This window comes from Zootoca vivipara, chromosome Z (genome assembly GCF_963506605.1).
Source record: "Zootoca vivipara chromosome Z, rZooViv1.1, whole genome shotgun sequence".
Classification (NCBI taxonomy): domain Eukaryota; kingdom Metazoa; phylum Chordata; class Lepidosauria; order Squamata; family Lacertidae; genus Zootoca; species Zootoca vivipara.
In genome coordinates, this window is record NC_083294.1 from 42,596,643 (window position 1) to 42,668,731 (window position 72,089).

Consider the following 72,089-nt stretch of genomic DNA (forward strand, 5'->3'; position numbering starts at 1 on the left):
AGCTTGGCTGCATGAATTGCCAGAAGAAGGCGCACAACACAGCATCCAACCATCTTAGGGATTTGTGTATCTATAAGAAGACAGAGTCATAAAAAAAACCAATGAAAATAGGCAGGACTGTCTTAAGCGTCCCTCGCGCCATGGTGCGCCGGATCTCTCCGGCGCCCTCCCGCCCCGTTTCCCAGCGCGGTGGGTGGGCGGGCAGGCACAGCGCGATCTCTCCGGTGCCCTCCTGCCCCGTTTCCCAGCGCGGTGGGCGGGTGGGCGCAGCGCACAGCTGCATGCTGGACTGGCGGACCTGCCGGCCAGCAGGCGGGCGCAGCTCGCGGCGCCCTCCTGGCAGGCTGGCGCCATGGTGCCCTGCGCCACCCAGCCTATACGTAGGGCCGTCCCTGAAAATAGGGGAATGAACAATTCATTATGGATCAACAGGGTATAGATCCAACACCAGATCTGAAACAAGATATGTCCCAATTAGTCTTAAGTCCTTGGTAAAGGTTTTCTCAACAGTCTCCTTGTGGGAATGTATCCGAATAATTCCTCTTTATACATCAACAGCTGATAAGAAATCTCTTAATCGAAGAGTTTTATTGTTCTTGTTTGAAGGGATGCTCACTGAGATGCAGACTAGGTGTTGGGGCTTTTGTTTTTATAAAAAAATGGCCGTTCACCTTTTCTTCTCTAGGACAAGACAGGCTGTGACGCAGCTGCTGAAAGTGCCAGGTCAATGCCTTTCAAGCTTCCAATACCATTTCCCCCCAGCTGAATGACTGGGGCATCTGAAGCAGCATCTGCTGAGATGTGTGAGCTCAGTCAAGGCATCAGACCGTCCCATATCACACCCCTCCAGCCAAACTATGCTACATGAGTCTGGGCATGTAGACCAAGGTGTCGTCCCCATGGCATTGTTGTAGCATATAGCTGTGCCCAGTACACAATGCTGTGCCCGCAGATCTACACTTTCTTGCAAGCTGCACCTGAAACAGACCAGCACGGGGGAGGAGGGATAAGCTTTTAGGCCATACCAAGGTGGACATAACTCTTGTAGGCAGAGGAGTGCCAATGACCCATGATCTTTATCTCAGCTGGGGAAAGATCTTACTTGAAGGTTGAGGTGGCTGCTTCGATATGAAACAGTGGGCAGCATAATCAATGGGATAATGGCCACAGGCAAGGAGGGCCTTCCTGAAAACTGCCATGAACTGACCCTTCAATAGGCAGGCTCCGTTGGTGTGCATGAAGAGGGGGTCAGGGTCAGTAGGCCTACAGGCAAGAATATTCCTTGTGTCAATCACCAAAGAAGGTCCAGCACCACCCCCTTGCCAAACAGGTTGGTTTTAGAAAACCATGCACACATCTGAAGCGAAGTCTTGGAAAGCTGCAGGTCACTTAACCTCAGCCCTCAGGTGAAGAATGGCCCTGGGAATCTGTCCATACATGCCCTGACTTGCCGGGCCCTCCAAAAAGGCCAGGGAGTAAGCAGCCTGAAAAAGTTTGGTCCTATATTTGGACCAGCAGGTGGAGCCTATGGATTCCCAGATTTCCCAGAGGAGCTCAAATGTAACTAACCTCCTACTATCTGGACTGGAGGGCGGCACCTACAGCAGTCCACCAGCAGCATTCATACTTGGGGGAAAAATCACAGGGGTTAGGGAACCAGAATAATTTACATGCAAGGACATGGTTTCAGCAGTTAACCCCAATTCCTTAAGGGGCCCTAGGTACTGCAGAACTCCTTCCTCTCCTTCCTAAAGGCTTCAATGGATGTCCATGCCCTGGAATATGCTTGAAATATGGACAGAGCAATGGATTGTAATACTCCCTGCATCACAAGATGCTTCCAGGTGCCCACAGGTCCTCATGAAAGCAAACCTCCTGAAATCAAGATAGAACATCTGCTTTGCTGGCATTGAGGCATGGAACAAAAGTGGCTGAAAAGGAGATATTAGCCAGCAAGCCCCTGGAGCACAAATGCCCACATCTTCCTGTCATCAGCCTACATGCTGTGCAGCCACCACTGGACACTTTTGACCTCTTCCTAAACCCTTCTCATTGCTGCCACTCAACTTTGGCTGCTCCAGAGGCCCTACACACCTCTGCCACTGTCACTCAGAGCTCCTCTTCTTCTTTGGCTACTTTGGAGGCCTCTTCAGAGGCATCATCACTCTCAGAACCCAGCAATGATTGAAGCTAGGGCTTTGCACTGCTGGACCAGAGAGACAAAGTATTCCCTCTGATCTGCTCCCCAAGCAATGCCCCCTGGCTCACCCGCAATTGGCTACAACTATGTGTGAGCCACAGCAGCCAGCACAACAGGTGAAGTGACGTCCTCCCCCTTGTTGCACCAGAGCTAGTTGGTGGCTCCAATACACCAGAGTTGTGCTATCCTGCAACCCTGCTCCCCCTGCCCTCAAAACTGGTGGAAAGCAAACCATTCTGCAGTATAGACATTCTAAAAGTAAATATATGTTTGGGTGGGGAGGTAACATTGGCCTCTGAGTCAGATGTAATCGTGTCTCAATTTCCTCACCAGGCTAAAGTAAATCAGAAGGAGAACTGAATGAGGCACACAATCATATTTCGCTGGCCTTCTATATCTTCAAGCAAGGCCTGCAAGTTCTGAACAAACATCTCCTTTCACTCTCTGCTCTTTGCATTGGAATCCAAAAGGAGAACTGAATGAAGCACACAATCATATTTCGCTGGCCTTCTATATCTTCAAGCAAGGCCTGCAAGTTCTGAACAAACATCTCCTTTCACTCTCTGCTCTTTGCATTGGAATCCAAAAGGGCTCCTGCATTGTGAAGAAAAAGAAAAAGAAAATCTTTCTCAGGACTAGGCTAAAATTAAAGAGATACGAGGGAGAAGAAGAAAAAGAAGAATTAAATGGACAATCCTGCCCCCACCATTTTTTTTAGTTGGTTCTGAAACACAGCTTGCCCATCACTTCCCCCAGAATGGTAACATGGGTGATCAGCAGAGAAGCTGCCGGGAGCTGTCAGAATAATCTCCTATGGCTTTTAGCCACTGACAGATATGACAGGTACAATTTCTCATAGCTTTCCCCCCCCCATTACCACCAAATAGAAATGGGTTAGAATGAAATTCCCCAACCATCCTTATGCTGCCTGTGCCACCTGGCTAGGAAAGATCTTTGTGCAAGCAGGATGGGTAAGCAAGGTCAACGAGTGGAGAGGAAATTTCCTGTTCTGCCACACTCCAGTGCAGGCATTTGAGAGCACACACCCCACAATGAGCTATTGATGTTTGCTTTTAATTTCTTTTTTTGCTTTTAAATTTTAATGATTTTAATGTTCAGTTTTGTTTTTGTTTTTACAGTGTTGTAATCTGCTGTGATGTATCTTTATGATACAGTGGAATGTAAATAATTTTTAAATTAAAAAAAAAATACTTTGTTGGGAGCTGCCCAGAGTGGCTGGGGCAACCCAGTCATATGTTGTTGTTGTTGTTGAAATATATTCCAGACATTCCAGCTCAAGAGGGATCTGTATCTCAGTGCAAAGCTTCGGAAACTGAGCAAGGGTGTACTCACACATTCCACTTTGCAGGTACATGCCAGAGATGTCTATAATATGCTTTGGAAAGTGGTTTGTCTGTCCATTTTCTGTACACTTGGAAACCTCTTATGATATTGTAACCAAATTTTGCACAATGGTTCCTGAGATCAAGAGGCAGATTTTCCTCTTTGTTTAGATACAACCGGAAGCCATTTTGAATGAAGGTGGTAGACTAAAGCTTCCAAAACTGATTTAAACCAAATTTTGCACAATAGCTGTTGAGTTCGAGTGGCTGACTTTCATTCAACTGTTTGTATACAACTTGATGCCTTCTTGCATCAAAATTGCAGACTAAACCTTTCAAAACTGTACTGATTACCTTCCGAGTTGGTTGCGAGCGCCGGCGGCTGCGGGAGAGATTTCTCCCGGTCCTTTGAGGGGTTCGGGGGGGGCTTGCAGAGCGCGCAGCCCCCCAAAACTTCGGGTAGAGAGTCCTGAAGACGTGGGGAACCCGGCAGCTGTCTTTTTTGCCTCCTTCCCCCCCCGAAGAGCTCTAATAAGAGCGCGAGAGTGGGGAAGGTGGAAGGCACGACACGACGAGCACAGCGCTTTCCCTCAAAGGAGAAGCTCTGTTTTCTGGCGGCGGAACAGCAACCAGCTTCCTTCAAATAAACGATCCAAAATTTGGAACCATTTGGTCACAGTGAGTAACAGCTTTAAAACAGCCTTAAAAACCTATAATTTGGACTGAATTGACCAAAGGGGAGCCTAAAATTATGGAGGTCGGGCTCCCCCCCCCCCCGAGGAAGATCGAAAGCAAAGGCAATCTCCGCAGCGATTATAACAAAGAAGCTCTGTAACTTTATTTCTTGGACTTTGCAACACCTAAAAGAGAGCAGGGCTCTGAAATAACCCTGCAACAAGGAAATCGCCTGTTTAAACTGGAAGCGGGACTTCGCTCCGTTCACTCTAGCCGATCTCCATTGTGATGTCATAGAGGAAATTACCATATGAACTTCTGTTTAACCCTTGACAGGCTTTGATCTGCCTGCAACCTTCCATTGAGGTTTTAAAGACTTTCTTTTACTAGAATCTGCAACCTCTATACCTTCAAATTACAAAGTGACTTTATGCAACATTGTTTTCCTGCTTTAAGTTGTTTAAACTGTCTCAGTTTCAATACTCAGGCAAGCACATTGTGGCAGTGTTTCAAGCTGGCTGACTCTGAAAAATCCTAAACAAGCTCTGACCTTGAAGCTTTGGCTCAGCAATAGAAAGGCTGCCTGTTTATCCTTTTTCTTTGATAAAAAGACATCTGGACTGCAGGCTGAGACAAAGTTTTCATTGACTGAACTGAGTCTACTATAGAGTGGAATTTTCCACTGAATTGCTTATTCTGCCATTGGACTGAGTTGAATTATGGCAGGGACAGAGACTGGTAAGGAGACTGGCAGAGTAAAGAAAAAAGCTTCCATTTCCGCTACTTTGGAGGAACAAATCCTAAGTGCTTTGGATCGCAATACGAAGGAACAGCAACGCACCACGCAGGAACTGCGGCAACTCAGGGATGAAGTAGGAGCCATATCTAAGGATATTGTGCAGGTGAGAGCTCAGGTGATGGTCGTGGAGAAGAGAGTGGAACATCTCGAGGAGGAAAGAGTATCTGACTTGGAGAAGCAAGCCTACCAGACGCAGGTGGCTCTAGCTTTTGTACAACTACGGCAAAGAGAAAGAAATCTCAGGATCAGAGCATTTCCTAACATTGAGAAGGGCGATTTGAAAGAGACGATAATTGAGGAATTTGTGAAAGCCTGGGACCTATCAAAGGAAGAATTGGAAGGGCAGATGATAAAAGCATTCAGGTTTGGTGCAAAATCGAAGAGAGATAAGAATTTTGTAAGTGACTGCCTGGTATCATTTCACACAAAAGAGCAAAGAGATAGAATCCTGGGCCTACACTACGAGAAGACCCTAAAGGTTCAAGGAACACAGATTATAATTTTCAAAGACCTACCAAAATTCTTTTTGGACCTGAGATCTCAATACTCTGATCTGGTAGCCGTCCTGAAGAGACACGGAATCAATTATAAGTGGGAATTCCCGGAGGGCCTGAATTTCCAATTTCAGCAGAAGAAGATTAAGATCAAGTCAGTGCAACAGAAGAAGGAATTTCTTCAGAACCATGAGAGAGACTTTTTAAGACTCGGTCTTTCAACCTCCACTCCAGGCCAACCAGGACAAACAATTGAGCTAGATTCAGACTCTTTTTTGGGAGCAGGTGCGGCGGCTGCAATCTAAGATGTCACTGAGGATTTTGTCATGGAATTCCAACGGATTGAATTCGAAACGGAAAAGGAATCAAGTATACCACACCCTAGCAAAACAAAGATTAGACATAATATGCCTCCAGGAAACACATGTCACAAGAGCCCATCAAAGACTTTTGCAAAATAAGAAACTGGGTGAGGAATTCATTTCTTCAGATGATGTTAAGAAGCGGGGAGTGGTGCTTTATGTTAAAGAGAAATTAAAGCCGAAATTATTATTCAAGGATGAAGAAGGAAGATATGTTGCAGTGGAAATATCATCGCAAGGCGAAAAAAAATTAATTCTGGGAATTTATGCACCAAATGAAGGAAAATCGGAATTTTTTAAGAAGCTACATGATAAACTCTTGGACTATTTGGATTACAAACTATGCTTGATGGGAGACTTGAATGGAGTGGTCTCTACGCTAATGGACAGATCACAAAGACAGACTTGCACCAACAAAGGAAGACTGCTGAAGTCTTTCTTCGAATTGATCGAAAATTTTGATCTGATTGACACTTGGAGATTGAAAAATCCACTGGAAAAAGACCAAACTTTTTTCTCAAATTCCAAACAATCGTGGAGTCGTCTCGATTACATATGGATTACAAGAGAGCTAGGACCAAGAATAAATGATGTCGAAATTTGCCCAAGAACTTGCTCCGATCATAATGCGGTGCTACTGGACTTAAAGATATCTCTTCAGGGAACTTTCAGATGGAGAATGAATGATGCCTTAGTAAGAAACGAGAAAATAGTGGAGAAAGCCCAAAAAACATTGAAAGACTATTTTGATATAAACCTGAGGACTACAATTGAGAAAAAAAAACTGTTTGGGACGCCAGTAAAGCAGTGATGAGAGGATTTCTGATTCAACAGAATGCAATAAAGAAAAAAGAAAGCAATGCGAACAAAGAAAGGATTCTAAACCAGATGAAAGAAAAAGAAAGGAAATTGAGAGGAAATCCTAAGAATCAACAGGTTCAGAAAGAAATCAAGGCATTGCAAACCCAATTTTCGCAATTGATGAACCAAGAGATTGAATCAAAAATTAAATGGATGAAACAGAAATCATTCGATTCAGCAAATAAATGTGGAAAATTACTGGCATGGCAATTGAAAAAGAGGCAGAAACTGAATACCATCACAAATCTCGTGCAAGATGGGAAACATATGGAGCACCCAACAGAGATACCAAAATGTTTTCAAAAGTATTTTAAACAATTGTACAAGCAAGAAAATCAAAGTAAATACGAGGTGGAGCAGTTCTTGGATGAATACGGACTGCATAAAATCCCAGAGGAAAAAAAATCCCTACTTTCCCAACAGATATCAACGCAAGAAGTGGAACACGCGATACAACAAATGCAGCCGGGCAAGACCCCAGGACCGGACGGCCTTACAGCTGCGTATTATAAGACAATGAAGGACTGGTTAGTCCAATCTTTGAAAGACTTATGTAATGAAATTCTGAATGGAGGAGAGGCCCCCGAATCTTGGAAAAAGGCATACATCACGCTGATACCGAACCGGACACGGATAGAACCCAAGTTAAGAATTACCGCCCAATCTCCCTACTTAATGTGGATTACAAAATATTTGCCAACATTTTAGCCTCCAGATTGAAGAAGGTCTTGAAAGATTTTATTCACCATGATCAAGCTGGCTTCCTCCCGGGGAGGCATATGAAGGATAACATTAGGAATGTAGTCGATATTTTGGAAATGTTGGAGCAGAAAATAAACAAAAAAGCCATTTTGATGTTTATAGCTGCAGAGAAGGCTTTCGATAATATTTCTTGGTTGTTTTTAAAAAGGAATTTAGAAAAAATGGGGATGGGCAAGAATTTTTTGAATGGAGTAAAGGCAATCTATTCTGAGCAAAAAGCTAAGATAATTGTGAATAATATGGTGTCAGAAGAAATTAGAATTGAAAAAGGCACAAGACAAGGGTGTCCCCTCTCCCCTTTACTTTTTATATCGGTCCTGGAAGTCTTGCTCGATAGGATTAGAAAAGACGATGAAATAAGAGGTGTGACTGTAGGGAAGAAACAATATAAACTTAAAGCCTTTGCTGATGATTTAGTGCTAACTTTGCAGGACCCAGAGTCTAGCGCACAGAGGGCACTGGAAGTAATTCAAGAGTTTGGAAGGGTAGCAGGTTTCAAATTGAATAAATCAAAAACTAAAGTATTAGATAAAAATTTGAATATTGAGGAGAGAGAAAAATTGCAAGAAGCAACTGGTCTATCTTTTGTCAAGAAAGTGAAATACCTTGGAGTTAATATGACTTCTAAAAATTTGAATCTGTTTAAAGACAATTATGTGAAATTATGGAATGAGGTTAAGAAAGATTTAGAAATTTGGACCAAATTGAAATTGTCTCTGTTGGGCCGTATAGCAACTGTTAAGATGAATGTATTGCCAAAGATGTTGTTTATGTTTCAATCATTGCCAATAATAGAAAAGCTGAATTGTTTTAAGGAATGGCAAAAGGCGCTATCGAAATTCATATGGCAAGGGAAGAAGCCAAGAATTAAATATAAGATACTGACAGATGATAAGAAAAGAGGAGGCTTCTCCCTGCCTGACTTTAAAATATACTATGAAGCAGCTGCCTTTTGTTGGTTGAAAGAGTGGTTTACACTAGAAAATTCAGATATTTTGGATTTAGAAGGTTATGACAATGTATATGGTTGGCATGCATATGTATGGTATGATAAAGTAAAAGCCCACAGAGTCTTCAAAAGGCATATAATTAGAAATTCATTGTATAAGGTTTGGTCCAGATACAAAGATTTATTAGTAAGGAAAACACCTAAATGGATTTCACCCTTGGAGGCCAAGGCTCGTAAAAGGCTAAATACGGAGACCGGTTGGCCGAAATATAGAGACTTATTGATCGAAGATGGAGACCAATTTAAGTTAAAAACATATGAGGAGTTGAAAGGTAAATTAGACGATTGGCTCCAATATCATCAGATAAATGAAGTGTTTAAAATGGATAGAGAAATTGGTTTTCAATCAGAGAAGTCAAAGGTGGAAACAGAACTATTAGAACCTAAGACGAAAATACTTTCCAGAATGTACAAACTGTTGCTAGAGTGGCATACGAAAGATGAACAAACAAAAAATGCGATGATCTTGTGGGCAAAGGATGTGGGACACAACATCATGATTGAGGAATGGGAAAAGTTGTGGAAGGAGAATATTAAGTTTACTGCGTGTAGTTTATTAAAGGAGAATATAATGAAGATGATGTACAGATGGTATCTTACACCAGTAAAATTAGCAAAGATATACCATAACCATGATAACAAATGTTGGAAATGTAAGAAAGAATTAGGTTCATTTTACCACATGTGGTGGACATGTCCACTAGTGGATGACTTCTGGAATAAGATTTACAATGAACTTAAGAAAGTGCTGAAAAGCACATTTGTTAAGAAACCAGAGGCATTCCTAGTGGGCATTGTAGGAAAGGAGATTCCTAAGAAGAAGGTATCTTTTTTATGTATGCCACTACAGCAGCGAGACTTTTGATTGCTAAATACTGGAAGCAGCAAACATTACCAACGATTGATGAATGGCAGATGAAGACGATGGAATTCATGGAAATGGCTGAGATGACCGGACGAATCCGCAACCAGGGAGAACAAGTGATGGAAGAAGAGTGGAAAGATTTTAAATTGTACTTTAAAAAGTATGCTAAAGTAATATTTTAGATTAGAAATTAAGTGGTAAATAAAACTGTGGAATATTGGAATAGGTTATTTAGAAGGAAAAAAAGAGATGTATTTTAAAAGGTGATTATTTGGATGTAGAATTTGCTATTTAGGAAAGTAAATAAGAACCACAGGGACGGGAACCCGAGGAGGTCCCAACTTACACTGTGAGGAAGATAAGTTGTAATGAATTATATCTTTTTTTGTTTTTTGTTTTTCTTTTCTATTTTTGTATTCTGTATTTTTGTACTTTGTATTTTTGTTTTTGTTTTTCTTCTTCTATATTGTTTTAAAAATTCTTTGTTAATTTTTTGGTCAAAAATCAATAAAATATTTATATTAAAAAAACTGTACTGATTACAACCATTTATTTTTTTAACTGCACTGAGTCTTCTGCTTTCTTAGAATTCCCAAGCAGCACCAGGTAGAAGGCTGCTAGTAAGAAATAAAGAAGAGCCTGGCTGTTGGGAAAGGCCAAAGTTCTACCTAGTCCAGCATCTTGTTCTCGCAATGGCCAACCAGATGCCTGTGAGATTGTGCTCTCTGCTCTTGTGATATTGCCTTGTATCATGGGCTGAGAACATAAATGGCCCATTATCCTTCATTCAATCTCAGAAAAGAAATCTCACTAACGGTTTTGGGAGTTTATATCATACTTCAATGGGATTTCCAATGCATTGAGGGTGTGTGTGTTAGAATGCAGACCCCAGATACTATTTGTGTCTGTGATGTTGGGTGAAGTGTGCTTAACAATATTAAAATGCCTAGAGCCAGAGGAAATATAATTTTCCTGTGCAATTTGCCCCTACATATTGAGCAGAGAATACACTTTTCATTCCTTTAATAAGGTATGGTTTTTATTTTCAATCACAAACCTTTACAAACAACAAAAACTACATTTTAAAGTAAGAATGTTATGAAAATACTGTTTAAAAAATTGAGAACTGTCTAGAAAAACAAGAACTGTATTTAAGCTGTATTTTCTTTTGGGGGTGTGTGTGTGATTCTAACTCCATTTCTGAAAACTGTACTTCATTAGATAGCAGTCCCCAAATCATGCTATATGGTTTGTGCCAACTGACTGAAACCTTTCTATGGAAAAATATGGTGTGTTTTGCTATACAGTACCAATCCAATAACATTGACTGAGATAACAAGCACACCCTAATGACAAAACCCAATGCATTTTAGGGGTATTTCATTTCATGTGTTTTTCTTTTTTATTTCCAGTGGTAACTGGCTGCAATTTGAGGATATTGTACAGCTAACAATTTGTGAGAATGTCATGCAAGGACAACCCAGTGGGTCTACTTATGGGTTTGAGTGGCTTACCCCAGAAAATTGGACAAAAATTCAACATAGGTCTATACTGATTCCTGAAAGGAATCTAACCACAACACTGAAGCAGGGTTCTCCCTGTTTGCTCAGGGACATAGCATCAGTTTTGCATGCTGATGAACACTTGTCAAGGAAGCAGGATTGACTGCAGCTCCCAGTTTGAATATATTCAGTAAGAATGTTTGGTTCAGGACTCTATCCAGGGCTGAAGTAAAGCACCACCTGCTGGGACTCCTCCTTCCTCAGTGACTCTCTGGTTGTAGATTTACTTGGCATCACTGGTGAAAGTTGGGAATAACTTCCATTGTAAATACCCCAGAAGAGAGAATTTTCCAGCAAGGTATACCTGTATACCTTCTTCTAAGAGCCATGATTAAAGCTCCTGGATCCCTATTCTCTTTTCCATCTGGTTGCCCTAATTTGACCTGGGGGAAGAGCCATCACTGGACTCTGTTTTGCTGCCATGGAGCTGAAAATGTGTCAAAATAAAATGGGTGCATGTTGAGGTGCACCCTCTCCAGAATTTTGGTGAGGTTCCTGGGTGTATTAGCGCTAGTTTTCTTGATGTTAAGTACCAGCTGTAGGTGAGTTTCAGAGTGAGTTCTTTCCTTTTTGTTGATATTGATTTAAAGGGGGGTAGACCCCACCCCACCCATCTACCTCTTTTCCCCTTTTCTTCCCAATGTCTCAACAAATGAAACTGATTTGTAAAAATGTTACGAGAGACATTGCACATATTTTTGTAAATCAAGAAAATCTTTAATAATAAAATAATAAAATAAAATGGGTGCATTCCCAAGTCTTTTTTCTTTCTTTCAAGCAGACATCCTCCTTATAAGCAACTGAATGTGAATTCTGTACCCCATTCCTTTTTAGGTAGCAGATGCACCAGACAGGCTGAAGGGAGCATGGAACATACTTTTAACATTGAGGGGATAATAAATTAGTCAGGTTTGGGTCTGTTACAAGGAGTACCGGTACCTAACTTTACCGCTGCCTAAAAGTCCAGGGAAAGAAGTTGGCAATCCTCACAGCAGATGTTGAGAGATCACCTACTAACTATCAAGTGAATCGATGCACACTCCCATACATATGTTTTCAGTGGCTCGTGGGTATCTGATGGTGACCTATATATCAGAGCTGTTTAAAAATGATGGCATTGCCATCTGCATTGTTTAAAGTTTCTGAACTTATTCTGTGAAGTCAAGTTCATTGACAGAAAGCTTTTGCTGGGCTACTAGGGAGTTGCTGACATGTTGCAAAATGATGCCTTGGTGTTTTCCAGGAAAGTAGCTTTAGATGAATTTATCCTACAAGTCACAGCAGCATAAACAAAGTAAAGCACTACCAGGCATGAAAAGAGAGTGGTTGCCCAGGATCCTGCCCAAAATCAGTAACAGGTGTGTTTACTTGCAAGTAAAGAAACAAACCCTTATCATTTATTTATTTATTAAATTCATCAGTCGCTTTATCTTGCCCAGGGCAACCCAAAAGTAACCTAAAACAAAACAAATAGACAATAAACCTCACATAGATACAGCAAAATTAATAGGAAAAAAGAAATGCCTTAAAAACATCTCACTCACTTCTAAAAGGCCATGGATAGAAGGCCAAAGGTCTGGTTATAGAGGAAGGCTTTTGACTGGTGCCTAAAGATATATAACAAAGGCTCCAGGTGAGTCTCTCTGGGGAGAGCATGCCGCAATTGGGAAGCCACTGCAGAAGTTTCTGAACTGTCGTCAGAGGCGGCCCCACATTTAATATGTTGCAGCATTCTAACCTATAGCATTCTTACCAGAGCATAGACAACATGAGTTAGATTGTCCCTATCCAGATAGGGGTGCACCTGAGCCACCAGCCACAACTGTTGGAAGGCAGCAATGGATCGAAAAGTATCCCCAAGGTGCATACCCACTTCTTCAGAGGAAGTGTTATCCTCTGGAGGATTGTTTTGTTTGAAGGGTCAGCATGCAGGCATTGCATAGTGCACATTTGGGGGGGGGGCTTTTCATGCTACCATCATTAGGAGGGTGCAGGGTAGCAGCTTGAGGGAGATCTAGGGTGGGGTTCAGGGCAAATCTCATTTGTTCATCTATGCTGTATTTGCAGATTGTGCAAACAAACAGGCAACCTTCCACCTATCTGGTCTAGGGAACCACCCAGTATTATAAACAGTCTAATGGCATAAACTCTGTGGCTGGGAAAAAGCAGAATCTACTCAAGGTCTTGTTACAAAGCAAAGGATTAACAACAATAAGTTTGATCCAGGAGTTCAGAAGACTGGCATTAGGAGAAAGAGTTCTAAGGCTGCATGGGAGCTGTCAAATTGTTCCAACAAGTTTCCCTACCTGGCAAGTTTTTAAACAGAGGCAGAGAATGTTCAGTTACTTATGAAAATCACTGTGGAAATCCCTGGTCTGCAGGCAGGCACTCTGTCTATTGAGGTGAGTCTCCTCTTTTCTCTTGATGTGCTGCCTCTCCCTGGAGGACAGAGCTGGACTCAGCTTCCCCCATGAATATGCCAGAAGAATGGGTTTCATCAAGGGAGCTTTCCTGCATAGTTTTACCACCACCCCTTCCTCCCACACAGATTCCTTGTTCTTAAGTGTCTCCCACTCCTGGTCTGAGACAGAGTGCTCCGCAGGAACCATGACAGGGGCTGTGGTGGATGTAGTTAGCTCCTCTGCCCAGCTGATTATTGGAAAGGGAGTCTTATGAAGCAAAAATCCAGGCTTTTTTCAAAGCAGGACTCAGCATTTGCTGGAATGCCAGGGTAATTGGCAGACCTTCATTGCACTGATAAATGAATGAGGTGATAAGGAGGCTTTCAAGTTTGTTTGTAACACATTTGCAAACAGCAAGTCATGGGTTCAGCTTTCCATTCCTTTGATACAGTTCCTACTTCACACTAGCAACTTAAATGGCAACACTTCTTCACAAGACTGATTTCATTTCTAATTAAGAGGTTGCATTTCAGCGGACTAAAATAGGTTTTGTTAAAGCTCAATAATGTATCTTTTAAATGTTGAATTAATGCTGTCAGAAATATGTTATCTGAACTTATTCCCAGAAAACTGTGTATAGGCTTGCTATTTTGCTGTTGCTAATAAATTGACTATTAAGCTTCCCTTTGATGTGTGCGCATGTGAAACAATAGTAGATAACACAGCTGCTTGATTTTTGGACTTTCCTTTTGGATGTGGTGATAGGGAATATGAACTCCTACATGCTCAGATTTACCAGCACGGCACTGCTTATAGGTGTTCCGGAAGCTGTGGTTACAATATCCCTGTCTTCCTTATTATCTTCATTGCACCATCTATAGAGCAATACACTGTGTGCTTTCAAAGTGCTGATGAAGCTTTCAGCAGTGATTGGCTGAACTGCTCGATGCACTCCCTGCATTTTTCACAATCTGCAAATACAGCATAGATGAACAAATGGCATTTGCCCTGAACCCCACCTTAGATCTCCCTTAAGCTGCTACCCTGCACCCTCCTAATGATGGTAGCATGAAAAGCCGCCCCCCAATGTGCACTATGCAATGCTTGCATGCTGCCCCTCCAAACAAAAATGCAATTGGTAATGTCAGAAATAAAAGCCCCAGAATTCCTCAGCTTAGACACCCACTCCCTCCTATGCTGTTACTCTCCCCCCAACACACACCCTTGTGTGTCACTGGGATTTCATGCTTCTATCTTACAGCAATTTCATAACATAGCAGAAGGCATATTCCGACTGATATTTTGATGTCTCTTTATGAAAGAAATAAAACTCCTTTTAAAAAAAAGCAAGCCGCAAAACCCCAAAGCAAGCCTCCTAATCTTGCCCACACATCCTTCCTTCTGTTCCCCAGAGAGTGTCCCTGGGAGAATCCATACACAAAAATAGACAGCAAAGCTTCAAATCCCACCTCTAAGGCCGGCTTGGCTACCAGTATTTAATGATCACTACCTCTGCCACCATGGAAATTGAATGACTCATCAGTTTAGCTTTGCAGGTAGCACCAGATTCAAAAGTGTTCCTGAGATCAGTAAAGTTTCCTACTGGTTTCAGCAATAACAAAATCTGGGGATGCATAAGAAGCAAGAGGCTTGTGAAACTCCTTCAGTGTTACAAAGTACTTGTTCTCAGTGAGCAATATAATCAATAGACCGAGTTTAGAGTCTATTCCGCTTCATTTTGAAGGTTGCTCTATTTCAAATTCATCTTAGATTTTCCAAAGCCTGCTTTAATTTCAGCACCTTAGCATAACTCGGCTATTTGTGACTGTGTCAGTTAAGCCCTTGTGGCTGAGTTTTGCAGAGAGAAAGGAGATGAAGAACTCAAGTCTCAGCTGTCCCATAGGAGTGGGGTTTAACTAAGGATTTAACTATTGGGGAGGGCCATAGCTCATGGTAGAGCACATTATTTGCATGCAAAAGGTCCCAGGTTCGCTTTGCTTCAGGCAGAGTCTCACTTTGGTTTGCTGAAATATCCGGTGTCTGTCCATTACGCAAGTCAGTAGAGACTGTCCTGTCTTCATGGGTGTATATGGGAAGAAATGAAATATGCACCCCATATAAAGCCACTAAAGTGGGCAGCAAGGTCTCTGATATCTCAGTGGTGTTTGGTGCCTCATTGGTCCTTGGTAGAAGATAGACTTACCCTTCCACCAGCCACTTTTCGGGGGTACAGCCCCTCTCCCATCTTGTGCAAGGTGATCAAATGATTTCTAGTTCCCTATGGACATTAAACTGTGTAGATCTTCAAAGCCTGAGTAGCCAGTGAGCGACCATTTATTTTTAATGATTGCTCAGCGTTGCTTTTACATGTTTCTATGTTGCTGTACACTGCCTCAATGTTTTGCACTAAATAAAATATAATTTATAAAAACCTTATGAAGTTATCGGTTTTCCATTTCATAGAATTATAGATTTGGACGAGACCCCAAGGGTCATCTAGTGCAACCCCCTGTAATGCAGGAATTTCAGCTAAAGCATCCAATCTCTGCTTAGAAACCTCCAATGAAGCAGAGCCCCCAGCCTCCCAAGGAAGTCTGTTCCACTTTGTCATGAGACAAAGGTTCTTGAAAGCAGAAGAAGCAGTAAGGCCTACAATGCCTACACAATCATTCAATCCTAAGCCTCCTAACTGCTAAGAAGCCTCAGTCAGTGTCTTGAGTGTGTGTGTCTCAGCCAGTGTTGTGTTGTTGAAGACAGAGTGGCTCCAGGACTCTAGTAAATCAGTAACTAAGACTGTGCCTCTGTGAAGAGTCAGATAGCTGCTATGAGCACTCTGTGTATGCTCTTTAACGATAATGTTTCTGAACAAGTTTATTTTCTCAAGTAAAAGTTTTATTCTGTTTATTCCTGCGTTGATTAATTTACCGCTGTGTGACAAGCAGCTCATACTGTCAGAAAGTTCTTCCTGATGTTTAGTCAGAATCTCCTTTCTTGTAACTTGAATTCATTGGTTTGAGTCCTTCCCTCCAGAGCGGGAGAAAACAAGCTTGCTCCCTCTTCCATGTTACAACCCTTTAGATATTTGAAGAAGGCTATCCTATTTCCTCACACTCTCTTTTCCAGGCCAAACATACCCTGCTCCTTCAACCATTCCTCATAAGGTTTTGTTTTCAGACCCATGATCCTGGTCTCCATCCTCTGCACATGTTCCAGCTTGTCAACATCCTTCTTACTATTATTATTGGAAAGGTTTTCACAAAGCTGTTGGGATCACAAAGAGATAAGGTCTAGGTGTGGCACCAATTAAGTCACAGTCAGTGTGGCCTCACTGAATTTAATGAACTTAGGTTCCTTGAATCCGCTAAGCTAGATGGAACAATATGCTCTTATTCAATATAAGGTAGCTCCCTATTTTCCTAATAAGTGGGTGACGTCCATGTGTTTGTGTGGTTTCATAAAGATTATCTATGTGCAGTGTGTTACTAATACACCACAGATATGAACCTCAATATCCCATCTCTGGTATGCTATGTCCATGTTCTCTGTAGGCATCTAGGGGGACTAGAACCCATAATTATACTTAAATATATTATCAATAGTGCAAAAAAGTCTGACCTTCAACAAGATGTTGCAACACTGACTACTCCTGTAGAGTTCCAGCCAGTATTCCCTTTTCTGGAATATTCCTGTTAAGTTGTGGAAAATTCCCTCCTAAAGTTCCCTCCTAAAACAAATGATAAGGACCTGACTGAAAACTATATACACCAATACATAACAATTCCATTCCATTTCCCCCTCCACTGCTCCACCCCATTTTTAATTCAGCCATCGTCAGCATTCCTTGCCCACATGTCAGTTCCCTGTTTGTTATATAAGGTTTTCAATAGGTCAAAATAAACCTTAGCCTCCCTTACTGCTCTTGGCAGGAGAAAATGGCTAGCATGCAAACTAGTTACTCACATTGTGAAGTTTAATAAACAATACAAATCTAACCACATCCTGCATGCTTTCACCATAGCCATGTTGTTGTTGTTTAGTCGCTTAGTCGTGTCCGACTCTTCGTGACCCCATGGACCATAGCACGCCAGGCACTCCTGTCTTCCACTGCCTCCCGCAATTTGGTCAAACTCATGTTCGTAGCTTCGAGAACACTGTCCAACCATCTCGTCCTCTGTCCCCTTCTCCTTGTGCCCTCCATCTTTCCCAACATCAAGGTCTTTTCCAAGGATTCTTCTCTTCTCGTGAGGTGGCCAAAGTATTGGAGCCTCAGCTTCACGATCTGTCCAGTGAGCACTCGGGGCTGATTTCCTTAAGAATGGATAGGTTTGATCTTCTTGCAGTCCATGGGACTCTCAAGAGTCTCCTCCAGCACCATAATTCAAAAGCATCAATTCTTCGGCGATCAGCCTTCTTTATGGTCCAGCTCTCACTTCCATACATCACTACTGGGAAAACCATAGCTTTAACTATACGGACCTTTGTAGGCAAGGTGATGTCTCTGCTTTTTAAGGTGCTGTCTAGGTTTGTCATTGCTTTTCTCCACCTGGAGAAGGAATTGGCAAGCCACTCCAGTATCCCTGCCAAGAAAACTCTATGGACAAAGACAACAGGCCATAGCCATAGTAGCTTTCAATTGCAGATGCTAAGAAGGCATCATTTTCCATTCATTGTTTCCATTCTGCTGCAGTTTGTCTTCCACCAAGACCTATGCCATTTGTCCCACTGTCTGCTGTGATGAATGTATGTAATTTCATAGTTAATACATAAATTATGTTACCACATGATTCCTTCTCATTCATTTTGAAACACAATGTGAATGCTGGGAAAACATAATAAATTATGTCGCGTTTGTGGATGGAAAGCAATAGCAACAGGAAATACTGATTGAATTCTCTGGCTATCCATTACAGATGTGGGATAAAGAAGGAAACATTGGACATTTCCACTCTGACATCCCTTTTAAAAATAATAATAATAATAATAATAATAATAATATATGTATTATTATTATTATTATTATTATTATTATTATTAATACCCCGCCCATCTGGCTGGGTTTCCCCAGCCACTCTGGGCGGCTTCCAACAGAAATATTAAAATACACTAATTTCTTAAAGATTAAAAGCTTCCCTAAACAGGGCTGCCTTCAGATGTCCTCTAAAAGTCTGGCAGTTATTTTTCTTTTTGACATCTGGTGGGAGGGCGTTCCACAGGGCGGGTGCCACTACCAAGAAGGCCCTCTGCCTGGTTCTCTGTAACTTGGCTTCTCACAGCGAGGGAACCGCCAGAAGGCCCTCGGCACTGGACCTCAGTGTCCGGGCAGAGCGATGGAGGTGGAGACGCTCCTTCAGGTATACTGGCCCGCGCCCGTTTAGGGCTTTAAAGGTCAGCACCAACACCGGAAATGTAGTGGGAAATGCCCGGAAATGTAGTGGGAGCCAATGCAGGTCTTTCAGGACCGGTGTTATGTGGTCTCGGTGGCTGCTCCCAGTCACCAGTCTAGCTGTCACATTCTGGATTAATTGTAGTTTCCAGGTCACCTTCAAAGGTAGCCCCACGTAGAACGCATTGCAGTAGTCCAAGCGAGAGGTAACTAGGGCATGCACCTCTCTGGCGAGACAGTCCGCAGGCAGGTAGGGTTATTCTCTATTGTGTATTCCATAGCTGCCAAGTCTCCCGTATATCCCGGGAAACCCCCGTTTTTGCAGCCGTTCCCAGCTGGAAAAACTGGGGTTTTATGTTTTTTCCCGGTTTACTTACCAGCCAGGATAGACTCCTTCTGCGCATGTCTGGAGTCTCTGGACATGCGCAGACGTGATTTCTGGCGCAGTGGCCATTTTGGAACCGGGCGGAGCATGCTCAGAAGCGACTTTCAATGCTGCTCTGCCCAGTTCCAAAATGGCCGCAGCGCGACTTCTGGCGCTGTGGCCATTTTGGAACTGGGCAGAGCATGCTGAGAAGCAACTTCCGGTGCTGCTCTACCTAGTTCCAAAATGGCGGCAGCGCTACTTCCGGTCTCCCGATCTCTTATTTTTCCGGCAGGAACTTGGCAGGTATAATGTATTCTGTCATTTTTGAGCCAAGCATTTTGCCTTAGCAGGAGGAGTGTGTGAGACAGCAGGATGTGTTCTGCCTGGTGCCTTAGTGTCTACAAGCATTGACTTCTGTGCATATGTGCTAGGGACAAAATATTTATTTACTCCCCTACAACAGATTTCTGTACCAGTGACACAGAGGAAGGGGTTTAACAAGGCATCTCAAAATAGGTATAAAATGAAGATAGTGATGTACTGAGAACAGGAAACAAATAAAACTAAAAATAGACATTGTGCCTGGTAAACAGAGATGGTTGGAGTACCTGGCCTCCATACAAGGCCCCATAAAAATATTCTGGCTGCTATCGCATCATTCAAAAAGGCAGCAAGGGTGGGGATATCCACTTCACAATAAACATGTTGCCATAGACTGTTTCCAGCTACAACATTCGGTGGGTAATCATAAATACACATATACCCACTTTGGGACTGTGTGTCCAACAGCAAAGGTCAATGCAGTCAGAAAATAACTTGTGCCATGTTTTTCTAGAGATTGATCTCTTGGCATATGGGAAAATAAAACCGCACAGACTGAGAGAAGCAAAGAAGGAGGAAGGAGGAGGAAGGAGGGAATCCAAAGTAAATGGATTTAAGTCCAAAATTAAAACATAAAATAAAATTTAAAAAGAATAAAATAAAAACAGCAGTTTCACATTACATTAGCCGCAAGTCGACTCACCTTTTCCGGTGGGCTGCGTTGCAGCCAGGCATCCAGGACTCTGCAGTGATCCAGTAGGGGGCGGAGAGTTGAAACACCCTTCCATGTTGTCCTGGTTGTATCTCTGGTGCTGGGCGGTAGCCCACCTCTCTTGCCCTTTCACCAGATCTGGTCGGATCTCCTGTGTTATTCTGTCGGCTGCGTTCACTCAGATCCTTGCCATTGTTCTTTTCCTTTTGGCTTTTCTTTTCGTCAAAGATAGGGCCATGAGCTTTTGCAGGGTCACCGCTGGCCATGGGTCTCCTGGCTTTTTTCCAGCCACAGCTTTTACCCAACCTGCACAGCATTGCTCAGCCCTGTGATATCTATACCAGAAGATGTATATACCTCAGGCCTCCTGGTCCAGGTACCCTCCTTATTCACCAAGATCATTCCCACCTGGCTAGACATCAGTTTACCCATGTCATGCATAAGGCTATGCTGGCCTGTGGTCTCCCAGCTGCGGACTTCACAGCTCATTCCTTTAGAACTGGGGCTGCCACAATCAGTGGCGTCACAAGGGGAGGCATGGGGGCAGTATGTCCCAGGTTCCATGTCTGTGGGGGTGACAAGAAGTCACCCCATGCGCAGCCGCATGTGGAGGATCCTCTGTACGCAGCTGCAGCTGCAAGCAGAGGATCCCGGCTAATGTGAACATACCCTAAGTCAATCTCAATTTAAGCCTGTGTTAATTGGTGAACTTTCAAAAGGAAAGTTGGGTTGTTTTTTAGTTAATGTTGCCTGTGTTATTCCTCAGAACATTTAATGGAGGCGAAGGGTCAGTTTTGTTAACATAAAAGGCCAGGGATTTGCTCCCATTTTCCAATTTCATAGTTACAATGCCGATTGATGTAAGGTAATAAATCCCCTAGAATCTTTTGACATTTGCTACATTATACAGTACTTAATCCTCCTTCAGGCTCCCTTACTATTTTCCCCAGAAGCTATTTTCCTACTAATGCAGTCCAAGACTTGAAAAGTCAGCTCAACCACCCAGGTGTTACAACTCGATAATGGATGGATGATGTGTTATAATAAATAAACAAACACTTCAGAATTCTATTTCCTTTACAGTTAAGGCCAAGGCATCTATATAAAGACCTTTGGATCCAGCAGATTGGTTCACAAATGTAAGTATCACAGTTACCCAATAACTTGTACGATAGGCAGAAGGTTGTAATGTGGTGCAAATATTTCAAGACACATCCTAGCTACTGGAGGGGTGTGTGTCTGAAAGGAATACCTTTTTCCATGATCTTTCAGCAATCAAGGCATGAAATCTGCCCCATAACAAAAACAGCAAATAGCCCAGCTCACAGAGTATACCAGGACCCATGTGAGACAGAAAGTTGAAATGGAATCCAATACAACCTCAGATTGGGTGATGGAAGATTTGCAGTGGCAGCCAGGAAGGCGAGTCTTCAAATGAGTCAAGTTACACATGCATGTGACACCTTTCATGCATTGAACAATCTTGAAATTAGCAGATTATTTTTTTACATCCCTAAGAATATAAGAAGAGCCTGCTGGATCAGGTCCTTGGTCCATCTAGTCCAGCAACCTATTCTCACAGTCAACAAACAAATGCCAATGGGAAGTCTGAAAGCAGGACCTGAGCCCAACAGCGCTCTCTTCATTTGTGATACCCAACAACCGGCACCAGTTGCTACCCAGAAAGTGTGTAAGAGGGCAGGGCACTAATAGACATAACCAGAGAGGCTGAAGGTGATGGAAATGAGCTCACACAGAAAATTCCCAAACGTGATGGGGCACAGCCCAGACCCTCATTGGTACACTGCCCTGAACCTGAGTAACCAAATGTTTTAATAGGACCTCAATGATCCAGCACCACAGGTGGGAGCACACCAGGTGGGAGACTCTGGAAAAGAGGCCAAGTGTCCATCTTCAAGGTAAAGTGATGTCTGTTTAAGAATCTTAATTTAGCCACAAAGTTAATCCTGGTAGAGCTTGTCTGGGGTTCTGTCTGCTCTCAACATTTGTTGGAGGAAGTTGATCACCCAGAGCTATATGTGATGCTGTATTTAGCACATTAGCACATTCCTATGTGGCGCTGTGGGTTAAACCACTGAGCCTAGGGATTGCTGATCAGAAGGTTGGCGGTTCGAATCCCTGTGACGGGGTGAGCTCCCGTTGCTTGGTCCCAGCTCCTGCCAACCTAGCAGTTTAAAAGCACGTCAAAGTGCAAGTAGATAAATAGGAACCGCTACAGAGGGAAGGTAAACGGCGTTTCCATGTGCTGCTCTGGTTTGCCAGAAGCGGCTTTGTCATGCTGGCCACATGACCTGGAAGCTATACGCCGGCTCCCTCGGCCAATAATGCGAGATGAGGGTGCAACTCCAGAGTCGGTCACGACTGGACCTAATGGTCAGGGGTCCCTTTACCTTTACCTTTATGTTCTGTGAACTGAGTGTTGATGAAAACCCTAAACTGAGAGCAACAACAAAAGGTACTTCTAGGAATTGAGAATCCTGGTGATCCCATTTCCCCTGTACCTTAACAGATCAGAAATTCTCAAACAGAGCTGTTGTGAGAGTGAGTGAGATAATGAAAGGTTGATACAGGTTCGGAACACCCTACCAAATTGCTTGATTTCCTGGTTTAAAAGAACTGAAGTATAAATCCTGAGCCCACTGATGGCCACACTTCTGATAGTTGCTGAACACTGGAGCTTGTTGGCCAAGCTTTGTGGTACTTTGTGTCTAGTGTGAGAAACATTTGATTGACAAGCGAACACTGGTCTGAAATGGTGTGGCACAATAGCTAAGAAGCTGAGGAGGTCCTTATTTTTAATTAAATCTCTTGCCAGGATTGAATTTACCAAATTGGCTTAAGCAAATTACCCTCAATTCCACCACTCCTTCTGCAGCATAGCTAAAATGATTGTGACCTACCCTACGGGATAGTTGTAAAGATTGCGACATAAATAAATATACATGGGTTGCTGTGAACACTAATCACAAAATATAAATGTTTGATGGAATTAACATTTGTTTTATTTTTTCTTTACTATATTTTTGCCCACCTTCAATTTGAACTTTAATCTCTGCAGTTCCTGTGGTTGATCAAGCAACACAGTCCTGTTTGTTTGTTTGTTTGCTTGCTTGCTTGCTTGTTTAAAAATAGCTTGCTGTTTTGGTTGTCCTTGCAGATTTTGTGCAGATTATTGCCTGTCACTTAAGTACTAAATCAGCACTTTCCCATCTTTTATTGTTTTAACACAGCAGTTTATGCTGATTTTATTATTTTTCCCTTCCTGGATCAATATGAATTCATTCTTGGTGGAGAAAATGAGTCATGTCATGAGGTTTCTGCCAGCTAATGACGTTGTCAAGCTCTGAACAATGCCTTTCTTCATACATGGAGTGAGCCATTGAATATCCTTAAATAGACTATTTGAAGTACAGTGGTACCTCGGTTTATGAACTTAATCCGTTCTGGAAGTCTGTTCTTAAACCAAAACCATTCTTAAACCGAGGCGTGCTTTCCCTAATGAGGCCTCCTGCCGCCGGTGCCCTTCCACCGTTCGGCTTCCGTTCTTAGACCAAGGTAAAGTTTGCAAATCAGGACGCTACTTCCGGTTTTGTGGAGTTCGCAGGGCTGTCTTGAGCAGATCGCGCGCCCTGGTGCTGAGGGGCAGAGATCGCTCCGCCGCCCGCCCCACCCTCGCAGGGCGCAATTGGTTTGTGCGGCACCCTCCTTGCCAGGCCGGCGCCCAGCTTACCAGCCCCCCGCCATGGTGCACTGCGCCACCGGGGGTCTATGTAGAGCCGGCCCTGGGAGTTCGTAAACCGAATCGTTCATAAACAGGGCTGTTCTTAAACCAAGGTACCACTGTATACCCAAGTGTGAACTGTACAGGCCGTAGTCTTAATCGGAGGGGAGGTTGCAAGCATTTGCTGTCCTTCTAAGGAAACGAGGTATCCCATTAAACGAATCCTTTAAGAGATGGTCCTGTCTGGACATCCAGTTGTGGTCTGGGGCCATAGCTCTCATTTTAGGCAATCTCTCTGTGTAGTTCTTCTTTCATGTATGTCATAGGTCTCCCTAACCATTCAATTTAACCCCTGGGAGAATCAACCAGCAGATGGGCTAGTTGATACAAGTTATGCCCAATGCCTAATCCAAAAACACTCATGCGTGGTCATGTAATCCCTATTGCGGGGAGGCAAGTCACGGCACCTGGGCATGCAAGGGGTATTCCTATTCTGTGAGCAGAACACTTCCCATGCTGTGTTGGCTACAACCCTATGCATTTAAATACATAGTCTGAGAGAATTTTTCTAATGCAGATTAATCCAGAAACAGAATGTAATCGAATTATGTGCAAAATGTGCCAAAATAATGTGAAATCAGAATAGCATCATCCAGCCCTGTTTTGCTTTTGTAGCTCCAAATTTGCTCCTCTGATCTTTGGTATCTCGGGATATCAGACTCTCTTTTTTGGGGGGGTGGAATACTTACATTTAAAATATTTCTTCTAGCAATCACTGTACAAATTAGACCCATTTTATTGGCTTATTTTAATGTTTTGCCTTTATAATTTTTCTAGAGTACCCTTTACAGAAAGAGGCTGTCCATGCAAAGACTCAAAGGTCAAATGAGTCTCTGCTGTGTTTTTATTATTATTGTACTTTCTGCCTTTAATCAGGAGGTTAGAGAATGCATAATTTAGCACATTATGAGCCAGTTTCCCAGCTAATCTTCAGAATTTTCTTTGAGAGGAACCACTGCATTATTTCTGAGCAGGTGGTCAAATCTCTGAAATCTGCCATGCTTTGCCTTAGGTCTGTGATGATTGTTAGTTCTTAGCTAGAAAGAAAGAAAGAAAGAAAGAAAGAAAGAAAGAAAGAAAGAAAGAAAGGTTTTCTTGAGTCTGTTATTTTACACTTTGTTGTATTTTGCCTTATTGAACAGCTGATCAAAAACACCTGACTGAATGACTGACTAGTTAGTTAGTTAATTAATTAATTGCATTAGTCAATTAACTGATAAAATATTTATAAAATGGAAAAAGAGCTCTCCCTTGCTAGATCCAGGCAACTTATTATTACTGCTTTGGGGTTAATCAAAATTATGGAAAAGCCTTTTTATAAAACACTTCTGCAGCAGATTCTAATTTGCTTTTTCCTGTTTGGGCAACAATGTACCGATAACAGAACTGCTAAATTCCTCCCTGGTGTTAATGTCTCAATGGCATTTTTACCTGCAGAACTATCATGTTATTCTTTATAAAATAATGTATTACACTGTCCTCTTTCCGACATGCTAAATTGTTTTATGTCATTCACAGGCATATTTCATGATATCAAACTGTTGATGCCTTTGGAAGAATCCCAAAGCCATGAAAAAGCACACAGAGATGTTCCTTTCCTCTCTTTTTTTAAACTGGTTATGCCAAGTGCTCAATACTGCTGTTACTCAGATAGCATAAAAGCACATATTGCATGAAGCACATATTCCATACATCTTGGTTTGCAAACTATCAGGAGAGAATATTAATAAATGGGCAGTCACATATTGGTCTTTTATAAAACAACAAGGATGAAAAATGCTGAGTCTCTCTCTCTCTCTCTCTCTCTCTCTCTCTCTCTCTCTCTCTCTCTCTCTCTCTCTCTCTCACCCTCTGCTTGAAGCTAAGCAAAAAGAATGGGTCCAGCATTTCACTAGAGCCTACTTGGAGCCATGCCAGATTAATACTGGAAAACTGAGTTTGCTATGCAGTAAATATTTTAGGGAAAATTTATAAGGTCTTACTTCATTCTTCTGGGATTTCAATTGGCACATATCAGCTTGTCAGCAGAAAAGGAGTTTGGGTTACCTGTGTGATTACCCTACCTTACCCCACAAATCACAACTGTAAGGTAGAAAACCAAACAAAAAGCAAATGCCTAACTTTTCTATACCAAGGTTTGTTTGGCGTGAAGAAAAGAAAAGAAAAACCTTAGGCAGGGCACAAAAGCAAGTTGTGGCAATTTCAGACAGGAAGATGACCCCAAACCAAGAAAGCTTTACTGACAGGGAGAGAGAAAAGAGAATGGAATTCCAGGTGCTGGGAGAACAGTTCTTTCAGACCCAACAAACCTCATAAACATTCTTTCTTGAGAGCACTATAAATTTGAGAAATATGGTGTGTCGTCCCCCCACCCCCCCCAAAAAAACCCAACAGTGTTAACAATGAACAATACCTTAATGGTCCAAAGCAGAATCCTACTAGAACAACAAAATCCCGTAACACCCTAATTTAAACGGAGCCTTCTGAGGAATGGTTGAGGGAATTGGGTATGAGTCTGGGAAAGAGGAGACTGAGAGGAGACAAGCTTGTTTTCTCCTGCTCTGAGGAGTAGGACCCAAACCAATGGCTTCAAGTTACAAGAAAGGAGATTCCAATGAAACATTAAGAAGAACTATCTTACAGGAAGAGCTGTTTGGCAGTGGAATAGACTCCCATGAGAGGTGGTGAACTCTCCTTCCTTGGAGGTTCTTCAGCAGAGGTTGAATGGTCATCTGTCATGGACGTCTTCATTGAGATTCCTGCACTGCAGGGCGTTGGGCCCTTGGGGTCCTTTCCAACTCTATGATTCTATGAAATCGTGTTATTCTCAAAGGCCTGATAATAAGTTGGAGGGGAGAAAGCCAATAAGACAGGAAAAAAATATCAATTCCTCCCCTGCTCTGAGCCTTGAATTATTCCCTAGAACCAATAGTTTGGCATATTACAGGCTGCAGCACTTAGGCCAATTCTTATTTGTGATGAACAACTTGATCATGCAGGAGAAAAGCTCTGCCAGAAGCATGGAGGGCATCTAAAAGATAAATCTCTGCATCAGGCCATCTCTTTAAACTTGGAAAAGGGCACTTTAGTGACATGTCATTGGTGCTTGCATGAATGTTGCATGCAGAACATAGAGTTAATAAAATATACAACACCTGCTTTGGGTGAGGCTTGGTATTATTAGTTCTGAACTGTTCCAAAAAGTCTGCCAAGTGACCAGGTGTTCTGCAAGTGCTGCAAAATTGGTAAAATTATAGCCTCTATTTTAGCAAAATAAAATATCCTAGGTACATTTGGAGCGGAGGTCTTATGAATCCCATCTAGGTGAATGAGTAGACCCATTAAAAGCAGTAGACTTTGTTTGCTCATGTGCATTGATTTCAATAAGTCTTCCATGAGTATGAGTTAGTTTGAAACAGCCTACTGTTGAAGATTACATTGTCGAGGTGATCCACTTAGGGTCATCTTCTCTCCAGGGTCAACTTCCCTCCAATTAGTTTCATGACCAATTCTTCTAGGTTCCAGGCGTTAGACAGATAGATAGTTTTTTTTCCTTTTAGTATTTAGCATGTGCACTTACCCAAAACATGTGAATGCAACTGATGTCATTTATGAGTGCATCATTGTATCCTTTGAATGATTCCCTGGTTTCATTTTCCATCTAAAGAAAACCCTGAGCATTTGGAGAGCAATAATATATATTCCTGTTGTCTTTGTCCATAGAGTTTTCTTGGCAGGGATACTGGAGTGGCTTGCCAATTCCTTCTCCAGGTGGATCACGTTTGGTCAAAACATAACTTCTCTAAGTTATTTAAGCCACTTCGCCACGACAAGGCAGTGATCCATGAAGGGGATCACAAACCTAGACAGCATCTTAAAAAGCAGAGACATCACCTTGCCTACAAAGGTCCGTATAGTTAAAGCTATGGTTTTCCCAGTAGTGATGTATGGAAGTGAGAGCTGGACCATAAAGAAGGCTGATCGCCGAAGAATTGATGCTTTTGAATTATGGTGCTGGAGGAGACTCTTGAGAGTCCCATGGACTGCAAGAAGATCAAACCTATCCATTCTTAAGGAAATCAGCCCCGAGTGCTCACTGGAAGGACAGATCGTGAAGCTGAGGCTCCAATACTTTGGCCACCTCATGAGAAGAGAAGAATCCTTGGAAAAGACCTTGATGTTGGGAAAGATGGAGGGCACTAGGAGAAGGGGACGACAGAGGACGAGATGGTTGGACAGTGTTCTTGAAGCTACGAACATGAGTTTGACCAAACTGCGGGAGGCAGTGGAAGACAGGAGTGCCTGGCGTGCTATGGTCCATGGGGTCACGAAGAGTCGGACACGACTAAAGGACTAAACAACAACAACAATATATATTCAGTATTAAAATGCCTACAGGGGCATTTGGTGATGCAATTTGTTGCCACAAGATAGAGTGATGGCCCCTAAATTAAAAGAGAATTAAAATTAATTGCTACTAAACCTGATGGCTATATGTAACCTCCAGGACGTGTGGCAACAAGAGATGGCCACTGCCAGTGTGGTGTAGTGGTTAAAGCATTAGACTGGGACCTGAGAGATCAGGGTTCAAATCTCCACTGAGTGACCTTGGGCAAGTCACAGTCTCTCAACCCAATCTACATTATAGGTTGTTGTGGTCAAATGAGCAGACAAGGAACCATGTATGGTACCTTGAGATCATTAGAGGAAAAAGTTGGGATATAAATGCATATAAAATAAAATAAAATGTATTGCTTGTTAGCTTTTCCAGAGACTACTGGTTAGTTCCTGTGATAAACACAAGGGTTGGCCTGATAGGCCTTTAGACTGACCCAACAGGGCACTTCTTATATACTTTTATTCTTATGCAACCTCTGAAATATATTTTCTTTAGCAATATCCTTCTTGATGGCTTCAAGAGAGAAGAAAGGAGGTATGTGACCTGCCTCCTGCTTCTTGATCTCTTGTTGACTTTTGATCCCATTGACCATGGTACCAGTATCCTCCTGGACTGGCTCTGGGGAGTGGGAATTGTATTGCAGTGGTATCAAGCCTACCTTCATGACTAAGTCCAGAGAATAGCATTTGGAGAGTGCCTTTCGGCCCCCTTGTGGCCATGCTATGGGGTGCCACAGGGCTATCTTATCTCCAGTGCTTGTTCATATCAGCATGAAGCTATTGGGAGTGGTCATTAGGAGTTTGGCGGTGAAGTGTCATCAGTATGCTGCTGACACTCAGCTTTATTTCTCCTTAACGCCTGAAACAGGAGAGGCTGTGCAGTCATTGGGCCATTGCCTGGAATGAGGAAATGGAAGAGGAAGAACAAGTTGAACCTAAATCCTGGCAAGACAGAGGCACTGTGGATGAGTAGCCTCCATGTCTAAGAAATTGGTCAATTGCTTTCCTTAGATGGGGTTGTGCTCCTCCTGAAATACTCTTAGTAAATAAATAAGTGATCTGACATTTCTGATTTGAAGCAGTAATCAAATCAGCCGTGAACAAGTATTCCAAAGGCAGAATGCTTTTACTGGCTTACCTCTTCTTCTTTTTTAAAAAAGGAACTCTTCTTAATCGAGTCTGTCTTTCCTTATCTAACCAGATTGATTATATGCATTTTTCTTATCACTGGCTTGTGTATGAACACTGGGCTGAATTGTGGCTACATTTAATGAGGCAGAAATGCCTCTCATAATATATCAACTTACACCTTTTGGCTGCCTTATTTTATGCAAAGCTATCTCCCCTGCCCTAGCACAGTGACTGATCTTGCTGTGACAAAACAGTATCAGATGCTGGAGTCAGCATTTCTTTTATTTCATTGGGGGGGGGGGGAGTCTGCATTTTTTTTAAAAAAAATCTAGTGACACAAATGTAAAACCATTCTATTACAGCCATCTGAGTTCCAAAAGGTACTAAAACAAAAACAAAAACACCAATGTTCACCATTGAGTGTCTTTGCAGGATCTGGGACTGGGCTTCAGTCAATATAGTGTATAGATGGAATAACCAATATAGTGCTTTCCAAATATTGTTGAATTACAATTCCCATACAGTGGTACCTCTACTTACGAATAACTCTACTTACGAATGTTTCTACTTACGAATGGAGCTCCGTCCGCCATCTTGGATGCGGTTTAGATAGGATCCATTCTACTTACAAATTTTTAGATAGGGTTGCTTCGACTTACGAATTTTTTCTCCCAATGCATTCCTATGGTATTTGACTTACAGTTTTTTTTGACTTACAAATGTGCTTTCGGAACGCATTAAATTCGTAAGTAGAGATACTACTGTAATCTTTTACCATTAGCCCTGCCCAAACCATGGATGAGGCAATGTGAGGTCCCCACCATGAACAGCAGAAGCCCAAGAACCAGAACCTGCCTCATATGTGCAGTTCGTTCCCAGTGGCCTTCCTCCATGAAATCAATAGCCTGGACTGAAAGTCCCACCTTCCCACCACCCTCTAAGTCCCCTCCTCTCCAAGGCTTTCCCGAAGCAATTGGAGGTTGTGTCTGCATGCAGCCTGTCACTGTTCCGCCTGTTTCAGCCCTCTTCTGGTTCTGGGAGATGTCAGGAGGAGCTTGTCACAGCAGAAGGGGGAGAGATCTGCGGCTCTTCACCAGTCTGACTAATCTCTGCCTCTTTACCTCTCTCCTCCCCTGCTTCATCTTCTGCCCCTGATTCTTGACTTCTCTCTGCCATAGACTAAGCTCACTAAGCCCCATTACCCCTTCAGCTTCCAACACCTCCTCTTTTCCCTCCTTTATTGTCCCACCACAATCTCTGGGCTCTGAGCCTTCTTCTCTTAGTGATTCACGAACTGGTTCCTCCCACCATTCCTCAGTGTCCAACTAGTCCCTAACACTTGGCTGGAATGTGTCCTTGGACTCTGATAATAATTCTTGTTCACCTGGGTGGACGAGAGAGAGAGAGATGTGTGTGTGAAGAAACTAGCCTCCTAAACAAAGGTAAAGTTTACATTAAGAATGGTAGAATTGTACAGTTTGAAAGAACCCAGATGGTCATCTAGTCCAACCCCCTGCAATGCTGTGCCCAGTTTTGCCTCTGGCTCTGTCCACTACTGCTATGTGGCCCTTGGAAAATAATGTGGTCATTGGGCTGAAAGAAGTTTGACATTCCTGCAACAGAGTTCCAGCTTCCCAGTGTAATCATGAAACCAGGCTCCCGCCCTGGACTTGGTTGACTTTTAGCAGCCTCCAACATTATAGATCCTTCTCCATCTAGGACAAGGTCACCTCAGACATCTGTGTCAGTGAACCTTTAACATGGAATACAACTTAGAACATCACACTCCAGGTTAATTCAGAAGCTTATCAGTACATTCATCTTTGGCTTTAAAAGACAATCTTCTGCCCTCTAATAATAAATTTAATTTTCTTTCTTTCTACAAGATATGCCATCTCTGGAGGGGGGAACCCCTAAAGTTAATAGAAAAACTGTCTGTCAACTAGTACAGAAATCTCAGCTGAGCTGCAGGAGAGCAGATATTTAAGGAGGCATATTCCCTTTCCTCCACCTCATACAGTAAAAAGTGGAAAGAAAAAGAGAAACTTTTTATGGCACCAAATTTCTATGAGGTTCAATTTTCAGTGGGAGAAAAAAAAAGTGCCATTGAGATCACAGGAAACATTACACATATTCACTACCTTCGGAAGTGAATGTGGCCATACATCTTAATGGAATGATTGACAAAGCAAGTGCAAGCAGTAAGAAAAACTAATTTAAGAACATAAGAAGAGCCTGCTGGATTAGACCAGTGGCCCATCTAGTCCAGCATCCTGTTCTCAGTAAACAAACAAATGCCAGTGGGAAAACCTACCAGCAGAAGAGTGCTCTCCCCTCCTGTGGTTTCCAGCAACTGGTATTCAGAAGCATTACTGCTTCCAACTGTGGAGGCAGAGCTTAACCATCATGGCTGGTAGCTATTGATAGCCCTCTCCTTCATGAAGAAGATAGGAGAGTGGTACAGGTTCATTTCAATATCAAGAACTAGTGTAACTGGGATCTCAGGAAGCACCAGCTTCACAATAACTTTCCTGGAGGCACTTGATATGTTGAGATGGAACAATGCATTGCTCTTCACATTATATTATGCAAATAAGTATAAGGACATAGAAGGTAGCGCTGCATTCCAAGCAAACCAAAACAAAAGAATCTCGTCCTCTGTCTTCCCCTTCTCCTAGTGCCCTCCATCTTTCCCAACATCAGGGTCTTTTCCAGGGAGTCTTCTCTTCTCATGAGGTGGCCAAAGTATTGGAGCCTCAGCTTCACGATCTGTCCTTCCAGTGAGCACTTGGGGCTGATTTCCTTAAGAATGGATAGGTTTGATCTTCTTGCAGTCCATGGGACTCTCAAGAGTCTCCTCCAGCACCATAATTCAAAAGCATCAATTCTTCGGCGATCAGCCTTCTTTATGGTCCAGCTCTCACTTCCATACATCACTACTGGGAAAACCATAGCTTTAACTATACGGACCTTTGTCGGCAAGGTGACGTCTCTGCTTTTTAAGATGTTGTCTAGGTTTGTCATTGCTTTTCTCCCAGGAAGCAGGCAATTTCTAATTTCATGACTCCTGTCACCATCTGCAGTGATCATGGAACCCAAGAAAGTAAAATCTCTCACTGCCTCTATTGCTTCCCCTTCTATTTGCCAGGAGGTGACAGGACCAGTGGCCATGATCTTGTTGTTTTTTATGTTGAGCTTCAGACCATTTTTTTGCGCTCTCCTCTTTCACCCTCATTAAAAGGTTCTTTAATTCCTCCTCACTTTCTGCCATCAAGGTTGTGTCATCTGCATATCTGAGGTTGTTGATATTTCTTCCGGCAATCTTAATTCTGGCTTGGGATTCATCCAGTCCAGCCTTTCGCATGATGAATTCTGCATATAAGTTAAATAAGCAGGGAGACAATATACAGCCTTTTGAACCAATCAGTTATTCCATATCCAGTTCTAAATGTAGCTTCTTGTCCCACATAGAGATTTCTCAGGAGACAGATGAGGTGATCAGGCACTCCCATTTCTTTAAGAACTTGCCATAGTTTGCTGTGGTCGACACAGTCAAACACTTTTACGTAGTCAATGAAGCAGAAGTAGATGTTTTTCTGGAACTCTCTAGCTTTCTCCATAATCCAGCGCATGTTTGCAATTTGGTCTCTGGTTCCTCTGCCCCTTCAAAATCCAGCTTGCACTTCTGGGAGTCCTCAGTCCACATACTGCTTAAGCCTGCCTTGTAGAATTTTCAGCATGACCTTGGTAACGTGTGAAATGAGCGTAATTGTGTGGTAGTTGGAGCATTCTTTGGCACTGCCCTTCTTTGGGATTGGGATGTAGACTGATCTTCTCCAATCCTCTGGCCACTGCTGAGTTTTCCAAACTTGCTGGCATATTGAGTGTAACACCTTGACAGCATCATCTTTTAAAATTTCAATAGTTCAGCTGGAATATCATCACTTCCAGCTTGTTATTTGCACTTGTTATTTGCAGTGCTTTCTAAGGCCCATTTGACTTCACTCTCCAGGATGTCTGGCTCAAGGTCAACAACCACACTACCTGGGGTGTTCGAGACCTCCATATCTTTCTGGTATAATTCCTCTGTGTATTCTTGCCACCTCTTCTTGATGTCTTCTGCTTCTGTTGGGTCCTTTCAACTTTTGTCCTTTATTATGGTAAACTTTGTACGAAATGTTCCTTTCATATCTCCAATTTTCTTGAACAACTCTGGCTTTTCCCATTCTGTTGTTATCCTCTATTTCTTTGCATTGCTTGTTTAAGAAGGCCCTATTGTCTCTCATTGCTATTTTTTTTGAAATCTGCATTCAATTTCCTCTATCTTTTACTATCTCCCTCTCATTTTGCTTGCCTTCTCTCCCCCGCTATTTGTAAGGCCTCATTGGACAGCCACTTTGCTTTCTTGCATTTCCTTTTCATTGGGATGGTTTTTGTTGCTGCCTCCTGTATAATGTTACGAGCCTCCATCCAGAGTTCTTCAGGCATTCTGTCCACCAAATCTAAATCCTTAAACCTGTTCCTCACTTCCACTGTGTATTCATAGTGGATTTAGATTGTGTCTTACTGGCCCAGTGGTTTTTCCTACTTTCTTCAGTTTAAGCTGGAATTTTGCTATAAGAAGCTGATGATCTGAGCCACAGTCAGCTCCAGGTCTTGTTTTTGCTGACTGTATAGAGCTTCTCCATCTTTGGCTGCAGATAATATAATCAATCTGATTCCGATGCTGCCCATCTGGTGATGTCCATGTGTAGAGTCATCTCTTGTGTTGTTGGAAAAGAGTGTTTGTGATGACCAGCTTGTTCTCTTGACAGAACTCTATTAGCCCTTGCCCTGCTTCATTTTGAACTCCAAGGCCAAACTTGCCAGTTGTTCCATCTATCTCTATAACAGCACTGCTGGCAGTATTTATTTCACTTCCTTTCAATTGGAGACAAAGCTCCCTTTGATCCCAGGACAGCTTTCCTCCTATTGCATTGGGACCATGGAATGGCAGAATTCAGTTTGGGCTCACAATGAGTATAATTAAATCTCACCTCCCTCCCTTCCATAATCCCAGCCCAGCTCTTCCCCACCTCCCATGAAAACTTCGTTAAAAAAACAAAAAAAATCTCCTTCTGCCCTTACTGAAAATAACATCACATCTAGTTTGACCCTGACAGGCCTAAGGTTTGTTCTGCTTTCACAAAAATGATCTCTTTGCCTTACTAGAGCAAAGGGAAAGGTAAATCTTTGGAGGGGATCAAAAACTGGAAAACAAAAAGGAGATATAATATAAAGACATCAGTGGGAGAAGTGGTAGTTTGCCCCACCAAAGGCAAAAAAAAAAGAAATGAAATGAAAATGAAATGAAACATTGCACGACCCCATCAACACAGAAACCATGCCTCCAAGCGGAAGCTAGAAATAGATCAAAACCTTTGACAAATGATCAAAGCGATCACAGAACGGAGAAAGTCATTCATTTAACTGGTGAATTCCTAAACTGGCAATCTTTCGCTATTTGTAGCAGATGAAAATCTTGGTAAAAGCTTGTAGCAGCCCAAATTGTAGATGGTTTTTTTTTTCAACCTCAACACACAGAAAGGGGGTTGAAGAAAAGACTATTTCTCTTTGTTGTCTCCACGCTTTATTGCTTTTGACATATCATTGAGCTTTTCTACAACTTGCTCATCTAATCACATTGTCATTGTGGAGACCTGACGGAACAGAGAGGTAGTAAAGGACACACTTACACAGACAAAAACCACACATACCAAAATATGATAATGATGAAATACCAGTAAATAAAACTGGGGCATCTTGAAAGGCTTGACATACAAATCCCTGAGCTGTGCAAGATTTCAGGGGTTCCGGGTGCTTACCCAGGGTTTATACAGTGGTACCTCTACTTACGAATTTAATGTGTTCCGAACGCACATTCGTAAGTCGAAAAAATTTGTAAGTCGAAGCAACCCTATCTAAAAATTCATAAGTAGACAGCATCCAAGATGGCGGACAGAGCTCCATTCGTAAGTAGAAAGATTCGTAAGTCGAATCATTCGTAAGTAGAGGTACCACTATATTTCCTTTTGGCAATGACGCTCAGTGGAGACTGTGGATATATGGGTTGTTGTTTTTACAGATATATACAACCTGAGTCTGTGATGGAGTGGTTCAAGTCATCAACACCCCAAAAGGGTCTTGTTTCTTCCATAGCAACAGCCTTGGATTCAAGCAGAGATCTGGCATGGCTCTCTCTCTCTCTCTCTCTCTCTCTCTCTCTCTCTCTCTCTCTCTCTCTCTCTCTCTCTCTCTGCTTGCTGCTTTGCTCCTTGGTCACATCACTGCTCCAAAATTCTACTTCAAACTGGCTTTGCCTGTTGAGGGAGGGGATTCCCTTGTTCTCTTAATTTTCAACACCCAGGTGATCTCCGCACCAGGAAGCTAGCTTGACTTGATTAAATTTCCACATTTGTGATGTGAATAACTTCAGGCTTAGGAACCAAGTGTGACCCCCCCCCCCCGGCCTCTCCCACTGAGGATAGTGGTGATGTCCAGGCAAAATTTGCCCAACCCTCAACAAGAGGGATTCTGCACAGGAGTGTGCTGGGCATTACAAGGGTTTCCCCATTTACATGTAGGGCTGAGCCAAGAATTTGTGGCATGAGACAAGGAGCCACATACACACACACATCAAAAATGCCCTGCCTTCTCCTTGAATGATAGAATATTTTAATTCTTCACAGTCTCCTGTTCCCCTCCCAGAGCTATAGTTTCCAGAATGGCTTCACTCACAATCTAACCTTTTCACAGGGAACGTTGTAGCTCTGGGAGGATAATGGGAGGGGGGCTTCTCCTAGCACCCTTAACAAACTACAACTCTCAGAATTCTTTGGGGGAAGCCATGTCTATTCAGAGTGGTATCGTAGCACTTTAAATCTATGGTGTAAATGTGGCCTTAATCATATTCTGTTCATTTTTTTATAATATATATTAATTTCAGTATGTCTACTCTTGAGTAGAATTAGCATTGGCTACAGCCTTGGAAAACTGTAATAAATGTACCAAATGATTATTATTTTTAAAGCAAGAAAGGAAAAAGAAGTAGTTCTTCGAAAATAAAAATGACTGAAAAACTAGGAGACATTAAATATAGGAGAATCTATGGTGGAGCCTCTAAAAATACCTGGAGAACAAAAAATTCTTTGGGTTATTTATAATGTTTCAACTTTCCCTCCTGCCTGCATAGCTCACGAGGCAGCCACATCCCCCAAGTCAAATACATGTGGGACTGATAGCTAGAAAGGGAGGCGAAAAAATTGTTATCCTTTTATTAGACATGGGGAAAGGAAAGGGGTGTGTGTGGAGATAGAGGGAAGAGAGATCAGACTTGTCAGATCAGAAAGAACCTGAATGGGGAGAATCCTGTTTGAAGTGCTTAGATGCTTTATAGTAAGTGTTTGGTTTCTTTCTTCTTTAATGCTAAAAATGATGCATGTTGAATAGCTGAAGGTAGAACAGGACAGTGACCAAGTAAAGAAGTTTAAGGGCATAAAAAAACCCACACCATTTTCTGGGGATCTTAAAGGGATACACACCAGAATAGGTAAACATCTAAAACAGGCAAAGGCAAACTTGGCCCTCCAGATGTTTTAGGACTACAACTCCCACCATCCCTGACCACTGGTTCTGTTAGCTAGGGATGATGGGAGTTGTAGTCCCAAAACATCTGGAGGGCCAAGTATGCCTATGCTTGATCTAAAACAAGTTTCTAGCAAGACTTATTATAGACACTGTCAGGAAAACTAGGTGAGGAGAAGATCGAAGAAAGTGGGTTTGGCTTTTTGAAGCCCGTCTTCTTTTATTACCGTCTTTAATTTGGGAAATGGTTTTGTTTTCCTGTCAGTTTGCAATAAAACCTCAGAGAACTTGTGTGTGAAAGGGTATTGATCAAGATCTCTATTCTTCCTTTGATTACTTTAAGGACATAAGGATATGCAATAGATGCAGATCAGCTCCCTATACCAGTTTATCATGTCTTCCCCCAAAGAATCATGGGCTGGAGAAGGAAACTGATGAATAACTGTCAGATACCTTTACTCCATACACAGCTACAGTTCCAAGTATCTCCTGATAATGGGGACCATAGATTACAGAAGTCCTTTTTGTTCCTTCTTTTGCCAGGACCTTGAATTAACTAATCCTCCACTCCTTCCTTTCTCTTTGCAGAAATACACATACAGCATTTTAATAAATTGCTTTTAGGTCCAACAGAACATTCCAATTTCTGACTCACATTTTCCCCCTTCCTTTTGTACTTATAATCTATGGGGCTCAAGGGATGAGTGAGAAATTAGTTTGCATTTAAATGTGAATCTCCCTAACTCACACTGTACTAAACAACCTGAGAACTGAAACACAGCCACATTAGATGTACATTAGGGTAAATTTACACTGAAATGTTGATGACTTTTCATGAGGATTTCTTCCCCTGCAGCACAAATTGCTTCAGAAACGTGAAGAACTGAATTTAAGATTGGAAAAAATGAAAAATCGAGGGAACCAAAATCCAGAAGTACTCCCAAGCTACCTACCTGCTGCTTCAGATGGTGTGTAAGAGCCAGCAACCTCCCATCTATCTGGTTTAGTAAAAACACCCTGTAACAGCATCTTTGTCTTATCTGGACCGAGCTTCTGTGGTTTTTCTCTCTCTCATCCAGTCCATTCAAGGCAGGACAACAGTCCAGTACATCCACTGCCTCACCTGCAAATGTAAAGAAGTAGAGCTGTGTGCCATCAGCCTATTTCTGAAAACATCCAACCTACCAGATAAGCCCACTCAATATTTCATGCAGAAGATAATCAGCATAGGAGATAAAATTGAACCCTGAGGAACACCACATTGAAGGCTCCATGGGGCCAAAGAACACTCCCCAACCATCACCCTCTGGAAACGTCCATCCAAGTAGGACTGGAACCTCTGCAAAGTGGTGCCACCCACCCCTAAATTGGACAGTTACTCCAGAAGGATATCATGGTTGATGGTATAGGAAGCTGCTGAGAGTCAAGGAGAATTAATAGGGACACATTTTCCATGACTTTCTCCTGACAGAGGTACAGGGCAACCAAAGCAGTTTCTGTGCTGAAACCGGGCTGAAACCCTGATTTAAATGGATCTAGAAAATCAGTTTCCTCATGAGCACCTGGGTCTAATTAAATAACCAACAATTGTAAGGAAGTAATGCTACTCATTATGCATAGAAGTGGTGTGTGTGCTGGTGCGCACACACGTGCTAGCGTGCATGCATGCATAACAACCCACACTGCAATCTCCAGGAGAATTCTAAATCAATACCATCCAGAAGAATGCAGCATGTTCACACACTTCATCTTTGCTTGGGAGCAATCTCTTGATCACCTTTTTGATCTGCTCACCCCACCAACAATTTCCCTGATGCCTTTATTGATTTTTTAGCAGATTTCAAATCTCTTTGGCATACACAACCTCTAGAAAGCAAAGTCTAACATATTGCTCCCCTCTATATCATTTCCACTTGCACTCCATATGTGTCTTATATATTGATAATAGTGCTGAGTTGAATGGTGTCCAGGTTCAATTTTTCCTTTTAAAGTAGTAATTTGTGTGTGTGTGGTGGTGGTGGTGGGGGGGGAATCTTGCTTTTCTTTATGGGTGCTTATAGCCACTATTTTCCTTCTCTGCTGTTTCTTAAATACCCCTTTACCCCTCCATTCATCCTCAAGTATCCCAGCCAATCAAGGAGAATCTAATAGATGTGGTAGTTTTTCTGGGACTTCCCTCCAAGGTGCATGGAATGTAATTCTTCTGCACTGGAGTACCTGCTTCTACAGCATCCTGGGGGTTTCATAAAGAACCAACAAAGGAATTGACTGCTAGTATTCAGGTGTAGATAAGAACTATGTGCACCCACCCCAGGGACATTCTGGTGCCAGTAATCTTTTGGGGAGCAGGTTTGGCTCATTGGGCACAATGTTATGCACCGTGGTGGCATAAACTTAGCCTTAATCTTAGACACACATGTATTGGGTCCCTAGATGGTCCAAACTGCGTCCCCTGATTGAAAAGCAGATGTGGCATTGTGAGCTCCCTGAAATGCTGGTCATCTATCTGAAATAAAATGACCTGTGCTCCCACAAAGGTGTGGCCATCACAGGTACTTTAGGAGCCTGGCCAGTGGCCAGTCACATATACACATTGATTGGTCGTTGTGGATGCAGTGCCATCAGTGGAAGGGGTCTTGGGAATCCCACAAAGTGGATGTGGCTTGATGGCAAGTCAACAAAGTGGTGGTATGCTTTCCCTTCTGATCCATCAGCCCCTGCTCAAGCCTGAGCACATGGAGTACACCTCTTGACTAGTGGCAATGATACTTAGCTGGAATATATTTGCTCAGGCCTCCTAGGTGGGGCTGCTGTCAGATGTAGCACCATCCTTCCTTTATCATGGAAATAACATTGGGCAGGATGAACGTAGTAAATAAGGCCCCCATAAGGGACCCGAGGAGAGGATTTGCAATGGCATGCCCTAAGCTTGAGTTGGAGTCCCTCACTTTTGTCCCGCTGTGAGACCCTGCATGCTTAGCTTGCACCATGGCAGGGTTCAACACTAGGCAATTCCCATGGAGGGAGTTTTGATGCTTTCCAACCACAATGGAGCGCCATTCCATCAATGAGCAGCTGACCATTGCCCTACTGCCATGCCAATCCTTCCTGCATGCTGCAGTCAAGAAAGATTTAGTCTGGTTTTTATTCGGCTCCTGGGGTCCTGCTCCAGTTATTGTCCCCACTCTCACAAGCTGTGACCTGTGCTCCCACAAAGGTGTGGCCATCACCTGCCAGGGCAGTACAAAAGTGTGTTATAGTAGGGGAAATTATCTTCAATAACATGTATATTAGGCAAATTTGCCTACAAAATTGCATACATAAGGAGTTATTTGCACTGAAATGCTGGTTGATTTTAATAAGGACTTCCATTAAAAAATAAATTAAAAAGTAGACATGTGGAAAACTGAACTTATGGTTGGAAAAATGAGAAACTGAGAGGACCCCAAATTGACACATTTGCCCATCTGTAGGTCACAATAAAGTCATTTCAGTTCAATCCTTGCCATTGTGTTTTAATTAAATCTGGTGGATGCATGGCAAGCAAATATCCAGGAAAAAGCAATCATATACCCCTGAATTTGATTTTAAGCATTGGAGCTGTCTCCTTAGCTTGAGAAGCAGTCATCGGCAGTGCAACTCAATGCATCACATTGTGTTGATGTGCTTCTAAGAATGACAGCAGAGGGACATGAATTATCAGGAACTATGAATCTTTGGGGACTGGCAACATCTGTAGGAGTCAAGCTCCAGCTCCTCAATTTGGAAGGAAAGCAATTAATTAATTCAAAGGGGGGGGCGGAATCTGACAATGTTGATGCTTATAGATTATGGTCCCACTGGTTTTTAAATGGATGATACATCAGAAGCCTTCTGCCAAAATATGCAAAAATATGCATAGGAGATAAAGTGAGGTCAGCTACTCAGCTAGTGTGATTTGATGTTCTTTGAATGTAAGACTTTCTTATAACTAATACAACAAAGCAATTTATTAGAGACAGTTATTGCTGCTAGTAGCTCAGATGCCTTGCAAAAATGCAGTGTGCATAGATTGTAAATTGCAGGTGTGCATATTTAATCTAAATATTAGGAATAATTTCCTAATAGCAAGTGCTGTTGGGCAATGGAACAGGAGGTGGTGGTTGGTTCTTCTTCGCTTCTTTCCACATTTAGTAGAAAACATTAATATTACTGAAAGCACCCCCCCTGCTTTTGCACCTTATTACCCTTTGTCTTTTTTCAACTAGGGCACGAAATTAGGCTTTGGATGACTATCTCTGCAATGAGAACTGCATGTACTTCCAATGATGGGCTAACTCAAGCCAAGTAGTGACCATCAAATACAATATTAGTTGACCACTGTGAGAGCAGGATGGTATGCAATCCCCACCCCACAGCATGCACACCTTTTGTATTATTATTATTATTATTATTATTATTATTATTATTATTACTATTATTATTATTATTATTTGTTAGAGGTCTGCATACAAAATTCACAGAAGCATGAATTTTAAAGGTTAGCTGTGATTCAGTTTGCATATTGATTCAGGAAGCACCAATTAAGTAGGTTTGCATTACAATGCAAATGGAGTGGGGTGGGGAATCTCCTATTTTTATCTCAGTCTACTGCTGGCAAATCCATTCTGGATTTTCTGAAATCTGCTACTGAAGTTTTGCTGAAACAAGATAAATTCATTCCACACAACACTTTCTATAATTTTGTTGTTGTTTTTTAAATGTATTTATTAAAGATTTTTTTCAAACAACCAAAACATACAAAAATACAAAACACAAAAAGGAAATACAAAACACAAAAAATAAAAAATACAAAAAATACAAAAAATGCAAAAAATGCAAAAACAAAAATTCTAACTTATAACCCTTATTTCTAATCTATTGACTTCCTCTTTCCACCTCCTACTGTGGTTCTTTACATTTCATACTTAGTAAATTCTAAATCTTATATAAGCTCTAATTATTACTTCAATATTACCTTATTACTATTTTTTTTATATCTTATCCTTATAAACTCAATCTATATCTTACTTCTTAATTAGTTTGTCCTTATCTTCTTTCAATACATATTCCACACCCTTGTATTATCTACAACCTCTTTGTATCTCCCTCACTTCCATTGGTTCACTTTCTATAATTTTGGGCACAGCCTTGGAAGCTGCCTAAGATTGTACAGAAAGCTTTTTCTGTTTCAGAGATTCATGGTCCACACCTACTTAAGTAACTTAACCAATATTTCAGCCAATTTCATTAAAGCATATATGGTAAATGGGTCAATATACATGAACAACTTAATGAAGCTGTTGAATAAGAAGGAGAAACTGGCACCACATATTATATTAAGTACCAATTAAACAATTTAAGTCAGGAGTTCTGAGGTTTACCCTGGATTAAATATACCTTTTTTGCAACAGCTCCCACCCAAACTAAAATATTGCCGTTTTATAACAAATTGGTTGAAAGTCAGATTTCTTGCCTATGCAATTCAGAAAATGTAAAGTGGAAGAAGCAGTACTTAGAAGGGGGGGGGGAAGAGGTTCTGATATTCATATTCAGTGGTACCTTGGTTCCCAAAAGGCTTAGTTGTTGAACAAATTGGCTCCCGAACGCCGCAAACCCGGAAGTAAGTGTTCCGGTTTGCAAACGTTTTTTGACACCTGGTTTTAAGTCAGAGAGACATATTGGGAATGCAGCTGGTCTACTGTTGCCCAGCAGCATACCTGCTTTGGCTGGCTGAGGTGGTCTCTGGGGTATTGTTGGAGGACCCCAGGCAATACTCCATGTGGAAGCTACTGCTGGGCCAGCTAGAGACTTAATGCCCTCTATGACAACCATGGGTCTCTCTCAAATGGCCATTGGTCCAACAGATAAGTCCAACCTGAGGTCCTATTCATCTAAGTGATATGAGGGATGGAATCAAGGTAGGATAATCATAGAATTTTAGAACTGGAAGGGACCCCAAGGGCCATCTTGTCCAACCCCTGAAATGCAGGGATCTCAGCATATTGTCCCGCATCTGATTTGAATCCATACCAGAACATGCTTAGCTTTGCAAATGTGCTGGTGGTTTTATTGCTGCACCATTAGGAGGTATCCTCCACCTGCTGATAGACTTCAAACACCATTAGTGGTGGAGGGAGGGGAAAGCACTTGTAAGTTATTCCATTAAATGTTAATAACATCAACTAGAAGTGTTGTGAAATTGCTTTTTCTTTTCTGTTTCTGCTGTTCCTGGAGACCAATTTATCTCCATGATATCTTGCAATCCCAGGAAGGAAGGAAGGAAGGAAGGAAGGAAGGAAGGAAGGAAGGAAGGAAGGAAGGAAGGAAGGAAGGCCCCTAGCAAAGTTTCATAGCAACCCAAATCCTGTTAATGCATACTCTTTTCAGGTGTCAACTTCAGGCTACATGTCACCTGTGAGGGAAAAGTAGGATTCCTCTAGATGATACAATGAGTATGTACCCTCTCCTGATGTTATGTCAGTATATAATCCAACAACAGCTTTTCTTCAGCCGGAACTCACCAGAACTCAGTTGCAGCACCTCTCAAGTGGGCGCTATTGCCATTATAAGAGAACAAGGGAGGAGTTCATGGTGAGTTCTAGCACATTTTTTTCTAGATAAATAGCACTGAATCCAACCATCAATATGATGCTTGCAATCATGGCTATTTTGCTTGAAAAATTGTAATCACTTCTGTATGAAACCTGCCCTCTATTCCCCCTCCCAAAGGTTTTCTTCCCTTACAAAAATGGTTTATTTTATTTTTTTATCCTGCCTCTTTCCTGGAGTGCTTTAGAACATATATATAGAATATCTTTATACTTTTGGCAGCTGTAGGGTTAAGCTTACCTCTCTGGTACAATGTGGCTGAGGGTGGTGCTTACACTTTCTTTCCATTCAGCCGTTTTTCCAGGGCTTTGTGTTCTCCTCAGATGACCACACTTCCTATCCAAGGTGAGGAAGCACACAGGAAAAAGCTATCACAGAGTCTCTGAAGCCCAAGGAAGCTGGTGATTATGGTTATGAAGTGCATGTAAGGCCACACCTCAGTGGTAGAGCACCTGCTTTGCAAGAACAATGTTCCAGTTTCATCCATGACATCTCCAGGCAAGGCTCAGAGAAACTCCTACCTGCATGCAAAAGCTGGGTAGCTGCTGCTAGCCATTGTAGATAATACTGAGATAGATGGATCAGTGCATCTTTCTGTGGAACTATATGCACCTGAGATCAGGGAAGTCTTTTCTTTTAGTTTCTTTAGGGATAAAATCAATCAACACTACCTTCTTTGAAAGAAAAACAGACTTTCCTCAACAAAACAGCAACAAACAGCTACCAGGAACACAATTGACAATTTCAGTAGCTGCTTACAGATATGTCCTGCCCAAACTATCATAGGATTTTCAGGAAGTGTGAGCTCCTGGGAATGCTGGTGAATGCAGACCACCAGAGAGATGATTTGCAGAAGGAAGGAAGGAAGGAAGACCCTAAACCATTTTGAAATTATGCTATGCACACAGATAAAAACACCCCACACTTGACCCATGAGAATTTCACCTACAATTTCTCTCACCTTTCATAAGTCTCAAATAAATTTATTTCCTTCTTAATTGAGGGAGAATGGCAACACACACCATTTTCAGCACAGCACTAATTATAATACTTAACAGACCTTTCAGACAGACATCACAAGGATGCGAGTGGGTGGAGACTAGAAGAAGCTCTTAAAATTATTTATTGAAATCGGGGTTTTCGATGTTCAGTTAATAGTCACAGGACAAACCTTTGACTGAATAAAGCTTCGCCAAAGTAAATCAATTTGAGTTACTATCCTCCTGCCTCTATGCCTGAATCTAGACACATGTTGCATTCATTGTTTGAACGTATTCTTTCATAATTCAACAGTTTGCCCCCCCCCCCATTTAGCTGTGGATATGTGTCATTAAAAAAAAAAGCAATTGCCTTGGCAGGATGAAATCTGGGAATGTTTAGTCATGATGTTGATTGCTCTTTTTGGAAACATCTGGCCCAATTAAAGTCAGGCTATGGATGCTATCTCATCTGAGTGGCACAGGGAGGTTAATTTGAATGTGCCCCAAAGGCAAAAATCTGTTTGGTGCCTTTGTGTGTGTGTGTGGGGGGGGGTTCTAATCAATAAGACACATATTTTTGTGGTGGATGCACACCTTTTATAACTAGATATAAACAGCTGCCTCTTTTTGCTTTCAAATAGACCTCTGAAGTTTGAGCATATTTTCAATAGGTCATGGCTGTGGGATTTCCAAATTTGAGTGATATCTTAAGGAATCAGAGGTGCACCAAATTAAGGCCTATTGCATCTAATCAGGCGCCTTACCAAGTCAGCCATAAATTTTTGTCCTTATGATTTTTAATTGTGTGGTAAAATTTCATTTTTATTGTTAGCCACCCAAACCTGTTATCCTTTGTTAAAGCAATGGCATCTTAAAGAGGCCCCTCTCTGGCCTTCCCCTTGCCTCCGCCCAGCAGGAAGAAGCAAAGCGCACTGGCTGAGCAAGTGAGCGAGCAGCCAGCCACCAAGCAAGGCTTTACCGGGTCGCGAGTGGCTGCTCGCTCACGGGGTGGGGGGAGCGCTGAGTGTCAGCAAGCTCCATATGCGACCCCACCCGCCACTCTGTTGAGTAGCATGTAAAGCAGACAATGGAGCCTCGCCTCGCCCCTGGGAGGGGCGAAGCTAGGCTCCGTTGGCTGCTTCACATGCTCGGCGCCTGGAAATGGTTGCTGCTGCTGCTGAAGCACAAACAAAGCACCCAGCAGCGCCGTGTGGAGGAGGAGGAGGATTCAAAGTGCTACAGAGCACTGCTGCGTCCCAGAGGCTCAGGACTCTCCGCACGGCGCTGCCGGGCACCGACCCGTCAAGCCGCTGCCTCCGCCTCCTCTTGCCTCACCTCCTCCTCCTCCTGCCGCGGCTCAGCCTCATGAACGTGAGCTCAGCAGCGGCTCAGCCTCACAAACGTGCAACTCTGAGGCTTTACACACTTCTCCTAAAACGGACACCCACTGCCTTACACTCCACAGGAAATGCTTTTTGCCCCTGGGTCCCTTCGCGCTCTTTTCTGGCGCTGAATCAAGGCAGCGACCCCCCCCTTCCCTTTCTTTCTTCCTCTCTCTCGTTCTTATTCTTCCTTTCCCTCTCCTTCCTTCTTTATCTCTGTCTTCTCTCCCTCTTTCTTTTTATAAAAAAATTCCTTCAGTAGCACCTTAAAGACCAACTAAGTTTTTATTTTGGTATGAGCTTTCGTGTGCATGCACACGAAAGCTCATACCAAAATAAAAACTTAGTTGGTCTTTAAGGTGCTACTGAAGGAATTTTTTTATTTTACTTCGATCCAGACCAACACGGCTACCTACCTGTAACCAACTCTTTCTTTTTATTTCCTTCTTTATTCCTTCTTTCCTACTCTTCTTTCTCTCACCTCTTTCCTTCCTCTCTCCCTCCTGCTCCCTCTTTTCTTTCTTTCTTCCTTCCGTCCTTCCCATCTTTCTTCCTCTCCCTCATTCTTATTCTTTCTTTCCCTCTACTTCCTTCCTTCTTTCTCCCTTTCTGTCTTCTCTCCCTCTTTCTTTTTCTTTCCTTCTTTATTCCCTTCCTTATTGCCTACTCTTCTTTCTCTCCCCTCTTTCCTTCCTTCCTCTCTCCCTCCCACTCCCTCTTTTCTTCCTTCCTTCCTTCTTTCATCCCCTCCCCTCCCTCTCCCTCTCCTCAGAAACATAGGATGCTGCTTTATACTTCTGGCCCTTAAACCCTGGAACCAGGAGAGCAGCTCCAGTGAGTCAACCTCAGCCAGTCCCTTTGGTGAAGGGTGGTGGCTCACTGGCAGAACATCTGTCCTGCATGCAGAAGGACCCCAGCATCTCCAGGTACTAGTAGCTCTGCAAAGGTCCTGCATGAAACCCTAGCGAGCCTCCACCGCCCAGTGCAGTTACCAAAAATAATTTTTCAATAAATTGTACAATAATTGTACATTTGAATATCTACTTGCCATTATTCTGACTATGTTTCTGCTTTCAGAGCTAGTTATTACTTACATTATTACAAAAAACAGTAATAATTGAATGCAGTGACAATAATTTATGATAATAAAGAGTGGACACATAGTCCTACAGATACAACTAGCCCTTTGAGGGTGACCAAACTGCTGATGCGGCCCCCGATGAATTTGAGTTTGACACCCCTGCCTTAGATGATCTTCAGAAAACTGATAAACCTGAGGACAGTTCAATACAACCAGAGAAGTTGCAGCATTGAAATCCATGCTGGAGACATGATACTAAGTGTGTCACGGTGACCACAGTGCTGCATATGGAAAGCCGTCTTATACTGAATCAGACCACTGGCCCATTGGTATTGTCCGCACTGACTGGCAGCAGCTTTCCAGGGTTTCAGGCTGCTATATTTCCTAACTGCGGGGAGATGGGTAGCATTGAACCTGGAGCCTTCTGCATGGAAAGCTGCCAGCCTTTCCAACATTGACTGGGGAGACCATGTAGGAGTAAACCATGTGTTTTGCCCTGAGAACACACATACAAAAAAAAGAGTAATAAAAACAATTCCTTTCTATTTGCCGCAGGGGGCGGTGGCACAGTCCTTCTGTAATTCTGCCTTCCACAGTTCGAACTGGTGTGGAGATGAAATTTTATCCCATGGTTTTCCTCAACAATTATCCAGCAATTAATGGGAAAAGAAACTACATTTGAACATTATCAAAGTAGGGGGGAAAGGTCTTGGTGAATTTTACATGGATGGGCTGCAGAATATTAATCATTCTTACCTCACTTCCAAGGTGGTCAAGCGATGTTTGTCAAGGAATGTCTTTTCTTTAATTCTGCAAATCATCTCAACAGTAGTTTGTGCTCTGCAGCCTTACTGTCGTTTTCCACCCCCATCGTTCAGCCCAGACACTGAGGTCCAATGCTGAGGGCCTTCTGGCAGTTCCCTCACTGTGAGAAGTGAAGTTACAGGGAACCAGGCAGAGGGCCTTCTCAGTGGTAGCACCCGCCCTGTGGAACACCAGATGTCAAGGAAATAAACAACTATCTGACTTTTAGAAGACATCTGAAGGCAACCTTGTTTAGGGATGTTTTTAATGTTTGATGTTTTATTGTATTTTTAATATTTTGTTGGAAGCCGCCCTGAGTGCTGGGGTAATAATAATAATACCGGCTGGCAGTAATGTATTTCTTACTGCACAGGTTGCAAAATTTGCCTTGGCTGCAAGTAGGTTGATAGCTAGGCACCAATAAAATTATCATAAGGGTGTGTGTGTGTGAGAGAGAAGTGGAGTGTTTAACTTATGCAGGTGTTTTTTTGTTTGTTTGTTTTTTTGCATTTTTATATGTTTGCTTTGCTGTTGTTGCTGTTCAGTTTTAAATTAAATATTTGTATTTTATGCTTTGTGACCAATTGTGACGGCTTATAGCTTTTAGTAATAAAGATTTCATTCATTCACTTTAAGCAGTCACTGCTTCCACCAGAAATGCTGGGAGATATAGTTTGTTAGGGGTAGTATATTATTATGGGATTATTATTTTTTTGTAGTGTTGGTTTGAAATGATTCCTGCTTTGCTTGTAAGACCCTTTGAGCATGATTTGTATTGGGGGGGAGCAGCACACAAAGAGAATAAATGAATGAATGAATCACTTATCAGTAGGCCCTTATTGCCCTTGCAGTTCCTTGTAAAGAGGGCTAGTTAGACCACTCTGTGAAGGGAACAGCAGATCTGCTAACAACTCTCATCACACTTAACAAACTTCAGCATAGCTTTTTTGGAAAAAGTCACGAAGAAGTGGTATCTTAGTGCTTTAAATGCACAGTGTTAATGTGGCCTTGATGGGCTTTGGGCCTAATCCAGCAAGGTTGCTCTTACGTTCATATGAAAAGATGAGCCAGACTGATGGTGTGTATGTTTGTGTGCATTTTCAGTTGACTCCAAAGGGGAAGTGATGCTGCTTCACACTGACAGCTGCTTGACATGCAAACAGCTCTGCTCTTCTGTGCTTCCTTTTTACTCCCTGTTTGTGGTATCAGATTATTGGCAGCAGAGAGTATTGCCTATCACATGCACACATGCAGCATCCTTAAAGCCCTCTGGCTGTTCTTTTTTCTGTCTTTGACTGAAATATGTCAAGTCAGATTTCCCTATTTTACACCCCCAAACAGAAAGTCATTTTCTCTGATGCTTGGCATTTGTGCAAGTGACTCCAGGTGACATGTAACCCTCCTTGTTCCTGTCTAGGTAAAAAGTGAGCCAAATGCAATTGGTGGAGGGGGAAGGAATCCTCTCCTTCCACTTTCATGTAGGAAACACTGCTCTCTCCAGCCATATTTAAGACAAAGCGTTGTTCTGAAGGACTTTCACTACTTTGGGGTAGTGGTTTAGTAATGGGGCCTGCTTTTGGGTTCCTCTGTTTCTTAGGCCAAATAAATATACCTTGGCTTCATATCCCCCATTGACCTACCTGGTGAATTGCTGAGTGATAAATACATGCCACCATAGCATCTGTGCAATTGTGAATCAGCTCTGCCCTCTCATTTATTTGTTCCTATTGCATTCCCCACAGGGCCGTCTTAAGTATATTTGGCGCCCTGGCGCCGTGGTGCGATGGATCCCTCCAGCACCCCCGCCGCGCCCCATTTCCCAGCGCGGCGGGTGGGCAGAGCTGTGCGGGCAGGCAGGCGCCGCGCACAGTGCGGCTGCCGGAGGCGCAGCTCTGCGACAGGCGGGCGGGTGCCCTGGCACCCTGCACCACCCAGCCTGGCCGTAGGGCCGGCCCTGATTCCCCACCCCCCAGGATTATCAGCAGCATTGCATAACCTTGCCACAGTTTGCTTCAGGACACCAATTGTAAGTATCTTTAGAGGTCCTTCAGGGTAGGAAGTGATTGTCTCATAACTGATTGCACTGTACATTGGTTTTAAAACCCAACTACCTGGGCTCAAGAGATGGTGCTTGGTGGACTAAAAAGCCAATGACTTAAAATAGATGTAAGTTAAAAAGTATTCTTTGTGTGTGTGCATAAGCTCTTTAGGTATCCTGAGCTGGATAAGAGTATTCTGGGTTGCAGTACTTATTTTGTCTTTGAGCTCGACATTACAATATGTGAATTACTGCGATTTCCCTGGGTCTCCTTGGGGGAGTAAAATAAATTGGATCTACCCCTCTGACACTGCATTCAGAGCTCCAAACAGAGAGGTGGGTCTGATGCTGGAGCCTCCCTTCCTGCCACCATCATCGTCTCAAACATGCTGGCCCAATGGACATTTGAGTTCTGTCATCAGGGTAAAAAAAAGGGGGGGGCTTCCAGAGGCATTCTGAGAAACAGCTTGGATTCAAAGTCCTCCGCCCTAGTCTCCTGACATGCTGCCCCAAACCTAGGGAGAGATATAGTCACACTCTTGAGCACAATTGCTTCCAATGGAAAGACAAACATTGTACAGTGGTACCTCTGGATGTGAACGGGATCCGTTCTGAAGCCCCGTTTGCATCCAGAGCAGTACACAACCTGAAGTGCCGGATCTGTGCATGCTCGCCGCACGATTCGGCGCTTCTGCGCATGCATGTGACATCATTCAGCGTGTCTGTGCATGCACAAATCACCAAACCTGGAAGTAACCCATTCTGGCACTTCCGGGTTGGGTGTGTTTGTAACCCGTTGTGTACGCAACTCACAGCGAACGTAACCAGAGGTATGACTGTATAGCAGAACTTGAGGCTAACAGCATATCCCCTTTAGGATCACACTGCAAAAATTATAATTCCATGTCAGGAACTGTGAACCTTGACAACATTATTTCCTGCAAGTTTGCCACTTTATGTCAGGAGCAAGCAAGCCAGTAGTAATTCACATGAAGTGGAGTTAACTCTTTATTAGAAGAAACAGGATCTGCGCAAGAGTGTCAGGTCTTCTTCAGTAGGTCTTGGCCCTACAAAGCAGTTGAGGAGACTGAAGGTATCCGCCTTCCCATAAATGTCCCCTCCTCCCCAGAAATATGAGACTGTGCCTGCATGCTTTTCTTTGCTCCTCCCACTTCATGTCTCTTTTAGTTCTGGGAGATCTGGGGGAAAGGTAGCTTATTGCAGCAGGAGGGCTAGACACCCATGCCTCTTCACCAGCTGGACTCTCTGCCTCTTGGTCTCTCTCCTCTCCTGCTTCTGTTTCTGTTTCTGCTTCTAGACTTCTCTCTGCCGCAGACTCTCCCTGCTCACTAGGGCCTCTTACTGTCATGTGAGCAGGCATGTGACACATGAGAGCAGGAACAGCAAAGCAGGCTATAAATGTTGAAGCCTGTCATAACTGTAACTGCCTCAGCTGTCATTCTAGGCTTAACTGCCATTCCAGGCTGTGTGACTTATCTTAACAGTCATGATCATCTTTGTCTCAGAGTGTGTGCCAATATAGAGCTGAGTCTGTGTTCTGTATCTGATTTATTTTAAAAGTTTCTGGAACTATTTTATGAAGAACTTTATTTTAAACTTAATAAAGCTTTCGTTATTTCAATGAAGAACTCTGCTTAAATAATTCCTGCTGTGCGTCATTTACTTCCTCAGCTTCCGACACCTCCTCCCCCAGTCTTCTCCCTCTGATCACTTATCATCATCCCACCATCAATCCCGGAGCTCTAAACCTTCTTCCCTTGGGTTTCCCTTCCCAGCTGATTCCTCCCTCCATTCCTCTGCGTCCAACCAGTCCCTGACACTATGCTCTTCCATGTGAAATGGACCTGTGATGGTGTGTCCTTAATACTGTGTGACATAACCAGTCCTCTAATTTCCGAGTAAGTTTATTTTCTCCCATGATAGAGGAGTCTATGTTTTTGCTATGTTATCAGGATGCTTTATAATCTATTCAGGATTTCAGTGGGTGTGAAACTGAGCTTAAGCTATTGCTACAAGGTGCCTATGGGTAGTGTGCATTTTCCTTGTATTAAGCATTTCTCCAGCATTCTTCAGATCCCCGCCTAGCTGTTCTTCATGATGCCCCCCCCCAAACTCTACCTTTAAAATAAGGTGACCACAACAAAACTCTGCATCCCACCCATGAATATTTAACAAAAAATTATGTCCCCTTGGATAATTTTCAAAGACCATTTCAAATGCAAAAAAGGGGGGAAATTTGGGGAAAGCACTAATTCTAACTCTTAGGGTGAGCAAAGAACTTCCCTCATCAATCCCTGAATACTGTCTGTGCTCCTTGTTCAATTTCCCCCTAAGTTAGATCCCTCAGCTTTAATTATTATTTTTACCTGAAACTGATTTTCTGCAACTTAACACCCACCCACCCCCATTTCTAATTAATTTATGTAGCTCCAATGCCCTGTGATGCCTGGAGAAGCCAACTAGAATCCTGTATTTCCTCCAAAACTCTATTCTGGCTTGAGTCAGCAGTTTCTGACATTAATTTTCAGCGAAGGTGAGGCTATCTCATTGCAGAGGCACTGCAGCAGAGCAGTTAGTTATTTGCTGATGCCCAGACCCTCTCAATCACTTCTCTGGATGGATTCCCCTCCTTCTAATGCATGCATGTCACATCTCAAGAAAATGGCAGCTTGCCATCTCCCTCATCAACAGAGCAGGCTCCTGAAATTCAGACAGACTCTTCAAGGTGGTGGTTGATGAGTTTTCCAATTCTTGGTTGAAAACTGCATTTCAAAATTGTACACTTAGGATAAACAAACACTTCCGTGTCCCTGCTGAAAACTAAAGCTTGTCTGTGCCAGGTTTGCCCTTGTTGATGACTAAACTTTACTGTGATTTTGTCTGTAGGTGAGGTAGCCCTTTTCCTGGGTGACCCCATGCCCTGTGAATTACCTGCTTCCACCTGTGTTGTGCTTCTTCATAGAGAATGCAGAATAAGTCAAACAAAAGTAGCATTTTGTGTGTTCCATGTATGATGCAGGGGGACTATAAATGTTGTGCAGATATCCAGAGGTCTGTCTTGGGTAAGATTAACAGCACCAATCCACAGCCCTAGGAGTCTAGGAGCTCCTGGTGGTATAGTATTGTTCAACCCAGATAGGGTTGGCCAGGTTGGGCAGAGTTGCTATTCTAGCCTCAAGGCAGGTGGGTTGCTGTTGCTAAGAGAAGAAGGGTCATAGTGATGGGGAGGCTAGCACAGTGCAAGTGCATCAGCAGGAGTGCTGGATTGGCTCTGCCAGTGTGCGTGCACTGCACTGACCTCTCCTCCACCTGACTCCCTCCGTTCCAATAAGCAACAGTGACCCACCTGCAAGAAAACGAGTGTAGCAGCAGTGCCCCACCTGGTGAGACACTTCTGATTCAACCAAGCATGGATCTAACTAGCACCTAATGGGAGACCACTGGGATGAGGCAGCAATTCTTTATTTTTTAAAAGTTCAAAATACTGGTTCCCTTACAAAATGCTAAACAACCCCAACTCTCCCCCAACCCAAACTTGTAATCTCAGCTAAAGCATCAATGACAGGTGGCCATCCAACCTCTGCTTAAAAACCTCAAAGGAATGAGAGTCCACCACCTCCTGAGGGAGTGTGTTCCACTCTCAAACAGTTCTTAGTTGGTAGTGGCAGTAGGAGGAAAGATTCACAGTATGACTTCCCCATGGACAGACATGTAGCAACAGTAACTAGCAGGGATGTTCCATTCCACATGTGCTTGGGAAGGGAAGGGCCATAACTCAGTGGCAGAACATCAGCTTTGTGTGCAAAAGGTCCCAGGTTCAATCATCAGCATCTCAAGGTAGGGCTGGAAGGCAAATATATAAGAAATCCTGCAGAGAGCTGCTGTAGGCGGTTCTTGACTTGATATACCAATGGTCTGACACAGTACAAAGCAGCTTCCTATGTTCCTTACTCTAATGAGATGCAGGAAAGGACCCATAGAATAATATAATCATAATATTATAGAGTTGGAAGGGAACCCAAGGGTCCTCTGGTCCAATGCCCTGCAATATTGGAAATCTCTACACATGGCCCCCCCATCCGATTTGAAACCATACTAGACCCTGCTTTGCTTTGCAAACATACTAGTAGTTTTATTGCTGCTGTACCACTTTTGCTGAGGGCCCCTTCAAACCAAGAGCTATCTTTGCACAGTGCCACCCCATAGGAAGTATGCCAGTGATGCAGAAGCACATTTCTCAAACTTGATTCAAGCATGACTTATGCCATGTGTTTTCCACTTATTGCCATCAGATTTACACTGGAACTGGGATGGATGACTGGAGGTCCCATCCACATTGGAATTAATATTATAGGGTATAAAACAGCACCAGATCTTATTGGGTTATATGAAGGAAGTCATCTCTGGAGAGGATATTGTCCTGATAGCACAAATACAGTGGAATTAGCAAAATTAGAACTTGGAAGAGAATGAAAAACACCAGGTGTCCCCACCAACACAAAGATTCAAAGGAAATTGTGGAATGTGTCAGGCATATTACATTATATTTGTGGAACACACACATTCTGGTATGCTCTTCAGGAGCAACAGCCATCATTGATGATGATAGTGGTGGGGCTAATTACCCAAGTAGTCTTTTAAGCAGTTTATAAAGTATGAAAACCAGTTGCACAAACATTGAAATACAAACATCCACAATTAAAACAGACAGTATAACAATCCTATGAGAAACAAAAACAGCAACTAAAACAGGGGAGTCAGGTTGAAAGAGCAAGAGAATGCTTGTTATCAGGTGCATCTTCAAAAGCCAATGGAATATTTCAACAGGAGTGCATTCCACAACTCTGGTGCCACCAGTGAAAAATCTCACCTCCATATCACCACGTCCCATATCACCAAGCTGTTGCAATATTAACTGGGCTACATATGTTGATCTTACTGTTCGTACTAGACAACGATGGGGAAGTCAGTCTTTCAGGTTATCCGGTCAAGAGTTGTTTAGTGCTAGACATGCACCTTACATGCACATTTCCTATCCATTCTGAAGGAAATCAGCCCTGAGTGCTCACTGGAAGGACAGATCGTGAAGCTGAGGCTTCAATACTTTGGCCACCTCATGAGAAGAGAAGACTTCCTGGAAAAGACCCTGATGTTGGGAAAGATGGAAGGCACTAGGAGAAGGGGACGACAGAGGATGAGATGGTTGGACAGTGTTCTTGAAGCTATGAACATGAGTTTGACCAAACTGCGGGAGGCAGTACAAGACAGGAGTGCCTGGCATGCTATGGTCCATGGGGTCACGAAGAGTCGGACACGACTAAATGACTAAACAACAACAACAATGCACCTTACTTACATAATTCCAATTCTTTCTTTCTTTTTTCAAATAATTTTTATTCATTTTAAAACAGCATACAGAAATATGCCAAAAAAAGAGCAAAAACAGAAAAAAGATAAAGGGGGGGGGAGAAAAAGAAAAGAAAAAAGAAATATAGATAACATCTTAATCTTGTTTCTTAACTTTGTAGACTTCCTCGCATCCCCCCTCATTGAGTTCGTTATTATAACTAAACTAGTGTCATTCAGCCCGTTAAGTAAACGGGCGCTAGCCAGGCGGGAACGGAGGGAAAACCCTTGGACCGCGCAGGTGTCGCCTCCGTCGCCGCCTCCACTGGCGGGGATGTGCCCCAGGCTCCCCCTGGGTGGTTTGCTGTGGCAGCGGGTGGGCGGTTTGTGTGTGTGTGTGTGTGTGTGTGTGTGTGTGTGTGTGTGTGAGAGAGAGAGAGAGAGAGAGAGAGAGAGAGAGAGAGAGAGAGAGAGAGAAGCGAGCGGGGCTTCTCTGGGATGCGCTGCTTGCGGGAGCTAAGGGGAAAAGAAGCAGCCGTGAGAGGGGAAAGTTGCGGCTGCGCTTCCCTCCAGTCGAGCGGGGAGTGGCGGCCAGAGCTTGAAGGGTGGGAGGGTGAGGGAGGGAAGGAGGCAGGTAGGAGGTCTGACATGGGGCAACTTCCCCTTCCCCTCAGAGTCGGACTCTCCCCCCCCCTCCCCAAATCATTGCCAATTTCCCTCACAATTTTGTCTCCTTTCCTCTTCGGACACTACTCCCCCTTCTCATAACTCCCCCTTTCTTTACTTTTTCTTGAGGGGGGAATCCCCAATGGTGCCTTCCATTATGTCCTCTCAACACCGTTCAGGGGGGTGGGGGTGGGGAGTGTGTGTGTGTGTGTGTGTGTCTGCGTCCAGTCTCTGTGTCCAATCCCTGTGTCCGTGGGGCACATATGTGGTGTAAAATTTGTAAAAGAATCAGTGCATCACAGACGATAAAGGAAAAAGGGAACTGAACAACTGTGGCACATCCAAGAGAACCAATGCCATTTGTAATAGAACAGGGAAGTTTTAGGCCAGTATTTTAGGCCAATCCTATTCATTTTAAGTTTTATTCTATGTTGTTTACTGCTCTTCCTCTAAAAAGCTATGGTCATGCAATGCCATGTGTATGTTTTCCAAAGAGGAAAATTTCCTCTCAGAAATATTCCTAAACTGCTTCTCTCCCACCCCACCCCCATTTAAAGGCTAGCCTAACATTGGTTTTGAAATCTGCAAATACTGGATAGAATCCAGGGCAAAGCAGCATTGTATGCAAAGTGTAAGAAATACAGCTCCAAAAGAGCCAATTGAAAAATACAGGCAACAAATGGTGAAGATTTCTTTTCCCTTCAATTTTGCATGCTGCTTTGTGATGGTTCCAATACCTAACTTTCCTGAAATGCATAGTACAGCCAGGGCAGTTTCTCCTTCAGTAACATACATAATCTAACAAATTCTGCTACATGGCAAATATCCAATCAGCAATTTTAATATCTACTTTAAAAAACAAAACACATCATGTCCTGAGGTGTTAAAATAATGTTGCTTGTGATTTCAGAAAGCCTTATTTGCTTGACAGTTTCGCTACAGGTGTCTTATAATCATTATATGGTGGGTATGTTTAGATAAAAGCTATGTGGTGCAGAAGTAGGTCCTCTCTGCGAGTGGGCGTACGGCACCAAGTGGGGACCCCGAGATACCGCCGAGCTTCCTGCTCTCGCTGCGGAGCTGCCCCAAAGCTTCCAGCCACCGCCAGCTGAAGTGATCCAGAGCTCCCTGCCGCAGCCAGATCGAGCCCAAAGCTTTTGCACGAACACGCACACCCCGCACCGCTTCTTTCTCTTTTTCTCCCCAGCCCACCTCCCCCCACCATCCCTCATCCTCTCCTCCCCAAAGCCGTACAGTTGCAAGGAGACAGAAGAAGCAGGGTGGTGGAGAAGAGGAGAAAGAGGTGCAGGGTGGAGGTAGCTCCAGTTCATAGTCAGTGGAGAGTCCGTGCCAGGACTTCACAATCCCCAGTCAAACACTGGACGAAAGGGAGCTGGCAATACAATTCACTGGGGTTTTCCTTTTTTTTCTTTTAAGGGCGATTTCACTCACGCGGCCCCCCCTCCTTTCCCCCTGTCTCTCTTCCTTTCTCTCCCCATTGTTTTCAGCGCGACCAGCTTTGCTCTTGATCTCCATTCATGGGGCAGCAGCAGCGTCAAGGAGATAAGAAAAGCAGGGGGGGTGAAGAGAAGAATATATATGCCCCCCCCAAGCTGCTGCCGCTTCGATACATGATAATATGTTTATATGATTAGCTGAGCCCAGGGGTGGGTAGAAGACAGAGAAAGAGAGGGGGTGGAGATTGGAGGAAGAGGTGAAGGCTGGAGGTAGCTCCAGTTCATAGTCAGTGGAGAGTCCGTGCCAGGACTTTGCAATCCCCAGTCAAATACTGGACGAAAGGGAGCTGGGAAAACAATTCACTGCGATTTTCCTTTTTTTTTCTTTTAAGGGTGATTTCCCTCGCCGCTGCCCCCCCCACCCTTCTTTCCCCCTGTCTCTCTTCCTTTCTCTCCCCATTGTTTTCAGCGCGACCAGCTTTGCTCTTGATTGATCTCCGTTCACGGGGCAGCAGCTTCGAAAAAGGAAAAGTAAACAGCCTCCTCCTCCTCCACCTCCTCGCGCTTTAGCCGGGAGGGCGGTTGGCAGCCGCAGGGGGGGGGTTGGGGAGAGCGTGCGCGTGTCTCTGCCTCCAATCCCTGTGTCGCTGAGGCACATGCGCAGTGACCCAGGGACACACGGGACAGCTTGGACGCAGGGACAACTTGGACATTATTATATAGGATCATGCAATTTTCATTTATCTTAAACACTTCTCACTATTTCTTAAATCATCTAACATTTATGTCTTAAACATTTATCAATAATAATAATTTAAACATTTATCAATACTAATCATTACAAACACCCTAGTCTAACAACTAATCTCCTTTACTTTTATTTTTCTCCAAAGCCAATATTTCATACCCAAAAATATCCATACAGTCAATTTCAACATCTTATTCAAATTTAATACATTTAAATCTATTTCAGCCCCCCCCCCCCTGGAGTCAGCATCTCCAGAACTTTCGGCAAGCTCCTTATAACAATCCAGATTCAGACCGTCTTTATCAATCCAATTATATAATAAATTAGCAACTTTTACCCCACTCCCACTCTGACCCACTCCACCCATTGCTCTGTCCTCCTCATCACCTGCTGGTCCCCCACTTTTTAAACTATTTCCAACTTCTTTCCATTTCCCCTCCCCTTAAATCTTCTTCCCTTTTTTTTTACTCAACACATTCTGTCCCCAGCATGTCTCCTCCCCCCCCCTCACTGGACGGGCAGCATTCCATGCTGGTTCTTCTTTAAGGGACTTTTGGATTAGGCACAGATCTTGTCCCCCCCCTCCCACCAGTGGAACAGAAATCCATGTCTTTTCTTCTTCGTCTTCCTTTTTAGTTTCAGGATTCAGGACTGTTAATTCAGAATTCAAGTCTATTAGTTCAAGGTTTGAGTCTGCTGATGTTTCAACTTGGGTCTTTTCATTCTCCCTTGGGATTGAAGTTACTCCATTACGGTTACACATCTCATCTCTCATTTCCAACATTTGTTCTAAAATTAGTTCCCACAATAGATATTCAGAATCTTCAAAGTCAGATATTTTATCTTCCATCATACTAGTCTTCTCAAATTTCATCCAAATAGCAGAGCTGGAAATGGTGCTTTTTGTAATTCCTGGTCTTCATACATACAGCCCCATCTGATCTGGTTCCAACACTCATTTTTTAATCTTCTTCATGTTTTACAAATCTTAAATACAGCACTGAGAAAGTCTTTATATATTTTCCAGCCTTATTTATAGCCTCTTTCCAGTGTTGATTGCTCTCAGCCTCCAAAAGGAAAACAAATTCTTTTCTATTGTGACGTCATAATGGCAGCTTGCTTGTCCTCCCGTTGACCTGACTCCAGCCCCCCCCCCCCCGAGGGCTTCCCCTTGTCAAAAAGTCAATCTTTTGCAGGGATCTATATACAGTTCAACTTTCCCTTTTACCCTGCCTTAGAGAAAGCATTAAACTTAATTTTTAGGTGATACGAAGCTTGCTGTCAGTTCACATCTTCAGATAAGTTAACTGTGTCATGAAGCACTCAGTGGGGGAGATCGACTTCCCTTTTAGATCTCCTTCCCGTGGCCAAATTTCCAAGTTCAAATTAGAAATCTTTCGTTTACTCACGGTACCCAGTTCATTCAAATCTTCTTTTAGCAGGAAAAATCTGCCGCTTGCAGGCTGCCAGCTCGGAGCTTCGCTCCGTGGAGGTAGCAATATGCTCAAAATAGCTCCCGTGACTTCCACTCCGCTGGCTCTCGGGGCTCCAGAAGAGCTTACCAGGCAGTGGAGGAGTCGCTTTGGGGCACTACCGAGCTCTCACGTCCCCAGAAGGCACAATCTGGGGTTCTTCTGGGGGGGTCGTGTCGCTCTCATGGGTCCCCCCCTTCCACATAGCAGGGAACCTCGGAGCTCAAGGTTTCCTCACCATTCAGCTTGTGCGGTAGACCCATAATTCCAATTCAAAGTGCTGTTGCTGACCTATAAAGCTTTACACAGCTCAGGACCTTAACACCTTAAGGACCACCTCTCTCCATATGAACTAACCCAGACCCTGCACTTGTCATCTGAGGTCCTTCTATATGTCCCATCCCACCCACACCCACCCTGAGAGGTTCAGAAAGTGGCAACACCACCATCTGTGCAATGCTGTCCCCAGAAACTTAGAATCATAGAGTTGGAAGGTACTCCCAACAGTCATTTGGTACAACCCCCTGCAATGCAGAGAGGCTCACCTGGCACCATCATTACATGTCTTTTGGCACCAAGCAAAAACATTCCTCTTTACCCAGGCCTTCAGCCATCAATAATCTATGGCCTATTAAATGGGGGTTATTATTATATTATTATTATCATTATACTGCCTAAATTATATTTATAATGTTGGACGTCACCCTGCGATATTGGATAAAGGGTGGTATATAAATAAAATAATATAAATAAATAAACAATAAATAATATAAAACAGAATTTGTGTGTGGGTTAAAAATGGCCACCATTTTATAGATGCTGACAATGGAATGGTTTGCCATGGCAGAGGGCAAGGATCCCAATCTTGATTAGTCTGCCTACTGTTCAGTGGTTGCCACCCAGCTCTTCTGCTGGGTCACCACTTGGGAGTTGACGACCTGGGGACCTTGATGGTGTCCTGGGTGTGTTGACTCAATCTCCTCCTTGAGTAGCAGCTAATGCCATAGTGAGACACACACATCCCAGGACTCCTTATGCGAATCCCTCTTATTAGCTTAGAGATCCTGCCCAATACATCCCTGTCTCACCCAAGGTTTTTAAATAAAAGAATGGGATGCAGGTGCCACAGTGGTCTAAACCACTGAGTCTCTTGGGCTTGCTGATTGGAAGGTTGGCAGTTCAAATCCCCACAATGGAGTGAGCTCCCAGCTCCTGCCAACCTACCAGTTTGGAAGCACGCCAGTGCAAGTAGATAAATAGGTATCACTGTGGCAGGAAAGTAAACGACATTTCCATGTGTTCTGGTTTCCGTCACGGTTTTCCGTTGCTCCAGAAGCGCTTTAGTCCTGCTGGCCACATGACCTGGAAAGCTGTCTGTGGACAAACGCCAGCTCCCTCAGCCTGAAGCGAGATGAGCACCACACCGTATAGTCACCTTTGACTGGACTTAACCATCCTGGGGTCCTGTACCTCCTTTACCATCACCTGCCTATTGATTAAAAAATGCAAAATTGAACTCATTTATACAAGGGTCTTGCTCAAAGGAAGGTGAAAATATCACACTGGCATGGCCAGCTTGGATGCAGCCCTGGTCTCAATTCTACCAGGAAAACAATAAACAGAAGCTTGCTTTCATGAGCGGATTCCCCTTTCCTGGATCAGGACCAATGCATGCAATTCTGTGCAAGGATAAATGGTGCTTCTTTTTCTAGCGCACTGTACATTTTACTGGGTCTCTTCAACAGGAGGCATTTATGAATAAACTCTTCAGAGCAAGCAAGGTTTCATCAGTTCTGGGGATATGAAGGGCAGATGGTCAGTGTATTAATCCCAGACAGAAAATCTGAGCACACTTCTGGCAGGATATAAAGTTCTGAAATGAGAGAACAGGAACAAGATGACAATTTATCTCAGCCAAATCTGGTTGGAGAATAAAATACCAGCAGCAATTGCATCCTCTGTGAAGTTAAAGAGATTTTTTGTAAGTGCTTTTGGAGAAGGGGAACAAAGGTCTAACAGTTGGGAATTCTTGATTCTGGATTACCAGGTGAGTTTTATAGATAGACTGATTTTTTTCAGACCAGTGATGAATTTCTTAACCTTGCATAGAATTTCTCTTTGAAGCATCAGGAATCATCAGACTAACCCAGAACCATTATCTGTTATCTCACCTAAAGTTGTGACCAAACAACACATTGAAATATAAAAAGAGAAGAAAAAAAATATTTAAATTTCCAGATAAATGATAGCAAGATAACACACACAAACCTGCTTCTTTCTGAATCTCTTCTCTGAATGCATGGGATAATAGGCACAGAGGATTTCACTTTATGTTATTCACACTCAGAATAAACAAATTAGAATTAATGGATATGGCTAACTTCATTTATTTAAATGGGCTTACTCTGAGTAAAACTTAGTTGGCTACAAGTGTCTGCACACAAAGTGACCATAGCTGCCAAGTTTTCCCTTTTCTCGCGAGGAAGCCTATTCAGCATAATGGAAAATCCCTTAAAAAAGGGATAACTTGGCAGCTATGAAAGTGACTCTAGTTGGGTTGGGGCAATTACCTTCATCCCCTATGACACCACTGATGAGGGTCTGGAAGGCCCCTGGCAAAGCTATCAGGGAGGGGATGTTTAGGGCGCATGGATGGGAGGCTGGGGCATGCCATACCCAGTGTGCAAATATCCTTCCACTTAAATAAGCTTTGGATCCAACCAGAGGTCTTGTGGTTCAACTTTCACCTTGGAATTTCTGTCAAAGAAGCAGATTACAAAGTTCAACAAGTGTTTCACCACTAAGCAAAATTACTTCCAGAATTCCTACCTCATAAAAATGCATCTATTCTGAGTTTGGGCCTGATGGGTATTTTAAATGTTCTTAAATGCTAGAATTGTGCAAGGCCAGTTTTCTTGCAATTGCATTTTGCCTAAATGGAAATGTTGATGCAGTTTTGCATCTGCATGCACTTGATACATTTGTTGAGGGAAGCATTTCTCAAGCTGGGAGGCAAAGACTGTGAGTTAGGGCGTCCATTAAATTTCAAGACCACTTTAATTGTCACTATTCTCTCAGCTCAGGATTTTTACTTCACTATAACCCCGTAAAGTAAGCTAGACTGAAATATAGTAGTTCACCCAACATTACCTAGTGAGTTTTTTTGATGGTTGAATGAGTTGAACCCAGATCCCTCCAGTCCTAGTCCACACCATGACCAGCGCTCCACACTGGCCTATCTTATGGGGAGATTTTAAAAAAATGTTGAACTACTTTGCAATCTTCATCTAAGGATACTTTGGATGTTTTATTTGATGCATTTGAAATACTTTGGGAACGGTGTTAACTTCAGCAATGTGGTGGTGATGACAATAGATGTGATCCAACCAAAACTGAGCACATTTTAAGTCTAATTAACTTTGGTGAAGTTATGCATATCCTTACATGTTTTCCAGTGAAATAAATGACACTTAAAAGTGCTTTACTTTGGATGGTTCATATTTATGTACACTAAATATACCTGCTCCATCGGGGCTCAGCACAGACAACATGATCTCCTGCAATGATTTTGCAAAAAAATTTTTGCAGATAGTTGCTCAGATTCGGGAAGAGGTAGACTCCACCGTGGGAGCAGGGCCGGTGATAGGGAGTGCCAGAGTCCTGTCTAGTCAAGTTGCATGGGACATTTCAATCTGTTACCTCCGAGGATGTGGACAGGCTGCTTGGACAAGTGAAACCAACCACCTGTCTCCTTGATCCTTGCCCATCCTGGCTTATAAAAGCTAGCTCCCGGCTGGGCAATGGGCTTTGCAGGGTGGTGAATGCTTCTCTCTGTGAGGGAACCTTCTGAAACCCACTGAAAGAGGTGGTTATTAAACCGCTTCTTAAAAAAACCATCTTTAGATGCGGCCAATATGGTCAACCATCGCCCAGTCTCAAATCTTCCATTGTTGGGCAAGGTAATGGAGTGAGTGGTTGCTGAACAACTCCAGGCATGCCTGGAAGAAGCGGACCATTTGGATCCCTTCCAGTCAGGATTCACTGCCTTGGTTACACTGGTTGATGATCTCCGGTGGGCTAGGGACAAAGGTGAGAGCTGTTTCCTTGTTCTGCTGGATCTCTCAGCGGCTTTTGACACCATCGACCATAACATCCTTCTGGACCATCTAGAGGTGTTGGGAGCTGGGGGCACTGTCATACAGTGGTTCTGCTCCTTCCTCCTGGGCTGTGTTCATAAAGTGGGGGGGGATGAGTACTCAGACCTCTGGGCTCTCACTTGTGGGGTGCCTCGGGGTTCTGTCCTCTCCCCCATGCAGCCATTGGGAGAGATCATCGTGGGTTTGGGCTGGGTGTTCATCAGTATGTGGATGATACCCAGCTCTACCTCTCTTTCAAATCAGAACCAGTGAAGGCGGTGAAGGTCCTGTGTGAGTGTCTGGAGGCGGTTGGAGGTTGGATGGCGGCTAACAGATTGAGGTTGAATCCTGACAAGACAGAAGTACTGTTTGTGGGGGACAGGAGGCGGGCAGGTGTGGTGGACTCCCTGGTCCTGAATGGGGTAACTGCCCCTGAAGGACCAGGTGCGCAGCCTGGGAGTCATTTTGGACTCACAGCTGTCCATGGAGGCACAGGTTAATTCTGTGTCCAGGGCAGCTGTTTATCAGCTCCATCTGGTACACAGGCTGAGACCTACCTGGCCGCAGACTGTCTCGCCAGAGTGGTGCATGCTCTCATTATCTCTCGCTTGGACTACTGCAATGTGCTCTATGTGGGGCTACCTTTGAAGGTGACCCAGAAACTACAATTAATCCAGAATGCGGCAGCTAGACTGGTGACAGGGAGCAGCCGCCCAGACCACATAACACCGGTCTTGAAAGACCTACATTGGCTCCCAGTATGTTTCCGAGCACAATTCAAAGTGTTGGTGCTGACCTTTAAAGCCCTAAACGGCCTCAGTCCAGTATACCTGAAGGAGCGTCTCCACCTCCATCGTTCTGCCCGGACACTGAGGTCCAGCGCCGAGGGCCTTCTGGTGTTTCCCTCACTGTGAGAAGCGAAGTTACAGGGAACCAAGCAGTAGGCCTTCTCAGTAGTGGCACCCACTCTGTGGAACACCCTCCCACCAGATGTCAAAGAGAAAAACAACTACCAGACTTTTAGAGGACATCTGAAGGCAGCCCTGTTTAGGGAAGCCTTTAATGTTTAATAAATTATTGTATTTTAATATTTCTGTTGGGAAACCCAGCCAGATGGGCGGGGTATAAATAATATATTATTATTATTATTATTATTATTATTATTATTATTATTATTATTATTATCATGATCTTGCTGATTTGGGCTGCAGATGCCATCTTAACATAAAAAAGGAGCCTTTGATTAAAATATTTTTGATTTGTTGGTGTTTTGGCACTGGAAGGGGTGGGAAGCCCGTGTAACTACGGTACTCTAATTTCACATTGATTTATTAATTTGCAAGGAGTTAGTCTGGAAGCTGTGCCAACAAGTTTAAATGTCCCTAGGGCATAGGGCCAATGTGCAACTGACCCCTTGTTCAACACTACAGTTTGACTTTTGGAAAGTGAACATCAGTCAATATTTCTTAGTGTCTGAACAAATGCAAACTCTTAACCCTCCTCTTGGGAGGCGGGGAGTTGAGCAGTTCATGTCTTTGTGAACCTAGATCAATACACTTTAACATGGCTGTGGCCATAAAAAGTTCAGGGGAAATTCTGCTTTTAAAAGTGTGTGATTACACAATCTGAACTAAATCATGCCTTATATACAGGGATGTAATTGATTGCTTTGGTTCAGGAGAACTGCATAACATCATTATCAAGAAATAAGAAGGAGATAATTAATGTGGTACTGAACCAAAAACAGGTTTTTTTTCTTATTCTAGAAGGTATTCTGTAAGCAGTTGCCAAATGGCATAGGTCAAACTCCCCCTACCTTTCCCATCAGCCCTAACCTGGAAAGTTGACCAGGTTGTAGAGACTGGGGATATGTAGATAGTCTGCATCCATTTTTGCTGCAGGATCTGGAATCCACAGAAACAGGATGGGCCTATTTCCAAAAGGAGGCTAGTCTCTTTAAAGTTCAAATGAACAAATCTGAGTGTTCTAAGAAATAAAAATAATAAGTGCTGTTTGGGCATTATTGATTTAGATCAGTCTGTCATCTTGATTCAAAACACCACCCAGTTGTATCCAAACAGAGAGGAAAATCTGTTCCTTAATCACAGGAGCCCCCAGGCAAAATCTGGTGACAAACTTGCTGTCCAAATGCACACAGAACAGACAGATAAATTTTTTCCCAAAATATATTGCCACGTATAGAGCAGATAAAACTGTAACAAACACGTTTCTTTCTTCTTAAAATAGTCCAATATACAAGGTGGAAACACTGAACTCACCAACATTTAAACTCAGCTCTCATTTTCATGGTGTGTACTCAAAATTATGTGAGTCCCATTTGTCGGGAACATTGCTAATCAACTCCCCCACCAACCAGTAATAATAATAAAAATTATCATGAGGGTCACAAAAACCAGCTGCCCTTGAGACTTGCCTAGGAACTAATTACTAGTTACGTCTCTCCCTGGACCGATACTAATTCAGGAAGGTTATTTATAGTTTCAGTCATAAAAGATAATCCTCTGGATGGCCATACGGAAAACCCACTGCAGCAATTCTGCTTCTCTGGTGAGCTACCTGTGGGTGTTAAAAAGGGCAGATGCAACACGCAACAGACGGAAGGGACAGATCGCCAGCATGGAAGTGAGACAGTTGAAATGATAGTCTCTGGATGTAATATGTCACTGTACAAGGAAGCCAGAGACACATATTCTACGGGCCTCACAAATGTGCCACTATTAATTTCATTTTAATATTTCTGCCTTTCTTGTGTTCCATTTCCTGTGCAGTGTGAAATTGTGCCTCTTTGCTCACATCTAATTCATCATGTGAGCTGGACTCATTAATCTCTGCCTCACATTTCAAAAGATATCCCAAATTTAATGGCTATATTGTATAATGTGAAGCAGAGGCCTTATTGTCGGCACTTTCCTCCCCCTTCCCCCCTCCCACAAACCTGGAAAGTCTGCAGTTGCACAATCAGGTTTATTTTGGGAGCTAGATATTTTACAGTGCTAAAGTTCTATCTAAAGCTTGGAGAGCATTCTAGGGGTGGGGAAGGAGAGAATAAATTTGCATTGGCAAGCAGAAAACAGATTTTTTAATTTACAGTGGTACCTCGGGTTACATACGCTTCAGGTTACAGACTCCGCTAACCCAGAAATAGTACCTCGGGTTAAGAACTTTCCTTCAGGATGAGAACAGAAATCGAGCTCTGGCGGGACAGCAGCAGTGGGAGACCCCATTAGCTAAAGTGGTACCTCAGATTAAGAACAGTGTCAGGTTAAGAATGGACCTCCAGAATATTTATGTTTTTAACCAGAGGTACCACTGTATTAATGTACCAGCAGAATTTGGGGACACAGTCATGAGAAAATAAGAAGAGCCTGTTGGATCAGGCCAGTGGCCCATCTTGGTCCGGTATACTGTTCTCACAGTGGCCAAACAGATGCCTGTGGGAAACTCATAAGCTGGACCGAAGCACAAAAGCATTCTCCCTTCCTGCAGTTTCCAGCAACTGGTATTCAGAGGGATAATGCTTCTGACAATGGAGGCAGAACATTTCTTCAAAGAATATATTTCTGGGCAAGTAAGTTTTCATGACCAGAATAAAAGTTATGGAGTGGTGCCCATTTTCTCAATGAAATTGTACTTAATGGGAGATTGTTAGACCTCCCACTCAATGCCATAATTACTTCACTTCTAATCTAATGCTTGTAGAGCGTTTTGGAAAGTTCCCAGCAAAAAGAAGCCCAATATGTAAAAACACCAGGTGTTCATTCATTACAGATATCATTATGGGGATGCTTGCTCTGAAGCAACATTCAGAGGGTGATATTATTATGGATGTTGTTGTTATTATTGTTATTGTTATTATTACATTTAGGTCTGACTAAAGAGAGGTAATTACATTGCAGTCTCTTGGCACAAAAATGGACAAGAGTGTGGCTGCTGGTTGAATGAAGGGCAATTTCATGAAATAACTATGACATGTAACAAACTGAGGTATCTGGTAGCTTACAGTGAGCAGGGCTGTTACATTTAGTGGCCATGTCAAAAGGCTTAATGACAATATATTTCAAAACAATAACTCCCATGAGTAAAGCAAGCTGCTTTTACAGAGCTGCCATATACAATATTCTAGTAGAAAAGGCACAAATCCAGCAAGTTCTGCCACATGTGATCTGCATTTGCCTGCCTGTGCTGCATAACCATAGTTGACTCATTGATTTTTTTAAGAACTGGAAAATTTCCAGAGGAGACAGAGGAGGAAGAGAGCTGATGGCAGGAGGAGGAGGTGTGGAAGCTCTTGACTCTACACCAGCCTAACCTACCTCTCCTTCCTCTTGTTCTTCCCTCTCCAATCCTGCAGCTTCTACTGCCTCTGCCTCTTGTCTCCCAGCTGCTACAGGTTCTCCCAGATCACCGATCCCTTCTTCCAAGGCAGTCTCCAACCATACTTCTCCCAGTGCCCACTCATCAGAATCCAGGCCAGGCACCACTCCTCACTGTCCAGCCAGTCCCTGACACGCAACCCCAAAGACCAAAAAGAGGTCATTCTGGACCTCTTTGTCTCATGCTTGGGACACTTCCCAGTCCACACACCCTTTCAAGCCACAGTCTTTATCAGTCCTGCTTTTCACCCTCCTTGACAGTTCTTTCCAGGCTGGAAGGTGTCCTTGAAAACTCTGATAATGCCTCTTGCTTGCATGGGTGGAGGAAAGAGAGGGTTGTTTGAGTATAAAGACCTTAGTCTATTGTACAAAATGTCAAGATTTCATTTGCTGCTCTGATCAATTCTCCCGCCGCCACCAATGACATGTAACTCTTGGAAGGTTGCCCAGAACGTAATGTGGTTCTCAAGTTGGAAAGGGTTCCCCACACCTGCTATGAATGTATGCTCTAGGTACAGTTAGGAACCCTGAGACAGGGAGAGTTACTTATCATTCATACAGAGACATATATAAGTTCCAGTCATCAGATGGACACATGGAGGTCAGCAGAGCAGGCAGATGATTCACACACACTAATTGGATGTGCAAACGTCACCTCCAACTTCTCGAAAGATTCCATCAACAGTATCTCCCAAAAATCTTACACATCACTTGGGAAGACAGGAGAGCTAATATCAGTGTACTGGATGAAGCAAAAATCACCAGTGTTGAAGCAATGATTCTTCAACATAAACTTTGTTGGACTGGTCATGTTGTGTGGATGCCTGATTATCATCTTCCAAAGCAACTACTCTATTCTGAACTTAAAAATGGAAAGTGTAATGCTGGTTGTTAACAAAAGAGGTTTAAAGACTGCCTCAAGGCAAATCTAAAAATATGTAGTATAAACACTAACAACTGGGAAACACTGGCCTGCAAGTGCTCCAATTGAAGAACAGCATTTACCAAAGGTGTCATTGACTTTGAAAACACTTGAACTCAGAAGGCAAGGGAGAAACGTGCTAAGAGGAAGGCACACTTGGCAAATCCACACCGTGATCAACTCCCACCCAGAAACCAATGTCCCCACTGTGGAAGGATGTGTGGATCCAGAATTGGCCTTCACAGTCACTTACGGACTTATTGTTAAAACTGTGTTCGTGGAAGACAACCTTACTTGGCTACAAGTGATCACCAAAGAAGAAGAAAGGGCTTCAAGTGACAAAGCCACAAGGTGAATACACTTACCCTTTGCATTTGGGTTGTGGAGTAGGAAGCTCTCCCACCCTGCTTCCATACTCCTTCCACACTCTGGAACAAATTTATTTTGGGGTAGATCCTCAAAGCACCTCAACTGACTGTAGCTCTGTAGAAGCAACTTAAAAGCATGCTAGCAATTTCCCCTTGAGAACAAGGATTTCACTATTGCCTGCTAGTACTAAAACAAGAAACATAATAAAACAGAGGAGGAAGAGAAACAAACACTTCAAAAGTATTGAAAGAATTTCCTCTTGCTTTATGAAAGGGAGGCTGACAGAGTTCATGTTCACTCATGAAAAAATATATCACATTTTGCACTGCCCCCCATCCCCCCTTATCATGAGGTAACCTTGAAATCTGAGAAGCCGCTCAGTTTAAAGAGAAACAAATTGACATGGCTCGTAATATGAAATCCAAGGGCTCTCTACCCGGTCTAAATTAGAATTTGCTCAGTAATATGTCTCGTGGCCCTCCAGCTCTCCAATGCAATGAGTAATTTCCCCAGTAATTTTAAGTAATTTTCCTAGACTGCCTCAGTGTGAGTGTCCAGCTTACAAATGCTGGGAAATGATTCTATTTCATGGTTAAACCAGAAATGATCCACACATGCCCTTTAAAAGAGGCAGTGGTGGACTTGATCATGCAACTGCAGCTCTGCAAACAAACTCAGGAATTACCTTGGAAATATCAGTTGCTTTCTTCAGTAATTAAATTTAGAATTTCTATAGTAACTGTAAGGGTGACTCCCTACAGGGAGCCAGCCCCCATCATCCTACCATTCACCTCGCCAAGCACAGGGAGCAGCAGTGGGTCTGAAGCAGCCTGGGGGGAAGGGAGAGACTCAGAGGGAGAGAGCAGCCAGCGTGTGGAACGATGGGAAAGCTCAGGGGAGGAGAGATGCAGGCAAGGGCTCAAGGATGCTGGAGAGCCCTTCCACTGCTCTGACAGGGAGGAGACTGAAAGGGCATTTCTCCTTCCAGCACAAGAGTTAAGGAGAGCACCGTGACGCAGGTCAAGGGGGAGGCGTTTTGGGGTGCCCTGACTACTTTGCTGGCATAAGAACAGATGTATGCCATTGCTGGATTCTGGTTCGGAATGAGAGGCCATGTTTTATGCTATCCCTGCACTGTAAATACTATGCACAATAAAAGTTTTTAAAGCCAAACTGGACTCAAGTGGAGTTACTCTAGAGTAGCCACAATGACCCTCTGACAGCAATCCAGCAATCTTTGTAGCTATTTTGGAGATGGATAAGAAGACAGAAGCGTTTTTGAAGGCGGCAGACATGGCAGTCCAAATCGTGCAGAGAGAGGCGCACAGTGCACAGTGCACAGCGGAGAGGCTGGAGTTGCCCAAGTCCATGAGGATCCACCCCGTGTTTCACAGATCTCTGCTTTTCCCTTACAGGGAGGGGAATGAGTTCTGGGACAGCATAGCACCCCCAGCAGCACCCCCAAGTGAAAGGAAGGATGAGGCGGTCAATGAGGCCACAGAGATTCTGGACTCTCGATGGGGGGAGGACAGTTCGGAATACCTGATGGCATGGGAAGGGGCTCCAGCCTCACACAATGCCTGGGTGCCAGCGGACAGTGTGCAGGAGGAATACCTGGTGGAGGAATTCCATGCTCTGTTTTCACATAGACCCAAACCACCAAGGTTGTGCATGGGGGAAGTTTTTGCACCCACAAGCAGCGAGGACAACTTTCAAGGCTTCCCACTGAGTGCCAGTGGGGAGGCAGACTGGGAAGGTTCTTCACCTATGGAAGAACAGGAGTGGGACATGGGTGATCAGCAGGGATCCCTGTGGGGGTGGGATGCCATCTTTCAGGAGGGGGAGGAGGAGGACTCGTCCAGGGGGTGGAGCGGAGAGCAGTCTCAGTGTTAGGAGTATGGGCAGGAGTCAGGCTCTGGGGCCTGTAGTGCTTTGCAGGACTGGGGCCTGCCTCAGCTTGTGCTGGAGAAGCAAGGAGTGGCCACTCAGGTGAGGCCGCTTGATACGTCACTGCACCTGGTGGCAGGAGCTGGGAGGGATAAAAGCTCAGCATTTCCCTTCAGCTCTTGGCCACAGCAACACTATCCCTGCCTGGTTGCCTCTGGCCTCATGCTCCTTGTTCCTTGGACCCTTGCCTTGCCGATGCCTTGTTCCTTAGACCCTCACCTGCTGACGCCTTGATCCTCAACCCTTGGACCTCTGCCTTGCTGACGCCTTGATCCTCGACCCTTGGACCTTTGCCTTGCCGATGCCTTGCTTATTGACTCCCAGACCTTCGCCTCTTCCTTGCTCCTTGACCCTGCGACTGCCTGCTGCTGGACCCTCAGCCCTGCACCTGTTCCTGCTTCTACACCACCATCTTGCCTCTGGTCCTGACGTCCTCAGCCAGGGCTTCAACCGCCCACCGACCGGACCGTGACACTCAGACCGAGGACTGGGAACAGGTCTTCACTCCCACACAGGGCCGTCTTAAGCACATTGGGTTCCGTGGCGCCATGGTGCAATGATCGCTCCGGCGCCCCCCGGGCTTGCCTTAGAGCCAGCCCTGCTCCCACAGGCTCGGAAGAGACGG